The sequence below is a fragment of the Pholcus phalangioides genome, unplaced genomic scaffold (assembly GCF_987345545.1).
Source record: "Pholcus phalangioides strain wild (caught in Gottingen) unplaced genomic scaffold, Ppha-v1.0 ptg000018l_1, whole genome shotgun sequence".
Lineage (NCBI taxonomy): Eukaryota > Metazoa > Arthropoda > Arachnida > Araneae > Pholcidae > Pholcus > Pholcus phalangioides.
Window position 1 is genome coordinate 3,314,807 of NW_028301611.1, and position 64,719 is coordinate 3,379,525.

Genomic DNA, 64,719 nt, shown 5'->3' on the forward strand with positions numbered 1-64,719 from the left:
TAAGTACTGTGTTAGACTAGAGCCTTATCAACGTAAAAGGGCTGGTATGATTCATTTCGACATGAGTAGCATAAGAATAGTGATGGACTAATAACGTAATGCCCCTTCCCCTCCCAGAGCATTACGTTAGTAGCTTTAAGACAGCACATTAATAACAGTAAATTCTCAGTTCAGCAAATATATAATGCAAAACATTTTCAAAAACAGGATGAAGCCTTTTTATTGTGGGAACCAGGTCTCAAAATAAAGAGCAAGGCACCTATAAAGGAGAGGGTATTTGTTATCCTTCTTTGAGCAGAGAAGGAACAGGTTTGCCGCTCGTGATCATAGTTACGATCATGAACCCCCCCCCCCCCATATACCACATCGCAAGGTCCCGGGTTCGAACACCACCGGTGGCAAAGTTGATGGTCGACTGAAGTTAGTTTTTTTTTTTTGTGGTTCCCAACTTCGACGAGCGAATGCATGCCCATCTTCCCGTCATGTCCCACTGCAGAGAGCAACAGACCTACAACAACACAAATATTCAATCATTACACTTCACTCACAGTTTGAGGTATAGATGGCAGCACCAAAACACTACTAGATGCACACTTCCGGCACAACTCACTTAGCAGTAAATTGCCCACGGCGATAGACCAGGATTATGCTTGGTTTGAAAGAAAATTTTGCCGCTCCAAGTGATGTCTTGGAAATCATTGACAAAATAGGATTGGGAACAGCGACTGGCTATGATCCTGATGTCACACTTTTGTTCAAAGATGGCGTATGAATCAGCCCAGTATTTCAAGCAGCTGTATTCAAGGGTAGAGCTCCTGGTCGACACACACACAATTATGCACAAAAAATATTTCAAAATAAATTAAGAAATTCTATGGCTTTTGTTTGTTTTTCAACCTGTCGCAGTGTTCGCGTTTACGATTAGCCTACCATCCAAGAATTCAACAAATGAGAAAATAAATATTTTGAATCATTTTTGTCCCTTATGAAAAAGGGGCACTAAATCAGCTTGCAGTGCCGAGTTACTTGGAACCATCCCTACTATCAATCTAGGGACACTTTTAGGGATAGTCAATAGCAATATTTCAATTACTTGAAAAAAATAACTAAGTCAAAGATCAAAACATCGAGATCAGACAAAATCAAATATGCAGGAAATTCATCGCTGACAATTCCCCATCATGCAATTTACTAAAAGGAAAATTGACGGACAATTTTCAAAGTGGCATAGTGAGCGATTGATCAAGTGAGTCAGGGAGCAAGTGAGCAAATGAGTGAGTGAGGGAGTTGGCAACAGACTGACTCATGCAATTGCTCACTCACTTGGTCATTCATATGGTCACTCATTAACGTATACAGCTACTCACTCTCATTCATTCACTTGGTAACTTTTAGTGTGATTCAATCTCTCACTCTGTCATTTGTACGGTTACTTGCTCACTCACACATTCACTCACTTGATCAATCGTTTGATTACTCCCTCACTAGGGACAAACTGTTGTTGATGAATTGTCAAAACAATTCTCACGTTTCTCACTCGGTCATTTATATGGTCACTGGTTCACTCAAACATTCACTCACCTAATAACTCATTACAGCTATTCACTCACAAATCCAATCACTCTTGGGGTTACTCACTCATTCACTTAGTAACTTTTACAGTCACTCAATCACCCGCTCATTTGTAGTTACTTGCTCACAATCACTCAATTACACCCTCACTGGGGACAAACTGTCGTTGATGAATTGTTTGTCTGTAAATTTTCCCAGCGGTGATTTTTCGTCAGTGAATTGTTGTCTGTGAAATCATAGACAAACATATAAAACACAAAGTATGAACGATAGAAATACACTTTAGACAGCTTTCTTTAATTCTTACTATACAAGTACAAACAAACACTTCAATTTTTGAATTTTTTTTTTGTTGTTGATTGTACCAGCAACTACAAATAATTCTCGTGGGGAAGGGCAAAAAAAAAAATGACGACAAATTAACATGATAGACAGGGAAAAAAATGATAATAATTAGACGATAATTATAATATGAACGATGACAAAGGAAAAAAAAAGAAAAAACTTTCCCCCGTTGTCCCATAAAATCTATACACGATACAGCTAAGTTTGAAAATAAATGACTTTTCATGTAGTAAATCGTAGAGGAAAAGTTCGACGACCTCGAGACACATTTAAAACAGAGAAGAAAAAAAAATGAAACATTCACACGCTTTTTTTTTTCTCCCCCCATATAAGAAATCATAATAGTCACATCTCAGTGCCTTCTCACAAAACGAATAAAAGCACAGGAAAAGAGAAAAAAAATATATATATTAAGCAGAATTCGCAGCCAGGTTCACTCGATAGAGAGAGGGCGGGAAAGAAATACATTTATAACCTCATAATTAAAAATTCTACATTGCTCATAAATTACACACAAAAAAAAAACAAAAATAATCATACAGATATTCAATTGATTGTGACTCGATTGCAAAAGCAAACATAAAGTGCAGGGGAAAAAAGGTAATGGAAAAAGAGGGGAGGCAAAAAAATAGAAATATATACATTTACATAGGTGTATTTCAATCTGATGGGGGGGGGGGAATTCCACCTCCTTCAAGACAATTCAAAAGAGAGGAAACGAAAACAATACTCATTCATAATCAGTGTTCAGCGGTTCAGAATCATACATGCCATATTTTCTACAATAGTGTTCTTTTCCGAACGTGCTTCTGAGAACAAAATGTATTCCGGAATAGGAATACCACAAAAAAAAAAAAAATCGGTAGCGGAACAGTTACTAGGTAAAACAAAAAAATGCATGGACCTCTCTCTTGAATGTTGAATGTAAAAAAGTCATATGACGGAATAAAAACATATGCCATCATTGAATGGTATTGAAACATGCGTGTCGTCCAACATCTTATATAAAAAATTGGTTTTTTTTTTTCTGTCTATACTCAAATATGATAAAATTATTCTACAAACAACATTATTACAGTAATCATAAGATGGCGAACTTTTGCTAGATTAGCGCTGCTTCATTAATTTTTTTTTGATGATATTGAACATTTCTGTACTATTCAATTTTTTTTTTGCTCATCTTGGGGGTCCATTTTTTTCCCTCTTAATATCCTGCATTACGTGCAAAATAGCCAACCAATGAAAATGATTTGGACGTTGGGATGAATGATATCAATCACAGAAAGTTTTAGCATTGGCATGCATGTTGGACGATCATGGCAAATGTCTACTTTCGATAGTATGATAGTCTGCAGATTAGATGCAAGTTGTTAGAGAATCTATGTTGTACAGACTGGAGCGATGACGTTTGCTTCCTTTTTTTTCAATGGGGAATGTTTAAAGATAAAGTGAGCAAACGGCAGACTACGGCAAGACTAGAAATATTTGACATGAAATGGAATAGCCAAAAAAAGTCATATGAATCAACATTTTTAATTACAACATGGCATTCCAACATATCTATCTGCATACCAATGTGTGTATGTGTGATAGCTACTTGTGGAATCCTCATTCATAGGAAAGTGTCTGCAGGGTTTTTTGAAAAAGAAAAGGCCAATAACTGAAAAAGAAAATTGAGACAATTTTTTTTTGTTAACGATGAACTGTCAGACACGAGGGAGCAGCAAGTACCATTTCGCTAGTATAAAAGTGTAATTTTCCCACATAGCATAAATTCTTTGCATCGGAACAAATTTTTAAGAGAGAAAGATGTAGAACCTACCAAAACTTTTTTTTTTCGTCACAGAATACATGGTCAGAAAATAAACGGGAAAAGCACTAGCGGGTATAGCTAGTAAATTTATGTCTGTGAAAACGGGTGCATACCACATCCTTTAGTGTAGGAGTCTTCAATTCATGGCCTGCCAAGCTCTTCCGTAGCATATGTAGTATACCTGAGTGGTCCACACACTCAAAAACAAAATGTCAAATATGGCCCGAGCTGTGTCAAAGGTTTAAGGTGCCTGCTCTAGTGCTTTTACATTCAGTTCCTGACTATGATTCTCATGACAAAAGAATCATCACAGTGGGTTTTTAACCGCATTTTGAGACATTGGCAGTCGCTATTCAGAAGATTAGCCAATGTATATGAAGAAGCGTGCTTGCTGCATCCTCTAACATCTCAACATTCAATTTCCAACTATGCATCCTACAACAAAAAATGTTTTGGGCATGCCCTACTATAACCCAAAGTTTTGCCGATTTCTTTCTCCTTTTTTTTTTTTTTTTTTTAAAAACCCTTCATAACTTCATTTTCATATAGTTTGGTTATTTTGCCAGTCTCACAAAAAGATTCGCAGCCAAATCATATATTCCCTGTACTTCCTATAAAACTTACATGGGAATTCACACATCAAATTGTTTCAATCAACATATATTACAATCCACTGTAATGATAATAAAGAACTATAAGTGCGTATTTTGCTTCCATAAACGAAAATGACAAACTGTGTGTAACATAAACAATGGTGCATTTTGATTTATATCAATTATAATACAATTTATAATTATAATATAGTTACTCGTACAACAAACAATTTTCGATTGCATTAATTAGCTCTCGCTAATGTTACTTTTTTTCCCTTCCAAGTTCCTGTCGCTGTCCGTGTGAGCTAAAAGTTTATATTTGAAAGGCATACGGTGATGATTTTATTTTTTTTTCCTTCTTTGCTTGGTGTCTTTGTCATTATAATTTCAATTTACAAGTTTGTTTGTTTGCTTTTTCGCCTTTGCTAAAAAAATGTGCATCTTGTTTGTAATATCTGATTTCTAATGCGTAAGCCTGTCCCAGAATCTAAAAAATTTCTTTTTTTTGCTAATAACACTGTATAGAACACTAAATATGAAGCACAGGATTTTCTCCCTCCCCAATTATCGAAATTCCTGGGACTTTGGCCTGTCTACGAGACCTGGCGATTCCTTGATCGAAGACTGACATACACTCTCAATTAGGCGTATATGAGGGCTAATCGAAAAAGAATGAGAAACATGCTCACAAATTGCATGTTAAAGTTCAGCTGGGTATGACAGTCTGTTTTCAAATGGTCTTCATTGAACTTCTTTTTTGCACTTAGTCCAGTGTGTCTACCCCTCTAGGAAGACATGCCTGAATCCATTCCTTTAACAACCCTTTGAAAAATTGCCTCTGGATTCTTTGTTATGAGGCGAAATCCTTCAATTGCTTTGCAACATTCAATGGTGTTACCCTTTATTCGAGGCTTTGAACTTGCTTGATATTTGATAAGGGTATCATTATAAACCAATTTTCAAAGGCTAAACAGTGGGAAAAAATTAAAGCAGGACTTGATAAATTGATTTTTAAAAAAATTTAGGGAAGCCAAGTACATTTTCTTTCACAAAAAACAATCCTAAATAATCCTTTTCAGCTCATTTCAGGTATTGGTGAACCCCAACCCCCTTCTCTGTTGATAGCCCTCAGGCATAAATTCCAAAAAATTTGTGTTGCCCTCAAACCCAAATTTAGTAATCAGCACAGAACATTTTAGGTGTCTATACCACGTCTAGTCGCTATGGCAACTGATTTAAAATAAGATTCAAAACTGTGTACAAAAACTGTGCATTTTGAATTGAATGAAAATCACAGCTTTCGAGAATAGAAGGCAAGTCTTTTTTTTTTTCATAGACATGGTTCTGAAGGGGACATAAGTGATTTTGAAAAGGCAAGTTCTAGTATGACTTCAGAGAGTGTAGGAACTGCTAGACCAAATTTCAAAAAGTCAATGAAGAACATAACAAGCTAAACTTCAACTAATATAGTTTTTGAGCAATAATATCATTCTCGTTGTGACTGGCCTCATAATACTCTGTGCAATACCCATGTAATGCTCACAATATGCATAGAGACCCTCATGAGTGACCAGATAGGGCTGCAAAATAACAGTGATTGCATGTGACTACAGACATAGATACATATCAATTAAGCAATTGAATATTTGAAAAAAAAAAACTGATGAAGATGAATGACATATCGGAGACCATACATCGATAGATACTAACAAATGACCTAGATTAACATGTGCACTGGTTTCATCAGCATAACTATGTGACACATCGAGTCAAAAAAAGACAGGCGATCTTATAGCTGCCATTGATTAAGAATCTCATCCACATGACTAGGATGTATGGAACCCCTTTGCTTTGGGGAAAAAAGTAGAGGATTATGTCAAGAGTTCATCAAAGAATCGCTTCAGATCTTTCGTACTTTCCCAGACATAACAAATTCCCAAGCAACAGTATATCCCATATCCTACATAACCAGAAAAAAATATATATTAGACATTCTTTCACTCCTCAAAAAAGCAACGGTAATTATTTACAAGTCGGAGCTTTTGAAAAATTTTGAAAAAACTGAAGGCGTGATAAAGACTATGTATAGATATATATATATGTACGTTTACAGTAAAAAAGTTCAATTGAAAAAACTTGATAGATTTTGAATGTCCTTGATAAGACTTTTTTTAATAATGGAAGCAGATAACTAATCAGGTTTTTGCAACCAATCGTCAATGGAAAGAGAACCTCTTGGGATAGTGGGGCCATTGTCGATAAAAATAAATGTTTTTCCTCATCATTCCTCCAATGCTGGAAGTAGACATCATCAGGTGTTATATAAATTAGTTTTATTGAATATACTTGCTAACTGCAATTATGACAATTTCTAAATGCTAGTAATGGCTTTTACCACTTTGCCCCGGTTGGTTACTGTGGACTCAAAAATGATGTGTGTGTGTGGACATTTCCTATGAATCTAGATGGCTGTGATTAGATGAGACTCACTATGGTTGACCACTCTAATGGTTGTTTTCCTATCAAGAGGACATGGAAACCCTCTATAAAGAAGATGAATTCATGAACCTGTTCCATGCCAGCAATAAAATGAGCAAGGTAAACCAGATAAAAGTTCATCCCTCTTGTCTGATCATACTCTTTTAGACTCACGGATGATGCTCACATAACATCAGTTCCACAACAACAAATCAGAACAAACAAGCATCTACCAAGCTGAATTCTTTACTTTTACTTTCAATTGATATCTTCATTCATAGGAAAGTGCCCACACTGTTTTAAAAAAAAGAGAAAAAAAAGGTCGCCAAACTCTCTAAGAGGTGGCAGACAATTGAGAGAGAAAAATTTTTTGGTCAAGGAAAGTAGGAGTCAGAAACAATTTGTAAAAGGCATAGAGGGAGCACTCCTTTTGCTAACATAAAAGTGTCATTTTCCCTCATGCATCGCCATTCTCTGCATCAGTAAAGACAGGTCAAAGTTTGAAATGCTGTACAACCTAGTGATACAATCATTTTTTTTTTTTGTCACAGGTTACACAATCAGAAATTAAATGGAAAGTCATTAGTTGGTACAACAAGCCATTCTACCAAGCTTATCAGTTCTGCTGCAATCATAAGCTGTTAGAAAGTTCGAGACTAGTAGCTCGAAACCAACTCTAATTCGGTAACCAAAACATAAGAAACTAATTAAATGCCTCTTGATGATGCTAACCTCCCCTAACATTGAGGGAAACGTTAAGAAGATTAACTCGTACCGACAAATGGTCCTTCACCTAGAGAAAATCCCCTTTCCAATGGAGAAGAGGAAAGGCTATAAATTTCCAACCATTGCCCCTACTTTAACTTTGAGAAGAAAAGAGGGAAGCCTCATGGAGATAAAAGTTTGCAGTTTCAACCCTTTTGCACTTGCATACAACTTCGAAAAGAAATTTCCAATGATAAAACTGAAAAGACGAGAGCCATTCTGTAACTTTGAATCAATCTAAATCAGACAAAAAAAGTTAAAGAAATAATCATACAATCAATTTTTAAAAAAAATCATAAGAACGTGTGGAAATTAAAGGCATTGAAAAACACATTTCAGATATTAAAAACTAATATGCATAAAATATTATGCCATGTGGAAAATTGAGCATTAGCCATATGAAATAATCTTTCGGACAAAAAAAAGTTTTTCTATGAAATTCACACACAGTAATGGTCACAAAAAAAAAAACACATTTCAAGTGCAAAGGGTCAATATGCTAAAACTAAAAACATGTTCACCACATCTAAAGCACCGTTTGATAGAATTGAACATACAAAATAATCACAAGAAAAATACATTCCCTTTTTTCATATTGACATTATCCTTAAAAACGACCATGCAACAACTGATAGCAAAAATTATCAGTATTAAGAATTATTGGACACATATTACATACAAAGAATTGAATTTATATAGTGGTTTTCAAACATTAAAATGCATATCCTAGTGAAATATTACCAAATACATCACCACGATAACGCAAATCAGTCACTTTCAGGTCATCCAAATGCATAAATGATTATCATTAATGTTTTCTATTCTTTGTATCTTACACAATGGGGCAATATAAAAGCATCGGTACCAATACGAACAGTTTGAAAACCACAGTGATTTCAAAGACACTAGATAGTGTTCATTAAATATCAAAATAACTGACTTATAATGAGAGCATGATCGTTGTGAGACTTCTACATGCAAACAAGAATCTGTGCATGTGAGAGGCCTCGTCGCTATATAACTACGGTTTCAGACTAAAAGAGGGGCAAAGAATGACAAGAGGTGTTCAGATGATGGCAACAGTGATACGACAAAGGGCTAGTTAGGACTTCACAAATTATAAGTTTCTCATTTCTCCAAAAAAAATTACAAATTTTACACAATGCACGAGTATTCAAATTACGAGATATTCTGCCACTTTTTTCGTTTAAGTTTTTCCGGCCAAAGATTTAAAAAAAAGGAGTGATACCAGGAAAATGAAAAAATAAAATAGATTCATATTTTTATGCACATCATTTAAATATATTTTCCATGTTTGTTTATATATATATATATGAGACGCATGAAGTCTGGTATTCGCAAAGTGTAGCAAAGATTGGAAGGTAAATTCACGAATTCTAAAGCTGATGACCGAGAAACGCTCTCTCTCTCGGAATAATTATAATACAGTATTATATCTCTTAAAGACTGTGAATTTATATAGATCACTTATTTCGAGTCATGCAACTTATTATCCGTGCAGAAGTTCTCATTTCTTAATCATTATTTTCAAGAATAGTCAAATATCAAGGAAACGGGAAAATAACAGAAAATAAATAAAAATAAATGACAGAATGAGGACTTTGAAAAAAAAATTTATAAAAAGGAAAGGGGGAAATCTTCATAATAGACTCAATCAAACAGCAGCAGTTCGAACGCTTTGGCTCTCCTTAGACTCAGAGGGTGAAGTTTGCAGAAGTACAGCTTCCTGCTCTGGACTACAAGTCACGGCGAGTCATTTTTGGCGACTTGGCTTCTTTTTCTTACGTTTGAAGAAACAACAACACCTATTTACAGGAATACAAGGAAAAACAGCATGAGAAATCATCAATGGTGTCTGAAAACAAGCATCAAGTAGAAATATATATATATTTTTTAAAGTGAAAAGGCTGTTGTTACTTCAAATCATTTCCTCAACTCAGGCAGTTGAATCTAAGAAATTAAGAAATACACATGTGTATGGTTTTATCTTCTTGTCGAATGAAGGAATCATACAAAATGCAGGTCTGAATAGCCCTGATTAATAAATTTCAATAGATATGTACTATACATGGTATGAAAGAATCCTCCCAGAAATGTAACATAATTTCCTGCATATAATCTGCACACAGATGCAATCTATATAAATCTGTTAAAAAATTATTTTTCACTTATTTATTTCTATCCCAACCTCTCAGAAAAAATAATTATCTGCAGATAAGAGACCGCTTTTTAAATATACAAGATGTGCTCAAAAAGTTCAGTGAATGGTCTAATATTTAAACAACGCTGGTTAGAAATGTGCAGCCTTGCATGCGCTTTAAGAGAGAGAGAGAGAGACATGTAAAGAATCACCTCCTAGCATCAGAAACACTAAGCACTAAGGCAAAGCAACCGATAGAACACATTGAGTGTGAAAGGTGATGTCGCAATGCAATGGAACAACACATAAACAAAGTTTTGCTACAAGAAAAAGGAAAAACTGCGATGGAGACCCATGAAATGTGGATGAAAGTGTACGGAACAGAAGCAGTAACTAAAAAATTTGTTTATGGCTGGTTCAAATGCTTCCATGTTGGAACGAAAACTGTTGATGATGAGTTGTGTTAGGGTCAACCATTAACAAGAGAAACACCAGAGACCATCGAACAAGTGTGACGGATGATTGGCTGACTTCAATACAGGGTTTAAGCTGCGGTCGCATTTTTCGCAAAATGCGAAAGAAAATCATGGAATGAGAAAGAAGTAGTAGCCACTTTCGCAAAAATGCATACAGGAGGTACGAAACGAATAGACATCCAACCATCAATCTTTACATTAGCATTGCAGCATTTTGCTAAAGCTTTTTCCCCCATTTTCGCTTTTTTGCGAAAGGAATTTTTTATCCAGCTTAAACCCTGCTTCAATAATAATAGCAGATGAACTGGGGATCAACAAGGTCACTGTAGATGTCTTTTTGTTCTCTCGCTCAAGGGAGTTATGAAAGTCCTACACTTTGTAGATGTACCGGAGATCCACACAAGATTGAAATTGTCGCTTCTGGTGATTTCAAAGAAAGCTTTTGCTGAAAGTTTTTAGCAGCTTTATAACTGTTGTCAAAAGTGTACTGTAGCGAATGGATATTACTTTGAAGGGCAATAAAGGTATTTTGTTTGTATATATTCTGTTTCCTTTATTTCCTGAGACCATTCACCAAACGTTTTCAGTGCAACTTGTATAATCTGTAGATCAAACGCAGGAAAATACTGTACTTAAGGTAGAATTAAATAGGATTTACTCTATAAGGATTCCCGTAAATATATTCTGACTTCGTCTGAATAAACCAAAAATAGAAGTCGTTGAATAAAGGAACTATTTTAAAGTTCTTATGGTTGTAAGGTAAACAAATTGAAATTCTTGTAAAATGTTTTACTCTCTCTAATGTCAAGTGGAGTAAGAATTACTGCTGAAGGTCACTAGAGCCAGCAAAACATTGTACAAGAGTTCCAATTTATGCTGGTCCCTCACAATGTGAAAAACTCAAATTTTCTCACAAATTATGGCTAAAAGCATTATGAGCTATATTCCAAAAAGAACTGCATATGTCTGACACTAGATGCAGGAAATTGCAAACTCTAGCTGTTTTCCTCAAACCCCTAATATACCAAATGGCATCTAACTAGTTAACTTCAATGCAGCAACAGCATGCAGTCATGAAATTTATCGTAGAAGGAGTCTTAGACCATAGTTTCCCAAACTTTGTTCCATCAAGCCCTTCTTCAGAGAAATTGTTTTCTCTCATCACCCCCGCTCCCACCCCGATTCATGCTATCCCATAGGATCCTATGTTATACTCCTAGATTCTATCACTCCCAGGACCATTCCATCACTCACCGGGGGGCGATATTGCCCACTTTGGGAAACCGCCATCTTACACTATCATGTGTAATTCCATGGTTCGTACTCTTCCAACGAAAAAAAATTCAAGGACTATTCAAGCACTTTTCAAGGAAAAACTTAAAAATTCAAGGACTTTTTTTACAAAAGCATATTTTTAACATGAATAGGCGCATATTTAATTTTGATTAAAACTTTCAGAGATTACATTTCTACCTACTTTATTTCACATCATCTGTAATGAATAAAGGAGGCCACATACACATATATATCATACAAAACATATGACACATTGAATAACACAGTTCGTGCCTGTCAATTTCCTCATTGAAACGTTGTTTAGTCTCTAAATACTGCAATTAATTTCCTTTTAAAGACCTCTTCTAAAGATAGAAAAAGATTAAATTATTTCTTTCATTAATATTGAATTTATTTATTTCATTAATGCTGGAATAATTTCTTTCAACAATTCTGGAATAATTTTTCATAACTTTTGGAATAATTGCTTTCATCAATTCTGGATTTGTTTCTTTCGCTAATGCTGAATTCTTTTATTGATTCTAAAATTATTTCATTAATTCTGGAATTATTGCTTTATTAATTTTGGAATTCTCTCATTAATTTTGGAATTATATTTCATTAATTCTGTAATTCTTTCATTAATTCTGTAATTCTTTCATTAATTCTGTAATTCTTTCATTAATTCTGTAATTCTTTCATTAATTCTGTAATTCTTCCTTTCATTAATTCTGTAATTCTTCCTTTCATTAATTCTGCAATTTTTTCTTTCATTAATTCTGGAACTATCTCTTTCATTAATTTTGGAATCATATCATCGATACTGAAATTATTTCTTTCATTTATTGTTTTAAACTCCTTTAAACAACTATGGATGCCATTAGAAAATAACGGAGATGCGCCGACATTCAACGCGTCACGTGATCTTTCAAGTAATTATATAGACCACTGACATCATACCAGCGCCGGTACTAGAACGCGGGGGGGGGGGCAACTGCCCCGGGTGGCAATTTTTAGGTGAACACCGTTATAAAATGATCGAATTCCGAATTGGCGGGGGGCGGCAAGACAATACAAAAATCCTAGTTATGGCCCTGCATCATACTCCCTCCAGTAATATAAGCTCAATAGATTTCAGCGCCGATTCACCCATTGAAGTACAGCTTGCATTTGGCGACATTTTTGTCCGGCACACTCAGCAACCCATCTTGATAGAAGGGATTTTTCAACCACACGTAATTAAAAGTACACACACTTGTTAATCATTTTTTGTTTTCTTTCTTTAAAGAACCTTATACAACCTTAGACAGCATGGGCGGAGATACGGGGGGGGGGATGTGAAGTTGACTGATCTAATGTATATATGCATATGTGAATTGACATCATCATCGTGTCCCCCCTTCCAGACTTCCAAGTCAATCGCCGCCTATAGTTGACAGTAATCAGAGGAAGCTTCGCTCACTTACGGACCGAAAGGCTTAAATTATTTCGGCAAAAATTATGACACTTTTTTATTAAGATATCCAGAAAAAAATACCTAGTACAAAAGTTTAATGACTTCCAACGACTCCAAATACGTCTACATACGATCACAGGATACATGCTACCATAAAGCCGGGTTTTCCTAGAAGTGGGTTGTTGCAATACCTTCTAGAGCAGAAGGACTTGTACTCTAGAAATAGGTATTGGTTGGTTGTTGGGGGCCAGAGCGTGCCGACTGAGCTGAAGAAAAAAAACAACGATCGGAAGTTCATTTTGAACTCTAGCTTTTATTCCATAAAAGTTGCAAGGAAAAAAAACAAGATCATTTACGATCATAAAAGAAATAAATAAATAAAACGGCCGACAAATAACAACCGGCAATCTCGGAGAAAGAAAAACAATCCCTACATAGACGCGGAAAAAAACCAGCCTACAGTACAAAGCCGAGCTCCCGTGAGCGTGAGAGCATGCCGCCAGCGATTTACATATTGCGTCGGGCCGAGCGGTTCCACGTGCACAGAGAATAAAAAGGGAAAAAACATTCCAACATAGGTTTTTGGCACCGCATGAACCGAACTGTATCATTTCGCGTCAACAGAAACGTTTTACATAATCACACTACGCGTTTGTGTATTCCTACCGTGGCGCATCAGCTCACGTCCCTGCTATCAGCTACTCTGTCATCTGCATGCTCTGGTTTGAAGGGAAGCATCGAGCTCGATGAAGGGAAGTGAAAGAAAACAAAAATGGAGAGAAGATCGGTAAAACGAGTGGCGCACAACGCATTTGACTCCTCCAGAAACAGTCGGCCAATCACGCCCGACGTAAAACACTGCCGTGTGAGGCTTGTTGCGCTCTCTAGGAAAACAGTCGAACTTGTTTTCTTATTATTGGTGAGTGGACGGCGTGTCACGCTGGGCGATTCACTTTGCACGCGGCACAAAAAACCTGCTCCTACGAAACCCCGGCTTTATAATAATGGGGAAAAACATGCTTTAAATCCAATTATCCAGGGTTATTGGCTACTAAGGCTTTTCCCCTGTGCTTTGCACTTTTTTAAGGACGTCACTCACGAAGTAAAAAAAAAAAAGTGGCGAAAACTATTTCGGAAAACACAAATTTTTCAAGGACTCTCACAGAATTCTTAAAAAAAAATTCTTTTTCAAGGACTCTAATTTATTTTCAAGGACTCTTATTTATTTTCAAGGACTTTCAAGGCCTTGAAAATGAACTTTTTTTTTCAAGGACTTTTCAAGGTTTTCAAGGACCGTACGAACCATGAATTCCATGCAAGACTGCAACATCTTTGTTGGTGTTTGGATGGCATGGATGATGCCATGCTTCCAAGTCTACCAAGGAAATCCTTAGTGGAAATTGCAAGGAGAAAGTACCTTCTTTCTAGTCAAGGTTATCGCTGCAGTGTTTCAGAACCACAACCATAACCTTAGCCGTGAAAGGTGATGCTATTAAAATTTCCAGTGTTCCAGCACTTTACCCTACAATATTAACTTACTTAGCTTCCAGATATTTCATCAGTTGTTAGTGTTTCTAAAGAGCATAATGAATTAATACATGAAAATTAATTAAAGTATTTTGCTTAGTTCAGCAGGTACTCAACTAAGAGAGTCGAACATTAACGTAATACAAAGCTCATAGCCAGATGGGAAGTATCTGTTAGTTCCATTGAACCATGTCAAAAAATAGTAAAATATATACATATAGCTGTATTCATATACATGTGATTATTGTTATAAAGAAGGGGGTGCACAACCTTTTTCAATCCAATACAAAGAATGATATAACCTCATATTTTATGGGATATTCCTGTAATTTTGGACATTCCAACTTTTCTTTTTATAAAATATCCTGGTTTTTTCCCTTATTTCCAACAAGGCTTAATCTTAATTCTTGATTTCAAAAATTCAACTATCTTCATGTTTTTTATAATTATGCACTTATAAATTATATTATGACAATTATGACTATCACAATTAATTATAGTCAAATAAAATACATTCACCTCACATTTGGCAAGCAGACACTTTTTTTTTTGATGAATTACACTTTAACTTACAGTACACATCATTTTCCACAATTAGCTATTTTTCAGCAATTTTATCGATAATTGGCAACTTTAATTGCCTTTCTGGCGATGCATGGTATTTTTGTGAAAGAAATTTAATATAGCAAGCTTAGGTGTTCATTGAGTTGGGTGTATTGATACTTTCCTTTTGGAAAAACCTTTTACGGACTAGGTGATGATAGGTATGTGATGACGACTACGTACCAGCTAGATGCTTTCGCCCGGACCCTACTAGAATATACGATCTGCGGCCTCGTCACTGAAACTCATCTACTGAGAGCCAAGCGACGGTGCGCCTATCGACATTTTGTACTGATGAATGTCTAATCAACTTGTAAATTGAGATTATATTCTAGAGACAATCAATCCTAATTAGTCTTGGTGATACTACGATTATTAAAATCAACTCTTTACTATAAGATGAGCATGATCTGGCGGTTATACCTTTCGAAGTTCTATAATTTCTTCTTCCGTATATAATGATACGTCCATTGACGAACATTGATTATATGTGAATTTATATGTGCAATCTATATGTAATATTTTTATTTATTATTCTGAAGATATTTAATAAAATTTCCAGACACACCCATCCTCCAGGAATGCTTCGATATCTCAATGAGATGGGAAGCGGGGTGTGTTTGGTTTTCAAAGGGCTAGGTGGAATCCCTTGGAGGGCTGTATTGGGCCGAAGGTTGTGCACCCGTGTTATAGAAGGAATTGTTAAATATGACTTTCACTACATGATTTGAAAGAAACCAAAAGAAAGAATTATTGTTATAGGTAATATCTAATTTAATGCAAGTTATTGCAAAAGAAAATCTGAACCAAAGAATATCATTAATTTGCTTTAGGATATCAAAAATTAGTAAAAGGATTTCAACTGCAAACCAGCGCAGTTTGCATCAGCTAAAATTTTCGAGAAATTATTTTTAAAAGTTTATGAGCACAAAAAAGGCATCCCAGTGATCAGAAATTTGATTTAAATATCGGTTAATTCAGTTATTGCCATTTATTTTGAGCCATTTATGCTGACTAGTACACATTTAACTGACCAAGTGTTTTGTAAACATTGCAATTGGATGGGCGAAAAAAAAATGAACAAGTAGGTATCCAATTTTAAAAACTTTTTAAGACTTGGATAGATGTAATTGATTCATCGGAAGAATAAGCTAAGGATATTGTAGTATTCGTGTTATTTTGCTTCCTTGTGTTTAAAAATACCCTAAATCAGGGGTTCTCTAACTTTTACCACCCACGACCCCCCCCCCCCCTTTCCCCTATTCAATGCTTATACGTGAGCTCCGCCAGCTCCCCAGAGCTGTTTAAAAAAGAATATTTTTGAAACAATTTTTGCCAGGGTCGCCATGGCACAGTTTGAGAGCCCCTGCCCCAAATTGTTTTTTTGAAATAAATATTAAATACCATCTATATTTATGAATGTGGTACTTTTTCCTATTAAATAGATAGTTTTTAAAACATTTTTATTTCAACCATTTATGGAAATGGAAGATTCATAAAACAAAATTTGATAAATGATATGTTTGCAAATAATGTAGAAAGAAAGAGAAATAAGATATAATACAATAGAATTTCAGTATATATGTCATCGCTATAACACAGATTCAAAAGTAAAAAATGCAAATGCAACAAATTTTTAATCTAGACCAGTGGTTCCCTGCAGCTGCTATGCAGTCACATGGGCATCAAGATGGACTCACATATCAAGGACCCAGGTTCGAACCCCACTGATGGCATAGTAGTGGTCGGCTGAGGTGTATTTTCTGTGTTTTTCCAACTTAAAGGACCGAATGCAAGCCAATCTTTCCTTTAAAAAGAAAGTCTCTCCACAGAGAGCAATTAGGCCAACAAAATTTGTTTCCTGCATAATATAACAGACAAAATAATCTGCTGATTTTTTTACTTCCAAATTCGGAAGAAAGATAGCAGAACTTCCTAAACTTTTAGCTCTGTAAATAGTCAGGAATTATGCCTTTATGTATGAGCAAGAAAAATTCCAGGCTTTTGTTTCCTTGTATGGAGAATCATCAGAAAGTGATTGAACAGGCTAATACACTCATCATCTATAGACAATGGGAGTAGTTCAAGGGTTAAACACATAACAGGCATTTCTCAGAAACAAACTTCACTTTAGGTGCACAACACCTACACATTCAGACATGCAACAATTCGAAGTTCCTCAGAGGAATGTTTACGGGATACGTGTGAGATTTTAGTAGTGATGGTTCCCAGCCTTTCATACTTAAAGTATCTCTTGGAAATGCATGTGTGACTTGCATCTTGCATATCCGCTCTAATGAGTTTTGGGACATGACAAAAGCATGTTCAAGGGCCCCCTTGAACCAAGATTTTACATATTTTGAGGCAGAAAAGTCTACCCCCCCCCCCCAAAAAAAAAATTGAATGCACAGAAATGCTGAACTTGTTTGGAAAAAAAAAAATGCACATATATATGTGAACTAATGTAAATAATGAAAATTTAGAATGAATGAAATTCAATAATTTGGTATGTGCAGTTTGACCCTAAGCCCAGTCAAAGCTGGTCTCACCCAAAAAAAAAAAGCACTACCCACCCACCCCCCAGTATATATATTCTACCTATAACTAAAATTATGCATTTATTAGTACTGCCTTTTCGTGTGTGTCCCTCAATGTTCTATCTAATGCTTACAGGTTCAGAACCACAGATCTAGATCAATACTTCAAATTAAGTTAGGCAATAAAATATTTAACAAATTACTTGGTTTCCGACACTACTTCGACTTCAACCGGTATCGCGATTGGGGTATTGGAGTGACCCGTCGTTGGGTTGTCAGGAGCTAACTCGCTGTAAGTGGAGCTGACTATCTGGACGGAATCATGAAGGTTGTTAGGGGCAAGGTTTGTGCCAATTTCCGGAGTTTTTGAATCATCAACAACCAGTCGCAACCTATAGTCAGTTTGTGAAACAGGTACAGTGTCTTTGTGCTAAAAATTTCCATAAAAAAAAATATTATTCCAAAAAGAACATGAAAAAAAAAACACACACACAAATTTTGATTTAACCCTTTGACTACGAATTTGAAAAAAAAATTTTTGGCCGTATTCACTATAAAACTGCTATGTTCAAAAAGTTACAAAACTTATGACAGAAGAATGAATACAGTTAGAGCCTGTTTATTTTCTGTTTCCTTTAAAGTAACTACCCTGTGCAATTATGTATTTTTGTCATTGTTCATACAAAGATGTAAATGTGGATAGAGGTATGGTAACCCAAGTCGATAACATACTCACCTCACGTACCAAAGGATGTTTAGAGGTGTTGGGAGTTTGATACCTGGTTCATGTTTGTCAGAAACTTTCCTTACAAAAGGGCAAAACATAAATGGTGGCATGACCGCAGAGAAAGATTGCTACAGCAAGGAATACCACATCGAGGGGTTGGCACACCGTCTCAGTGAGTATAAAAAATAGGGCTGCCGTTCAAAATCAGCAATGAATTGTAGGTCTTGGTATAATTATCCCATATGTGTAGAAAATGACCATGGAGCAACAAAATTGATCAAATTGTCACATCCCCTATATAGTGCCATTGTCACTGCACATTTTTGGAACCAGAGCATTGTTGCCCTTTAAGCAAATTCTTTATCTGGGGGAAAATGAAAAAGTCACATGGAACAAGATCAGAGAAATATGGTGATTGTAGAAGTATAGGAATGTGCTGTTTTGACAGGTAATCTGTCAAGACACCACAAGCAAAACCTGCGACTCCTTAAACATCTGCATGATTCAGTGATACGCAAGCGACCAGATCTTTGAAAGGACAAGTCATGTGCGTTCCATCATGATAATGGGTTGGATTAGAAGTCCCTCTTGCTGTAAGACTACTTGTCAACACATCACATATTGACACTTCCACAACCAGCTTATTCCTCTGATCTTCCAACAAGTGAATTTTCCCTTCACCCCTCCCCTCCCCCAGATAAAGAATTTGCTTAATGGGCAATGATTCACAAATTCTGAAGAGCTGTCACGAAGGCACTGAAGGATGTGACAAAAAAAAACTTGCAATTAGTATTTACATCTTTGTATGAACAATGCCAAAAATCCATTACAGCACAAAGAAGAAAAGTACTTCAAAGAAAACATCAGATAAACAGGTTCTATCTGTATTCTTTCTTCCATAATAAAATAAGTTTCGAAATTTTTTTAAGTTAATTGTAGGTCACAAATATAGCAGATCGAGCATTTGGAATTTTTTTTATTAAACAGCATTCACACCACTGGGATGGACATATGCCCCAGTTGTATGTAGTCAATGGTGGGATACAGTTCCCACTCACATGACAAACCACTTACAGCATGTACATTTAACATTTTGGAAATTTTTATTGTATGAAATATATTCCATGCAAATCATATAGTACAGAGTGAAACATTTCTTACATAAGCCAACATTGCACATTAGACAACTCATAGTTGTGTTCTCTTTTTTTTTTACTTTTATTTCAAATGTGATCACCACGTATTCTCAAGAGATCTTTATGATCTGTCCAGGGAATTTGTTAGTGTGTTAGTAGACATCCATGCCCAAACCGGCATTCGAACCCAGACCTGCACAGTCAGAAGCTAGCTCCCTAACCACTGGACTGCCAGGTGGCTTTTCTTTGTTAATTTTTGCACACTGAACGCAGCGGTGTTGTGACTTTCCAACTAGTGGGAGATGATCCTCAATGGTTGTGGGGAGGTGATCCCCAACCATTCAACAGATTTTTAGCAATCTTTGGCAGACAACCACAGCCAGGCTTTTTTTTTTTAAATGTTAGTGGCTTTTCCATCATGTTTCTGCCAGAGGGATCAAAAAACCGAAATATAGTTTCATTTTTATTGAATCTCTTCAAATAAAATCCAAGCATTCTAAGTCATTAGAAGGCGAAAAAATACCTTTTCTCTACCATAAAGTGAAGATCAACTCTCTATCATTTGATTATAAAATTCTATAGTCTAATTCAAATTCTTTTCTTGAGCTATTCTTGATTGTGCATTGTATGTTCACAATGGTGGGATTGTGATTAGTCAAAATTATCACCTCTTCCAAATCCATCCATCATGTAAAGAGAACCCTTAAAGGTTGATAGAAACCCTACATCTCTTTTTTTCCAGCTTTATACTGATTTAGGGATGTTTTTACGCATCTTGCAAACAGTGCTGGCAGCAAGAAAATCTAATCTAATGTTTTAATAAATGAGATACTTGTGAGAAATCTGCCAAAAACTATTACAGCATCTTTACCACAGATGTTTGAGACTAATTTCTTTCCACAACTCGCTCTCTCAAAGTCCCTTCAGCTTGTCCTGTTTCTTTTCCACTATATAGTCACGTTATACGTATAACTAGTCTTGGCATCAGATCTCCAAAACATTTTTATGCATCATTTTACAGATTTTAGGTGCAAGTGTGATGAGAGACTAACGTCCTTTTTTGAATTTTGTCATGTTCTAGTCAACTGATAGAACAGAGCTTTCACTTGCTTCACTTCGTTCTTGCATTTTGAAATGTTTGTTTGAGGAACGCTAAGACTTCATCTACATAGTAAGTCTTGGAAGCATCAGAAACCTTTCCTAGATCAGAATAGCACATTTTGGATTAAATTAAATTAACTAGAATCTATCATGAGACATAGTATTCTGGATGTTGTTGAAGTGTTGCCCAAAGCACATGTTGTGACCAGTAATCCAAAATGTTAGTCAATTGATTATAGCATGTGGCTAAGCTGCAACCTAGGACAATCATTTACCAGGACAGTCTTTACTTTTTTTTCGTTCCTTAAATTTTAAGATGCCGATTAGTACATTGAGCAATCTGATCCATTAAGTTTGAAAGAAAATTTTTTCACAAGACACATTCAGTTGCTGAGCAGTTTACATCAAGAATAATAACAGGAAGACTTTCATCTGGCATTGAAAGTTGAGGGATAAAAGAACAACCTACTTGAGGCTGAATGAAATAAGAAGTAGATGCACGTGACAAACCATCTTGCTGATCTTCTGTTTCATCTTCTAAGTTGCTTGAGTTCAAAGAATAATATAAATAGTGTGATGGTTGTTTTAATTCATCACTGTTCTCGTTCGAATCTAATGAAATGTCATTTGTTTGAGAATCAGACTGATCAATTTCTCGAGATTCACTCGCATCTGAATTATCAATTAATCTCGCATCTGAATCATCGATTTCTTGAGAATCACTCACATCTGAATCATCTGAAAAAATCCCTATTGATACGTCGTCACTTTCCTGTTGAAAAGCAAACATAGTAATATAAACAATACATATACATAGTACAATAAATAATGCAAATAGAACATATGTTCTAAAGCAAGATGATTTTTTTTGCCAAGGAGAAGTTTAGTATTATTTACTAAGATGAATGTATATTTTTCTAATGTTTCCAACATATAAACAATTATTATTGAAAAGGAAAAAAGTGAAATACTTACCAAAAGACCAAAGTTTCAGGAGAACACAGATCAAAAGCAAAAGTCTTGGAAAAACAATAACTTTTGGGTGAAAAAGTAACAATTTTGAGCGGGATAACTGTAGCACCATCTAAGTAACTAAAGATAGAACATAAGCAAATAGTCTGGCTCTATGGCTATGATATGTTACAATTAGTTCCAGAGTAACTTTTGTGTCCCACTGGTAACTTTTAAAATTTTAGTGGGATATACATGTCCCACCAGTAGTCAAAGGGTTAAAAAACTCTGAAAATTTTGGTACATGCAATAATTCACATTCACAAGTGACCACAAAAACATAACTTTCATAATTTTAAACAGAAATGGCTTTTTTTATACAATGAATAAAAACCTTGAATATTTTTTTTAAATGATTCTCATAAAAGTGGGAATTATGTGCCACATCTTGAGTAATTTTTCCTATAATGAACAAGTGAACTGTGAAAGTGGTGCTTTAACTGGTTATAGAAGGAGGTCGGCAACCAAATTTATTCAGTCAGGCACATTATCTATTTTTCATTCACTAAAGACACTAATGGATTGTGCCAGCCCCCTGCAATTTAGTCTTCCTGTACATAGTCAAACCCTGTTATAGCCAACATGGCTTACAACGTTCAGCTAACAAAACAAACAAAATTTTTGGTCCCTTTACATAAGATATTTTATTAGACCAAGAACCAAATTTTTTGGTCTTCAGTATTTCATTTTAACTGGATTTGATTATATTATCACCAAATACTGAATACCAAAAGTTACTTAACGTCTTGCTTTTTTAGGGAATTGTACCCAATCTCTTGAATACAAAATGCAGATAGCTTTCCAATTTATGCGTTCAGTGAATTTTTATTTTGAAAATTTGTAAGGAAAAATTATTAGAAAAAAAGTCTTGGGTCCTTTTCACGATTGAGACACAGATTCCTCCTTCCAAAAAGCACTGAAGAAAACTGTCTTCTTCTTGCAGGAAGTGCTTTTCTCAGCAGTGATACTCTGTATTTAAAAAAAAGTTTTTTTTTCATATTCTAATTGGAAGTATGCCTCTAGGATCAACAGTTCATCAGTAATTTGCAGAAAGGAGACTTAGCTATGCGCCCTGTATATGGATATCAACTGCTGAAGCAATTGCAATGTTAACACTAGAACATCCACAGATAAACCACGAAAATGAAAACCCACACAACTCACCCAAGATGTAATATGTCTTGCACGATTTGATGTAGACATAATAACTTCTTGAGCAGTCTGTACAGAACCTACTGGGGTAGACTGTAGACACACAAAATATCCATTTTAAAAAACAAATCTACAATGAATACAATAAAAACAAAAATATAGCAAATAAATACACAAAACTCCACATATTAACCCTTTTGCTGTTCACATTCTCACTGAAATCAGTTAAAATAAAAATTAAACCACTTGGTAACGTAAGTTCTTATCCTCTCCCCCTCCCCTTCCCTTAATGACCAAGTAGAAATTTCAAACTTCAGTCATAAAAAAATTATTAACATTAACTGCAGGGGGGTTCATCCTGGGCCCTGATTATCTCATTGTCTCGGATGACCCTTTCACCTTTACAGAGAAACAATACGATAAGATGGAGCACCTTCCTATAACATATTAACTTTCTAATAACTTTTATTATATGGAATTTTACTATTGTTTGTTTTTGACTCCTGATAATTTGTCAAGATATTCCCTATTATACATGAGAGCTATACACAGAGACTTTTTTCTATTTCCCTCAATGAGAGGTTCAGGCTATAACAACAGGGCATGGAGATGTTTTTAAGGTCTGCACATGCTTGTGGTCCTTTGAGTGCCACCTGTTCACCTACGTGTCAGCAAACATTGTAGCTAAAAGAAGCTGATTCCGAACTCGTGAAACCTCAAAACATCCTTTGTTACATTTACGGGCAGTTATTTTACAGGACTAACTTTATGCCAAACTTTTCAACACATGTGTGAGCATAACTCATTTGTTTATTTGTATTTCACTGCATATACAGTCAAACCTTGTTATAAGGTTATCAAAGTATAGAAAATTTGGTTTGCTATTTTATCTATAGATTTACTATATTATTCTGTTCATTATAGCTAGAAGTTGGTTATAAGTCAGAATTTCTGTAGCAGAGTTCAACTGTATCAATTGGTTGATCATACAATTAACACTGAACACATAAGATCACATAAAAATTAGGACAACTCCCCTTGAATTACAATGATGAAAATCGTCGAAGATGTCAAAGATTATTTTCTCTATCGTTAGTTGGTCATCAAAACCTTTTTTTCTTTGCAGTAAAATGATCACAATCAGAATTTATGAATACATACTTGAATTAAGGTTATTCAGCAACATTCTCAAACTAATTTTAAAGCCTATACGCATATGCTTTCTTCTTTAACAAACGCATTAAAATATTTGGGTCAAAAATCATGAAAAGAAAAGCAGTTAATTATTCTAAAAAAGGATAAAATGAAAGCAAACTTTTTCCCCCAAAACGATGGTCTTTTGAGCAAGTAACTGTGCAAATAAGAAATCAATTTTCTTGTGACTAAATGCAAACCAAAGAAGCAATCGGATCATGAAGCAATTGTGGGAAAGAGCTACTTAGGTGAAATCTGTTGTCACTAAATACAAACCTTTCCCCTGTGACTCGCATCGGAGGGTGGAGCATCACGTAACTGCCGCCACTGATAGAAATTAGGTGGCTTTGTGGATAAATTAGTCAATAAAAAAAGTTACAAAACATGTATGGAAAGATAAAAATGTAAAAAGGATAAAATCTCTCATGGCGATCATAAAAGCCACTGAGACAGGGGTGTCCAACCGGGAAGGGGAGAACATGTATCACAGAACAACTGTCAATGGGGGCCCCCAACAAGCAATATAAAACTGTCATAAGCAAATATTATACAAATATTTTAAGTGCCTTTGGTCACTAAGAAGGAAGAGATCTGCTTGTTGTTTTCAACATAAAATGATATGTGAGAAAAGAGTTGGGGTTTAAAGCCTTCAGCTGTGTAAAAGGTTGACAATATACCTTTCTTCATGTACAAGAGGAAAAATTTACCCCTTTTTTTACCTATATTGGAAGTAATCAATGCACGATTCTTCAGTCTACTAAGCTCGTTATCTATAGTGAATGGGAATATCTATAATTTGTATTTCAAGAGGAAGAAAGAGAGCCTCCAAAAAAAAAATTCTTGCAAAGTGACCAAGAAAAAACTACAGCTGATTATAACCCAACACGAAATGTTGGACACCCCTGCAAAAGGAGATGTATGAATGAACCCATCCTCAAAAATACGTCAATTTCCAATACAGATATCATAACAGAGATTTAGCATTCAAATCTCTAATGAAATTCTCATACGATTAATGTCAAATCACTGTGAATGCATAAAATTTTCTTATGATCCCATTTCCTGTTTAAAATCCTCAGAAACAAATTTTGCAACTTTGAAGGAAAATATCATATAGTCTGCAGCTGATTATAACTACATGTGTCAATTTTCCTACTCACATCTATACAGCATCTATAAAAATCATTCATTAAAAAATTATTTTTTACTAATTAATTCTAAAAAAATTGTTACTTCTATTTCAACCTCCTAGAAAAAACTAGGCAGATAAGACACAGCAGTATATAATCTGCATTAACAAATGCTGATGAGTTTTTTTAATATATAATGAATGGATTATATCTCTTTTTAACATACAATCGTTGTAAGAAAATACAGTATTCCAGCTAAGTAGGTAGTAATGGTGACATTACAATAAGAAGTAAAAACTGTCTCACAGTTTGTAAAAAACATCTTGATCAGGTTAGAACTTAATGAGTAAAATTTTAAAAATGTTTTGTATGAGGAAGGGGAAGAGAAAATATTTTTAAAAGAAGTGGTCTATTTTTAGGTCAACCTATTAATGTGTCTCTCATAACTTAAACATCTTCCCCTACTTAGTTCCCAAAAATAAATACTAGTTACTGTAGCTGTTTAAGAGAATTCATAAATCAAAATTAATCATTTATAGTCACATTCTTTTAGTTGAAATTGGTTTGAATGAGTATGTTGCATAAGTCACTCATTACAAATTACATGAAGTGTTCTTGAGTACAGCAATATTTTGAGTTAGGAATGCCTCGATTTGAGAAAATTCAACTGGCTGACTGACTGAGGAAGGACTTTTAATATGGAAGTAACAAGCCTCAAAAGACTCTTTTTCATTCCATTAGCATATAGCCAACACCTTCTACAGCAGAAAGCCTCGACACGAAGTTTCAACGTCACTGAAGTCATTCATTTCACCTGTAGCCATTGAATATAGCAGGCCGACGTATGCGAAATCTTTACTTTTTTTTGCAGTATATCCAATGACTATAGGTGAAATTATGATGACTTCAGTGGCGTCACAAACTTTGTGTAAAGGCTTTCTGCTATAGAAGGTATTGGTATAGCTCCATATGAACATAGGGAAAAAGGATAGTTTATGTGATTGAAGATAGATGGTGTTGGTGTATCTGCGTGTGTAGAAGGGAAGCAGAAAGAGATAGAGTAATCAAGATATGAGCAAAAATATATTCACTAAGAATGCTTTAACTTCAAATGAATGCTGGAGTTATGAATTTAAAATTAAAAATAAAATGTTATTCTACACGAGTGCTTAGAGGTTTGCAAATACAGATTGCAGTACTACTACTTAACCATACATGCACCTCATACACATTCCTCTATAAAATTTCCTAACAAATTGGTACATGCTGGAGTGCGTGTTCTGAGTGTATGTGCGACCCTAATGTATTTATGTTGTAGATTTGCGCTTGTTTCATGTTCATGTGGCCATCTGTCTTCCATTTTCTGAAGTAAAGATGGAAATGCTTGAATTTTTCATATTATGTCAGTATCATGCTGTCGGTCTGCTTGCTCTCTGCAGAGAGAATTTTTCAAATGGGAGAATGCCGTACGGTATCTCATTTTTCTCATACATAAAAAATCTACAATCTGCATAAAAGCAGTCTTCCAAACTTAGTCTGTCCTGTTTCTTACCTGTTTTTTTTATTTTTCCTGACAAAAAATTCCCTTTTAACCCTACAAAAGCCCCTTTTTAATTCTACAAATAGGATCGCATACTGCATCTGCAGCTTCTACATCCCACTATATTTGATATATATGAACAATCCCTTTCAACAAAAAAACAATATGCCCCCCCCCACCCCCCATAGTGGCATAGAGTATGCCATACTATTGGGCGCTAGTTGGATTTATTTGAGGTATTAGTGATGCGGGAATATGTAAACATAATTGAAGGGATCTCCATTACTTTAAAGATTAGGTTTGCCTGAAGACACAGGTATCCCTCACTTTATGCGATTTTTCTGCAACACGATTTTGAAGAATAAAAAAAATCATAACTGGCGAAACTTGACCTACAGCTTAATTTGCAAGCTGATTTTCAGAATAAAAATCATAGTCATCATAGGCTCTTCAGATGATTATATATAAAAATCCACCTTCACCAAAACCAGTCAATTCATCATCTCATCAAAGACAGAATTAAAGATTGTCAAATTAATTTCCACTGCATAAATTTTTGAAATTTTTCTAAGTTAAAATAATTAATTTCCTTTACAAAAATTTATTTTGATCCTGGGAGTTGATTTAAATTTCTTATCCTTCGAAGGAATCCCTCCATCTTACTTTATGCGATTCAGTCATTATTTTGCTGAATCAATTAATTGAATTAATTGAGAAACACCTATGCATGTTTTTATTACTCAAGTAACTTTTAGGAACCAATAAGAAATTTTAAATTAAAATGCCTTTGTAATTTGTACGTTAATTACTTCTATGAGCAATTGTTAAATTTTTTTTAGTAATATCAAAATTATTTTGTCTTGCTACACAGACAATGAAACTATTTGATGAATAAAACTATTATCACATTTTTAAAGAATGAAATACATATGTTTTATTGACTAGTAGGAGAAATGAAATCATGAAAAAAAAACACATATACAACTCACCAGTTGCTTTCCTTTCCAGTCAAACTCTGAATCATCAACATAACCTTTTTTGTCAAAGAGATCTTGGAAAAGCTTTCTTAAATAATCATAGTCCGGAGTTTCAAAGAAATCTAGTCGCCTCACATAATGCAAATATACAGACATTTCTTCTACAAAAAAATGGGGGGGGGAAAAATTAGCTGGCTCTCAATTGTTTTTTCAAAAAAAAAAAAAAATTATCCAGCATGCAATCCTGTAAGCAAAAAACAAACAATAACTTTGATAAATGAAAGATAGTATCAACATACTACGAAAGTTCAAAGACTGGAGGGATCTGAATGGTTTTTAAACTTTTTGAGCTAACATGTAAATTGATTTTTTGTCCCCAACCAATTTTTCAATTTGTAACTTCACAGACGGAACATAGCTAAACATTCATTTTCTATACCAATGGTTCTTAACCAGGATTGCGAGATGGAGAAAAAATTGTAACATGCTGATTGATCATTCAGGGAAATTAAAATGATGGAAAAAGTTTAATTTTTCAATTCAAAAACATGAATCATACCTACATTTTGACACCTCATTTTTTTATCTTTCGCTCTCAAAAATGTGTTGCACAAAATTGGAATTGTCCCTTACAGCGGCAATCTTGAGATATCTCACCAAACTTGATCTACTTTATTTCAGTCACCCCAAAATATCTCAGGTTCTGAACACACTTTTACTTCCAATGATGCAGTTATAATGCAGATCAGGAAAATTTTAAAAACGGCTAAGCACGTAAGATTAAGACCCTGTTACAGAATCTTAAGCTTGCCGATCGGGGACTATCGGTCTTATTACGCAAAATGTTCAAGTTTAATGCTAAAACAGCACACTCAACACACACATATATGCAATTCTCAGACGGTTTTGCTCAGTTTCTTTTTCTTTTGTGATACTATATCCATTTTTTAAATCTTAATTTTATGAATGATAGTAATTTAGTGCAGAATGATTTCATCGAAATGTAAGATAGCGCACGTTTTCAAATGGAATTTCAAAATTCTGATTTAGAGCAATTTTTGTGTGCTCAGTTGGATCCATTTTCAAAACTGGAGAAGACGGCTTTGCAAATAATTTTACCACTCGCTACCACATACCTTTGTAAAATGGGGTTTGCATTACTTTTGCTGATTTAAAGAAAAACCATAAATGTGAGTGATAATATGCAGAAAGATCCCCTTTGCTTTCAAACAAAGAACCTAAATTTCAATATTATGGAAAAAAATACAGGACTCCCACTCAAAAAATTAGAAAAAGTAGGAAAAAGCAGAACTAAAAAATAGGATGGGGAGGGTACCCTCCATCCCTTACACAACATAATCATAGCATAATAAAAAAAATCCCTAAAAATTTTTTAATTTTCTTTTTAGCACTATTTCAGTTCTTCTATATGACTAACTCAAGCCAAAGCAAAACGACAAATGACTTGGTTACAAAAACAATTTTTGACCAAAACAGTGTACTAGCAACCACAGATAATTTTTTCTGTTCTACTCACAAAATATATTACATTTTTTTTTAGTCTTCAAAAGGCAGAGCCTGTCAACTCTATTCCACAATGCACAGCAAATCATGAAGACATGTACGTATTTCAAGAATGACCGTCCTTTGAGACTACTTTCAAAAGCACAATGTAAATTACAAGATCCGATGTAAATAAGACAAGATGAACTGGATGGTTTTACTACGTTGTCCTTCCTTTTTTTAAAGGGCTTTGTTCTGATTTTACTGTTCAATACCAGTGTAATCATTTTTGGCAAATGAAGCAATTTCATGTCTTGCTCTCTGCTGAGCATTGTAAATATTGTTTATATGCCTCAAAAATACAGACAATTGAATGGTATTGGGTAGCATCAAAATCACCAAATCTAAAATAGACCTATGTATCCAACAATTTTGTTATGCAAACTGTTGTTTCACCTATACACAAAACGTGTACCATAATTTTGAATGATGAATGTTAGTTACTGCCCAAGATCATGAAGTAAATACATTTTTTTTTTTTAACCAGGCAGAAGTTTTTAATCGCTACTCTACTTGATGAACCCTCAAACTAAGCCAATGAAAAATTAATAAACTACCAAATGGTCCACATACATCCCCCAAATAACTTACAAATCAATTACATGAATTTTGTTGATAGGAGTTGGTAGGAAAAGTAGAACCAAACCAAGAAAGTAGGACATTTTTACCAAAAAGTAGGAAAAGTAAGACGAGTGGGAGTCCTCAATAATAATTTAATCACTAAAAATGGACACGTAAAGTGATTTTAATTTATCTATACTTGTGTGTGTATTTTTACTTCAATAAATTAGTTTTGCAATTACCTTTTAATTTTGGTTACCTTTAATTAAACTGTTACTTCATGGATAATTAATGTAATTAATTGCAAAGAAATAAATTTTTAACAAAGACCCATTACTCAAGGGGATGCGATAAGGTAAATTGAACTGCACTGGGGGTGCAGAATGGGGAAAAATAATAAGAGCCACTGCTTTATACTAAAAAGGAGATGATATAACAATAGATTCTGCTTATTAGTTTGAAGTATTTTGAAGCTAAGGTTGAACCAGACCCATTTTTTTCCCTCTAAGTTATAGTTTTCAATCTACAAAGACTATGTTGGAGGTCAAGGCTCCCTTATTGGCAAAAATTTCTGTACTCAGTTCACAATCTGGACGTAATTAGCTGCTATGATCCATGTATGGTGTGGAGCTTCATTTGCAATGGCTTTCCAAAAAAAAAAAAAGGCCACGCGTAAGGTAAAAAAAGTTCCTTTCTTCGTTCCTTAGTCAGTTTCTTTCAACTGTGTGTGTGTGACCATGTTCAAAGTTCTTCGGCTGGAACATATTTACAAGGGAATCCATGAAACATACCATACATTATAAAAAGTATTTAACTCATAACATACATTTGACAGTTCCATTCTAACTCTTTAGAATTTCTGAGTTAAAAAATGGGTTTTATCTTAAAAGGAGGGAATAAAATCTCGTTTTTAGAACAATATAAAAAAATGCATGATTCAACATTTTGAAACCTGTTGTTGGGGTTGTCTTGTTCGATCAAACAATCAAACAAGACTTATGGTCGTCATACTTATAACCAGGATTTTTTGGGCATGGCTATCAATCAGTTATTTTTATGGGAAACCCCGAGTCCAGATGTGATACTCAACTTTACTCAGAAAACAGCATTCAACTTTTAAGGACTTTTTTCCCCTGCCGAGCGAAATAATATTTTGATGGACACTAACAAAGAACAATTTTCAGAGGCTTACATGCAAACATTCTAATTTTTTTCTGCTGAGCAGTTGAGAATCAACATTTGTTAACCAATACCGGGGAGGTCCTTTAGTTAGCATGATACATAGTGGTTACATGCAGGGTTATTCAAAACGATGTACGGTATTTTAAAATACTATAATATAAAACTCATTTTTAAACATACGCTTACCAGAATGGGTTTAACATAAAGGAAAACGCAAACATTTTCATTTTATCACATTATAAATGTTCTATATGACTTCCTCGAATCACACAGATAATGTCCAGACATTAGTCTAGTTCTAGCCAAACTCATTTCAGCATATCTGGTGTCACTAAGTTCAGAGCATTACATATGCATGTGTTTACCCAAGTTGTGTGGTAGCAGTGGCACATACACATTGTCTTTCACAAAGCTTCACAAGAAAAAGTCACATGGTGTGATGTCAGGTGACCTCGGAGGACAAGTATACGGCATTCTTGCTGAGATGCCATTTTTAGTTGTAGCAATAGTAGCACCACCACACCTTCTATAGCGCTACCAGCCAAGGGGAATTTCAAAATTTTAGAGTTTTTTTCCCTTATTTTAAAGCCGTTTTAGTAAGTATATTTAAAAATGAGTTTATTATAGTATTTTAAAATACTGTACATCATTTTGAATAACCCTGTATATCCTCTGAAGATGTCCCCCATAGCTTGTCAAAATGCATCAGAAAGTTTGTGGCTTTTTCCCTTACATATTTGCCTTTAGTGTTACTTTTTATTTATCATGAAATGTTTATTTGTTAAACGGGTGATTACTGCATTGGTTTTCTAAGGTATGTTTAGTAGGTGTGGTTGCTGCAGGAGCTTTATAGGTCTAATATAAAAAAAGCATAAGCTATATTTCTCTCCTTAGTCTATCTCTCTCTTCCATACCTGGATATCCATCACACAGAACTTCGATGGGAGTAGCCCGTTTAGTATCACCAATTTTCTGGTATCGCTCCTTCAGTGTATCTGCTTTTAATCCTTGCCAAGGCAGGCTCCCTCTTAAGAAATACATAAACATATGTCCTAAAGCTTCTAAGTCATCCCTGCGGGATTGCTCTGAAATAAACAATACGTTCATATGTAAATATTTGTATAAATGTTGAGAAAGCAAGATATATGTTGTCAAACTGAGTGCTATTTCATCAGAAGAAATTTATTTAAATCATAACCATATAATTATCTCTTTTCAATCTGAGAAAATGTATTATTAATAAAAAATCATTAATTAATTATGCAAAGACAAAAAAAAATCAAATTCATGGTACAAGCAGGCAATTCACGTGAAATAACGTTAATGAAAAAAAAAAAAGAAACCAGATCAAGATTATTATGTCAGTGCCGTCGAGTTGGCAGTGGGGGAAAAAGGCAAATTATATGCCCTGACTCGTTACCATTGCTATGTTTGGCAGCAATGAACTCCAGGATTAAGAGGTTAAAAATGTTACATTTAATTTTGCCAAAAGCGAAAGGCAAGATTCTTTCCTTAATTTACAACTTATTCATATCTTCATTCAAAACAATGCAAAAAATAAATTTTAAAAAATGATTAGAAAATCCAAAATAGATATTGATCATGTTTTGCTATATTCTCATGATTTTGTAAGAGTGTTTTCATCTAGTAACCAGGTTTTTAAATGTTTCCTGAAAATTGATAGGCTATTAAGAAACTGTTGGGGAGTTTGTTCCACATCACTGAGCCAACAAAATTTAGACTACATCTCATATATTTGGTTTTGATTTCGAGTGGGATAAGTATGTTATAATTCCTTGTGGCATAGTTACGTAGGGAGTTATTGCATATGATGATATCATAATATGTATTCATTTTAATTCGTTGAAATATTATTAGAGCCCGGATTATATGCTCTAAAAATATGCAAATATGCACTTAAAAATGCAAAAATATGTGCTTAATAATGCAAAAATATGTGCTTAATAATGCAAAAATATGTGCTTAATAATGAAAAATAAGCACTTAATGAAAAATAAGCACTTAATAATGAAAAATAAGTACTTAATAATGCAAAAATAAGCATTCAAAATACAAATAGTGCACTTAAAATTTATAACATTAATGCTAAAACAGACAAAATGTCCACTTAAAATGCCAAAATATGCACTAGAAATCTTGAAAAAGTCAAAAATTTCAAAATATGTCCAAAAAAAGGAGAAAATATGCATTAAAACAATTACCATGCAAAAAAAGCAGATGTGTTTTTAAAATGCATTTTTTTCTATTTTTTCGTGCATATGTATTTTCATTTACAAAAAATATCTCCCTCATATATATATGCCACATATGCAAATAACTTCTACATATTTTTTATTCAGGCATTTCTTAATTTTCAGTTTATTGTAGCTGCTCAATAACGAAAATACGAGTAACAAAGATATTTCGACACTATTTCTAAAAAAATTTAACACTTTGACATATCTCTAGAAATAGCCTAAAATATCTCTAGAAAATTATAAAAAAAATTGAGTGAGCTCAAACAAAATTATGCACTGATTCTGAAAATTCTTCGATTTTATGCATTTATATGCATTAATGCTAAAAAAGACCAAAATATGCAAATGCATTTGCATATAATCTGGGATCTAGTTATCAATATCATAATGACGGAAAAGAAGAGTTGTATAATCAGCAAACATGTGAACTTTGACAAAATTATTCATTCACCTTAAAACATTACAAAAAATAAAAAGTAATGATCCTAAAATTAAACCCTGAGGTACGCCAATTTCAACAAGGAGGCAGCATGAGGAGATGCTCTGAACTGATACATGATCACTAACGTAGGACGTCATCACATTCACATGAAAATATGCAAAATGCATGAGCTGTATTTCATGCATAACATAAAACATGCAGTTAAAAACTTGCTTAATATTTCCCACTCGGGACAAATTTGAGCATTTCTAAAACAATCTTTTATTAAATTGCATCAGAAATTTAATAATTTTTACACACACTCAAACATGAATTTGATCAATATCAGCAATTATTTCAAAAAATTCCATATAGGCCTACGAAAAGAATTTTTTCCTCTTTTTTTTCTTCTTGACATAAACCTGATTATACATTGTCATCATATATATAATTTTGATGCTTATGGTATCGAGGCTGGACAAATCGCAAAAAAATCTAGGTGCCAAAATTTTTTTTAACCAAAGGAAAAGGTACAAAATAAATAATGTTTCTTTCAACTTTTTCAGGGCATAGTGACCCTATTTCATGTTGGCAGATATGCTGCTATAAATTCCAAATATTTTTTGCTGCTTTCAGCCTGCAATTTATTAACTAAACAAAAATTTCAGGCGAAAATATTAATTCTTTAGTCGTCATGGTGACCCGGCGCCTAGGATTTGTGCAGCCCTGTCATATAAATACGACTGAAAGATTAATCTTGAAATTAAAAACAGTCTCAACTGCAATAACCTATTTTTCATAACTTCCTGCAATGAAAAAAGTAGTCTAGATTTTAAAGTAAAAAATGTGGTGTGCAGCAATTATAACATATGGTACTGTGATGGGTGCAGTAGCCCAAGCCAATAAGATACTCGCATAAAGTAGCACAGGATGTTTAGAGGTGTCGCGAGTTTGATATCCATTTTGTCCTTGTCAGAAACTTTCCTGATGCAGGGGTACAACAGAAATGGCGACATGACCACAGAAAAAAATTGTTACAAAAGGGAGTCCCGGGGGTTAGCATACCAACCCCTCTGAGCATAAAAAAAAGCAAAATATTACACACTACCGTTCAGAATCTGCAATAAATTGTAGGTCCTAGTCTAATTAGCCCTCGTGTGCAGAAGAACAATGGTGCAACAAAAATGATCAGTTAGTGTGATGAATAACGTTATCATACATTTCTAAAGAGGTAAATGTTAATCGAAATGTGTTAAAATTGAAAGAGAAAATTTTAACACCACTGTAAATTATGTAACCAAGATAAATTTCTTGCAGAATTGTGTTGGCAAGATAACGAATAACACTGCTCAACGAAAAAAAATAAATTTCCAAATTGCCAAAGAAGTTTAACTGTTTTAGAGTATATTGGGGTTGCTTATTTTGCTGATTTGGATCTAGTTTTTGAGATAATGCATGCTCTCAGCATTTCGATGTAGTTTGCAGCCACTAATTTTTACATCAAATTTTTACTTTTAATTAATTTTCCTATATTTTGCTCGCTATATTATTACAGTTATATCATCAGACAAAATCAGTAATCTATATATATCAATCTTGACAGGGTGAAATTCCTAATGGCACGATAAAACATACACATGAAGTACGTGATTTTATTTGCTTGTAAGGCTTCTTTCTTTCAAACCAAACACAAATTAGGTCTATTGCCATCTATGGGCAATTTACTACCTAGTGAGTTGTGCTGGAAGTGTAATGTGTGTGCCTAACAGTCTAAGTGCACATCAAGTGTTATGTCTGATTTTTCAGGGATCCCTTCTAATTTCAAAAGTGAGGTGAGTGACGTATAATGTCTTGAATTACAACTGTCACGTTTGTAGGTCTGTTGCTCTCTTTGGCGAGACTTTTTAAGCGGGGGGGGGGGGAGATCAACTCGCATTCGTGCCTTGAAGTTGGGAGAACCACAGAAAACCAATTCCAGCTGATCACCACTGTGGCAATGGTGGGGTTTGAACCTGGGACCTCATGATGCATGTCCATCCCTATGGCCATTCTACCACCACAGCTGCTGCTTGTAAGGCAAATGGAGATCATTGGAAAAAATGAAATGCATTTAAGAAAAATGCTCACTGTAGATATAGTGAATATCATCAGGGAGTCATCAGCTGATAAAATATGTCTCCCGTCACTTCGTATAAAACTTGACTTTAAATAATTCCTTTGGGCTCTCCATAAAAGTAGTGAGTGCTTCCAGTACATTTGTAAAATGTTTCCTGAACTGAACAATGAAAAGCTAGGGAGTTAGGGATTCTTGATTGTCGTCAAATTCATAAACTTGACAACAGTTTTCCTTGTTTTGATTTGGAAATGTTTATTATTGATTTACATTCCGCACAGTTTCAATGTGATTTATATGCTGCTTATGTATTAAAAGCTACGAGTTAGGAAATAATATAATAGTATAATAATTAGGGCTAGGATTTCTATGATTTTGCACATATTTTACACATTTCGCATATTTTGCTATTTCCATGATTTTCAGTAATTTTATTTCAGTTTTAGGGCATATTTCCGATCTTCAGAATTCAAGTCACATTTTAATATTTTGGAGTATTATTTTGCTCCTAACATTTGCGCATAACAATGAAGAGGTATTCCCCCCCCCCCAAAGCTCTTTCTTCTGCAGCTTCATTTCCCGCAATTAGTGATTTTAGCAATAACTAGCAATTTCACTCACCTTTCAGATCATTTTTGGCAATGAATGGCAATTTTTCGGTAATATTAGCAACTTTTGGCGGTTTTATTGGTGTGCTTTTGGCAATATTTTTGACTGACTGGCAATTTTCTGTCATTTTTCCATATTTTTCTCAAGGAAACATGGCCAGTCTATTTATATAAGCATATTTTTAGGTTTTTTACGCATATTTTTAGTTTTTTAGGACATGAATACATCTTTAGTGAAACATTCTGCCGGTTTTTAGGTCTCAAAAATACTAGCCCTAATAATAATATTATACAAATACAAATACAAATACAACGCCACAACAGGCAAATTGCCCAACGAGGTGGCTGACTTAAGAACATCATGGATCCCCGAGCCATTTTTTGGAGGCCCTACTTACTACTGCTACACCCCAAATGCACCCCCCCCCACGGAACCCCCCAACGAACCCGTACATGCGGGAATGTGCGTGTATGTGTAGTGCAACCTGATGTAAAGTTTTTTGTTTCTGTGTAATGTTTGTTATGTGTAGTGCTGCCATCTGCCACCAATTTTTTTTTTTTCTAACTATGAGTGAAGTGTTATGATTGAATGACTTATCGTTGTAGGACTGTTGCTCTCTGTGGCGAGACTTTTTAACGGGGAGATCGGCTCGCATTTGCGCCTTGAAGTTGGGAACCACAGAAAACCAAATTCAGCCGACCACCACTGTGGGGTTCGAACCCGGATCCTCGCATCGCGAGTCCGTCACTATAACCACTCGACCACCACAGCGGCAACTATGATATTATGATCAATATTAAATATTACTATTTAAATTTAATTATCATTTTATCTCAAACACTAGAGCCAATCCGACAAAACCAATTAGATTTGGAATCAGCACCGCAAAATCACGTTGAAATATCTTGGGCAATGAAATCACTGTTGAGCAGTGTAAACAATTTAAAATGAAGTATTCAATCATTACACTTCACTCACTTCACTTCTGAAATATAGATGGCAGCACTGAAAAATCAGACAACACTATATAGCCACTCAGACTGTTAGGTACACACACTCACACTTCCAGCACAACTCACTTGGTAGTAAATTGCCCATGGCGATAGACCCGAGTTGTGTTCGGTTTGAAAGAAAGAAAGTACTGGTAAATAATCTAATTGAATAAAGAGTTAGAACTTTCTTGTGAATACAAAAGATTAGGCTTACCTTTTCCTAAGTGAGTGTTAATACTCATATACCTGGCTGTACCAGTTAGACTCTTATGTTCCCTGTAAGGTATGTGTTTATTCGTTTCTGGATCGATGTACTCCTTAGCTAAACCAAAGTCTATGATATGAATGATGTTGTGTTTCTTAGTAGACAATCTACCAATTAAAAAGTTCTCTGGTTTGACGTCTCGGTAGATGAGATGCTTGGAATGGACATATTCAATACGATGAAGCTAAAAAATAGTTGCAGAGAATGAGATAAATTACAAGGTCTGCAAAAAAAAATTTCATGTTTAGCAGAAAATGGTAAAATACAATTTTGAAAATATGTGCCATGAAATCTATCAATATGATTTGAACACTAGAAAATAGTTCAAAGGCAATCAGGGTTCGTGCTGCTGATTGCCATTGGGGCAAGTTATTTCATTTGGTGGAAAAATAAAAAAATAAATTCACCAAATCTTAATTTTCCATTCAGCCATTTGACGCATGTACAAAAATTCTGAAATGAAATTTTTATTGGTCAATCACAAACAATGTTCAGAGACAGCAACTTTCGGTATGGTGGGGTGACAGGGCAATCAGCCTCATCTGGAAGCGCAACTAGTTGACTGCACCCCCCCCCCAAGACCCTACATGCAAAAAACAACCTATTGTTTGAAACTTTACTCTGCAATAGTTCTTCCCTCAGTATTATGAACCTCATTAAAACACCATTTATGAACGGAATGGATGTAAAAAATACAAATAACAGTATTTGTTTCCGGTAATTGTCCCAGCAAGCAACAATTCAATTTCGAAAATTCTTTTGAATTGTGGGCAGAAGAAAAAAAATCTCAACAAATTCTTGAGAATTAAAATATTTTTGTACTGTAATTTTTACATTAAAGAATTTTTATTTGTGTGTGTACATGATTTGCATTTCGATTTATTTTTCCATCTTGAACTTGATATAAGTTGTTTTGGAATCCACATTTTATGACAATGCATCAGTTTGGGTAGGGTTCTTTCTCATTTGGCTACAACTTTTCCCTATCTGATTAGCAAAACTGCTGCAGTTGAAAAAAGTTAGCGAACCCTGAAGACAATTCACAATTTTTATCATTGGTATACATGGTATGAAGGTCTATCTGCAAAAGTATCCAGGTATAACTCAAACAAAGGGTATGAAAAAAATCATGATTTTTTAAAAAAACAAAGAAATTGGATTTTTTTATTTAAATCTGATTTTTTTTATAAAAATGAACTGAATGCTTATTAAAACAAATCAGGTTAATCATTAAGAATGAATATTTTCATATCACCTAATTGATTTTTTCTCCTAATCACTCAAATTTAATTAAGCATTAATGAATAAACTACAAGCAAAAAATATGAACACCAAAAACCTGTGTTTATGCAATGTAAAAGGTCATTGAGCACAAATTAACTTCATGGAATAACAATTTTTTTTTGTAGAGGGAAGTGCTTTTAATCATGAGTTCTCTCCCACCCCAAAGTTGATGAGTGGCGGCAGCTCAGTATCACACATATGATGCTGACATCTCAATTTGTTCGATGTACAACCAAAGGGTCATTCAGCATCAACTAAATAAAGCAAACTCCATTGACAAGATTGTTTTCTTGAACAAATAATGGATACGTTTCTGACTTGCATGATGTTGCTTAATAGTTTACACATTTTTATTCTTTAACAGATTCAATGAGTTTGGGAAAAAAAACTAACAAACACAAAATTTTAATATGAAAAGTAAAGTTGAAAGCCCAATGATATATTTATGTTGGTACAACATCTCTATTATTATTTTGAATCAGCAATTATGGAATAGAATTCAGGGCTTTATACAAAAAATTATTCCTCTATTTTTTAATTAGGCGAACCCTAGTGCAGGATTGTTTGGTTTAAACTAAGTGGTTTGTGATTTTTCAAAACATCACATAAAAGTGGCCTAAATATAATTTATTCCCTTGAAAAGTATTATATTGGTTCATTATCATTATTAGTCAAAAAAAAAATTGTTCATTCTTACCACATTTTATATTCTTGGGGTACGTTCTGACGGTACATCTTTAAATGGTGTAAGATTATACAAGGATTAAGTGTGGTTTTTTTCAAAACAATCTCAAAAAAGTAGACAGAATATACATATATTTTTTTATATTAAGAGTCTTGGTTGATCAAAGTTATACATAAATGCCAAAATTTCTCATTCTTGTTACATTTTCTAACTATTGGCTATATTCTTCATCTTTAGCAAATTCATGAATAAGGATAGCATTACGCATCTTGATGTAGTGTATTATCTCACACAGTTGTTTTTTCCTTCACAAAGAAGCAGCAAGTGACATTATGCTAGGGACAGGTGGTCTTATAATCCAATAAAGACATCAGCAGCCCCTAAAGGACAAAGACTGGCGTACTAATAGTTACATTACCTCACAGACATTTTCATTCCCATAAGAAGTGTAGTACATCTCATACCCTATATCACCCAGTCTTAAGATTCAATAGCTTTTTTTTTTATACTTTCACCATTCAGCACAGTTAATTGAGGCTCAGTAGTAACAGCTTAATGAAAAATAATCAGCTATATACAGGATGGTTATAATTAAAGTTTTGATTCCAAAACTCTACAATAAGAGCTACTGGTCAGAATGACTTTAAAATTTGCATGGGTACTCTGAAAATTTCTTTGGAAAAAGAACAAAAAGTGCAAGTAGTGCAAAATGTGCAAGTAGATGATGTCATACTTAGCCAGCAGTATAATCTATATTTTTTGCAACCACATCATTTCGATAGTTCAACAGCATCGGTGTGTAGATAGCACAACTTTTATCAAGATGCACATCACAATACCAGCAAAGTAGCTGCTGAAGACCTATTTTGACAATAACAGGATGGCGTGACACCTGGCCCGCCAGCAGTTCACCTGACCTTAACTCTTGCAACTTCTGGCTGGGGGGTACCTCAAAATCTTGGGGACAGAGGTCGGATTGCAAAACATTGGTGATGTGCAAGCACATCCACATCATAACCATGACATAGTCTGATCTGTTGTTGAATAAGCATTTTTGTGCTTTCATCTCATTGCCAGATTACGATGGACAATATGTTTAACATTTCTTTAGTAAGTTGTAGTTATTTTTTCAATTACTTCTTTTTGTAATGTTCCCATGAATTATGAAATCATGCAGTGCTAATTAAGTTATAATTTTGCCCTGAATGGCCAACGTTCCCATTCTGCAAGCAAATTTGAGTTCAATGAGTACAGTGTCGTTAATTTTCTATTTTTAAGTATTTTTTCCCCTTTGCCATATAAAATTCCATTGCTTCAGGAATAATTCATGTAAATCTTCAAGTCATTCTGACAATGGCTCTACTTCTACAGTGTTTTAAATTGAAACTTTAGTTATATATAATCACCCTGTATATCATAAATCATCGCTTATTAATCTACATTATTTATGATTAATTAAATACATTCAGATGTGCCAACTTTTGGAATCCAGAAATCCGGAGATTCTCCCGAGGAGGGTACCCCCCACCCCCCTCATAGATTCAATCAAAAAAAAAGTTCATAAAAATTCTTTCAAAAAAAAAATTGTAACTTTTTCTTAATTTATTTTTTTAAAAAATTCTCCCCCACCCCCACACAAGGCAGGTTCGGCATTGCCCCTGAGAAGAATATAATTCCATGCCAGTCTTTCCATGCAGAATAGACAAATCACATCTACATACTGTTTATAAAGTATGTTTTTCCTTTTGTGGATGCTATCAGTGATTGATAATCTTGGGTATAGGCCTTCTTAAAAGCTTTATATTTAGCTGTATATAGCTTAAAGTTTTATATTTTCTTTCTGAAGATGTTTAATCGGAAGAAACAATTTTAAAAAAAATTCAAATTACAAAGCTGCGGACGAAAAAACGTGTTTACCTCGCGGCTGTTAATGGAATACAATAACGATTATACAGGAATTTTGGCAACCAAGGCCATGCCCCTGATTAATGATTGCCGATAAATGCTATGAAAAGGAAGTCGCGTCTTTGCCAGTTGCTTAAATGCGGTCAGAGACTTTTTTACGGCTGCTCGATGGAAATGACCACAGCTGTCCTCTATGGGTGTTTTCCCTAACGACGATGGTAATTATTGACACCACGACAACGTGAAAGCTCGCGTAAAATCTAATTTTCTGCCAAAATCCGGAGAAATTTTAACAAATTCGGAGAGCGGGAGGAAGGATAAAAAAACGGAGTCTCCCGCCTAAATCGGGATTGTTGGCAGGTCTGTACATTATATTCACTTAATTTTTATCACAGTTTTTGCAAAATAGCTTCCCAATTAAGTATAATGAAAGTAATTGGAGAAAAACCCCTCTTTATATTATATGGTTAATAGTAACATCAACAATTTTCAAACACACAGTAATTCACTGAGTTCAGAAAAAAAATAATTAAAATGCAAAAGTTGGTTTTTATTAAAATGTAACAAATATTTCTAGATTAATTAATATGGGAAGTGTTAATTGCATTAATAAACATTTTATTTTAATTAATTAAAAGTTTGAATGATTTTTCAGAAATTTTATTGTTTTTAATCTTTATGTTAAATAAACCAAAAACTGGTTTAAACCAAAAAAACCCAGTTTTTTTCAAAAAAAAACTTTTACCAGCCCTGCCCTAGTGTCACATTGTAATGCATTGAAAATACTTAGTGCAGTTTAGCTAAGTGCTAAGTTCAGCTCCGTCAATTTTTTCCATGCACAAAATCTAGAGATAATAGGAAACTATCTTTCTGCATTGTATCCAGGGATTAAGTTCAAGTCTATATTTAACTCAAAGATCTTTTAATTAAGAACTTTTACAACATATCAGTAACATGCATACCAGGTTACTTTTACTTCAATATCATTGCATTTATGCAAAGAAAAAAACAAAATTTAAGTTGTTTTTTTAAAAAACATTGATTTAAATCACAACTGATTTAAATCGTGATTTTAATCATGATGTAAATCACATGGTTTAAATCGGTGTGCCCTGCTCAAATATGATAACAAATCACAGAGAAAGATTTTTCACAAGAGAAATATTATAGATCAGTGGTTGGAATAGCAAAAAAAAAAACCAAGCTAAATAATATGCATTAAAATTAAAAGAGAATATCAACTCACCAACTGAATTGCAATCATCAGGACAGTTTTTAGACTAAATTTCCGATCACATAAGTCAAATAAGTCTTCTAAGCTAGGACCCAAGAGTTCCATAACTAGAGCATTATATTTCCCACATGGGCCAAAGTAGAACACTTTTGGTACACCTTCTGCTTCGCAAGCGAGAATATGAAAAGAAATGTGATTATAAAAAAGACATAAACGAAACACAAATGTAATGCAAAAAAATCCAACTTTCAATATAAAATAATATCAATTATGTTTGTCCATCTTGTAAATAGAGGTACAAACTTTAAGAGGAGGTGAACATCAAAAGGATTGAGAATTACCAATGACCAGAAACGCCATCATATGTTACTAGGTGGTGTCCAGAGGAAATATGTGATTTTTTTCTCATTCAAGCGATAGTCGCTATAGGAGCTGCATGCAATGGCATACGAACAAGGAGCTAGCAGAAAAAAATCACACATTTCCCTTCCAGCGCTGTCATGAACAGTGCCGCCTAGTGACATACAATGATGTTTACGGTCATGGGCTCCTGACCGATGCACTGATCGAGTGATCATATTAATAGACTCGCATCGCGAGGACCTCATAATCTGAGCCAGTCTCCGTATTAAAAAGTCTCGCAACAGAGAGCACAACATGCCTTTAACTATACAATTATTAAATTATTACACTTCACTCAGAAAACTGATAGCAGACGACAGCACTACACAGAAACAAATTTTATGTTAGGTTCACATCACATACATCCCACCATGTACCAATTCATTAGAAATTCCACACAGGAATATGGACGAAATGTATATTTGGTTTAGTAGTAGTCATGGGTTCCTATGCAATTCTCAATCATTTTGATGTTCTCTACCTCCCCTTAAAGTTTGCACCACTATTTATGGGACACCCTGTATATGAAGGAGAAAAAGAGCTTGAGTGTGAGGTAAATTTTCTCTTCCATAAATTATACGATGAAAGAGCAATACAAAAAGTTTTTATCTTGTTTGCTGTTAGGGATACTAAGTTAGCATTGTTTTTTTTTTATTTTAAGCTGTTTGCATTTATATATACACAGGCAAATTATTACATAAAATTTTATCATCCCTTACCACGAAATGTGGAAATAGTTTGCAAAATGGTGACGGTATATTATCACCAAAATAAGGAATAAACTTGCAGCAAATGTGAAACAATCTTCAGTTGTTTCTTGAAGAAAAATAAAATGCTTGGACATTATGACTTGGTTTTTACTAATTACAGCAAATTAAACTACTCTAGCTTTGCCCTTTTTCTTTGCCAAATGCTACTAATGTTGGTAAGAAAAAACCTAGTCTCGTTAATGATGAATTTTGATAACAAGTGAATGCAAATCGGGTGCATCGGTCTAAATAACACATTCTGAACCACAATGCAAATTGGGTTAATAATATGAATAAATGAAATTCCAAATCAAGGGTCAACATCTGTTGACAGATTTTTAAAATCAAAAGTGGAACATTACTACATCAATTTTATTCAAAAGTTATTGTTTTAGTTCTTCCGAAATGTTTGTGTAGCACCCAACTTTGAAGAGCGAATGGGAGACAATCTCTCCGTTAAAAGCCTACAACAATACAATTATTCAATCATTAAACTTATTCTAGTTTGAAAAATTGATGGCAGATCTATAACAAGCATTACACAGAAACTCACTTCACATTAGGTCATAACACATACATGCACATTTTCCAGCATGGGCCCCAGGTCTTCTTCAACCACCTGCTAAAATCTCTTCATTGAGACAGAGCAGCGGGCCTTGATCTGGGTTAGGAGGAATGCATTATACAAATATGAAGCCTTTTTATGTTATTTTATTTATGTTCACTATATTATTTTTGTTTATTTTATAAATTTTTTTCTTTCAGCCATATTCTTAAACGCAGCTTACAAGTTTGTTCAAAAAGTATCTGACCATCATTTTTTGTGCGTGAACCAATGCAGAGCTAAGGAGGCATGGTTTGGTACACATATGTGGGCAATCCTAGTGTGCATGCTTGAATTTTTTCCGTCTTCCAGAAGCTTCCAGTTGATGGGAAACCACTGATGAGTGAGGAAGTGTAAGTGGGCACCATAGCATTTTTGTTTTTGACAAAATGGCAGAAAAAACTTGAATACTACTGCATTAACCGTGATGGAGCTGTCAATTGCGATGCTGAACCTCTTGGTATCACTCTTTGGTGATGGTTGTGCCATGCAATGTGTACATGTGAACCACACCACTTATCTCCTAAAAATCAAATTTTCAGTCAAAATGGAATGACCAAATCCAATGCTAATAATGCTCACCTCATCTGCAATTTTTCTGATCATGATTTGATGATTCTGCATCACCAGAGTCCTCACTTGGTCAATAATGATCTCATTTCTGGATGTTGAGAGGACTACCAGAACATGCTTCATCCTCCATTGATGTACGGCCATCTACCATCTTTGAAATGGTTGTACCGCTACTTTATCGGTGTGGTGTTCGTTCCTTCATCTCTGAAGGTCTGTTGAATCTTGCAGATTGTTTCCACTCAGAAATCAGCAAGCTTCAGCAGTAGCATTGTTCAAGTTTTTCTTACCATTTTGTCAAGAATAAAAATGTGACATCACACAGTTACACTTCATTTATCTACAGTGTGCTGGCAGCTAGCAGTTTCTGCAGGCCACCTTGATATGGCACCTTAAACCGCACAACCATCCAGACATAGCTTCTGCAGGAGGGTAAAAATTCAAGCATGAACACTAGGATCTCCTACATATGTGCATCAAACCACGCCTCCCTAGCTACATTGTTTTAAACACAAAAATTATGGTCTGATACTTTTTGAACAAACCTTGTATATTCCAGATATTGGCAGTATGTTCACATTAACATTAATTCCACAGTCAATTTCTTTTATGCATGTGCTCAAGTGCATATGAAGTAAGTGCTCATGTGTATATGAAATAAACTTTTTATTCATTAACAAAGTAAAAATTATAAAGATACACATGAACAAAATTCAAGCTCACCTTGGTTACCAAGTAATTTGTAAAACCTATATTCTAAGTGAAGCTGTGGAGCCTTTGATTTCATTGACTCCTATAAAAAAAAGAAAAAATTTTAAGTGTAAGAAAGATTACATGCATTTCATTGAAGTACAAACAGTAGCTAGATCTTTTCAGTTTTGACTCCCCCCCCCCCCCAACCCTTTCAATTAAAATTTCAATCATTTTTTCACATAATTTGTGCATAAGCAAATATTTTTCAGCATGAAATAAGTACAGAAAAATAAAAATACATTTTATAATAAGCAAGTGATTAAATTTCTAGGTGTAAACTTTTAGTGAAAAAAGTAGGAGGCAGTGTCGTCATCAACAACTGCCCAGAAATAACATTGACTCATATATGCAACTTATATTATAAAATTATTTTGTCTGCCTCTAGCCTGATCTAATGCTTGAACATGTATTCGCAGCAGTGGGATGTGGTTGAATTTATTTCGATATAAGATCCTTTCAAACCGAGGGTATAGATAAGATCAATCCAAGCATAACATGTTATATGCTTGTAATCCCAGCCTATTCTCATTTTCCAAAGTTGGCAGCTATCATACAAGGTTTTTTTTTTTGTTACAACAGATAAATCTTACTTCAGGGTTCCCGGCGACCTCACAAGTCAGGAAAAATGTAAATATTTGGCAAAAGTCACAGAAATATGCAAATATTTGATAAGGGTCAGGGAAAAGTTTTGTGAAGGGAAAAAAGCAAATTCAAAAAACAAATTAAAAATTTTGGAGAATTATATTTTCTGGAACAGAGTTCAGAGCAAAAAAACCTCATATGATAGCTGCCAACTGTGGAAAATGAGAATTAGGATGGGATTACACTATAAAAGTTTGACAAAAGATCTTTTACAAACTTAAAAAAATCAACTAATAATGTAGGTAACATCATTTTGCGGGAGACAAAAAACAGAGGCTATGAACTTTTTCTGGGTACTGCAAAGGGGTTATTTAATGGCGGCAAAAATTCAGAAGACAAATTTTTTAGAAGTCTGGGGGGGGGGGGGTTGAAGTTCAGGAGCCACCTGGAAAATCCTAGAGACTTGGCAACTATTTTTGAGTTTGCTTTTTTTCACTTTACAAAACTTTTTCCTTACTCTTATCAAATATTTGCATATTTCTGACTTTTGCCAAATATTTTACATTTTCCCTGACCATTTAACATTATAACTAGATGGCCATAACTATTACCATTGCCCTAGATGATCATTAACTATGTCATATATTTTGTATATGTCTCTAGATAAAGCATTTGAAATATTTCACAGTTATGTTAACTTTCGGGAAATACAGTCAGTTTAGTTAGACAACTGAGATTTGCAATACATTACTTGCATAAAAAAAAAATTTAATAATGAACTGATAATGAAGAAAAAAACAATTTTAAGTAACCTACCAACAGTAAATAAATTATTTCATCAGAGAAATCTAGATTTTTTTCTATCAAGGAAACATGAAATTGCTAAATCTAATTCATTTGCTTAGTCACCTAAAGTGTAAAACAGAGAACTTACCAACTTGATGGCGACATGCTCATTGTTATACAGATTTTTGCCTGGAAAATACCAAGATTAAATAAAAACTTTTAATATTAAAATTTTAGAATTCATGTTAGACATTGTCAAATACTTTGCAACACTTATCAAAATCTAAGCATGTCAGAAGTATAAGCTTTTTACTAGTAATACAAGACTACAGACCAATGATTTGCAAATTGAGAAAGAAAAAAATAGGAAACAGCCAAATTTCTTAGCAGTCAATTTCTTTTTTAAGAAAAAGTACACTGTCAGGTCCTGTTTTTCTAAAAATTTCTTACTTTTTGCGAAATGGTCATTAATTTTGTGAAAATAAGTAATTTTGCAAAAAGTGAAATAATTTAGTTAATTTATTAAAAGAAATGGAAATGCCAAATTTATGGTTTCATTAATATGCATTTTGTGAAAGGTCCAGAAAACGGATCCAAATCTTGATTGGACAGACCCCCCCTGAGTCGGCCTCACTTTAATCAGATATCAACAATTTCAGAACACAATATCCAATTAAGCAGGATATCCGATTGTGCAGGGAACAATTCATTTGCCATTTTACAACATTAATATAGCTTGCATATTGAAAACTCTGAGCTCAGATGGAAAAATGTAATACAAGTCCCTTTTTCAAAATTTCACGAGGGCAAATTTGTGAACAATATTTTGCAAAAATGTGATACTGTGGTTTTTTGACTTATTGCAATTTGCTTCCCTTAATTCCTCATAAACCGAAAGAGATGGACAAAATTTTGTCACCTTCCAAAATGTTTACGAGCGAGACACAAGAGAATACGAGCTCAATGTTTTGGGAAAAGTTTGTGGCATTTTGCCATCTGACCACAGAACTGATGAAGGATCAATATTAATAAAGCTTCTCAAATAATTCAGGAATCAAATATGAAATGAAAATTATATTTAATTACAATGATTCACAATACCTAAGATTTTTACTTTTCATTAGGAAAGTTAGCGTCCTCTATTGGCTCAACAGAGAACAAAAATAAAATAATTAAATGTATTAAGGACAACTTGAATACTTGGAGACCAGTATCTACTCGCGACCATATTTTTTTTTAAATCTTAGGTAACATATTTTCCAGTAATACCCAAATATTTCATTCAATAAAAGCATTATCTGTATAGTGATCGACATGCATTAACAGTGGATGTGTGAAACATAATATTTGATTGAGCAGAGAAGAGCCAAAATTATCATTATGAGCTGGGAACTTTAACATTGTCTCTATAGGAGAAATCTTGGTGATGGTGGATTTTATCTTTTAAAGCGGGGTATCCATTCATTCATTATCTAATTAAATGGAGTCCGACTATATTTTGGCCAGAGTTTATAATAAATTTCATACCTTTCGCGGGCTGTTATGCCATGTTCCAAACTGTTTCGCAGTAGATGTTTTATCCACTACTGTGGTAGACATCTTCAGTGCTGTTTTTGGTGAGAGGGGAGACAAAACGACCTCCTTAGATGACCGTAATCCACTGAAACTTTCGCTGGAGACGTGAAATATGGAAATTATCTCTTGAGATCATTAAGCACAGAGATAATTTCAACAGGAAGAAAGAAGGGCCGCACTTAAGATATGGCACCCGACAATCCGAAATACCATTGATTTCTACCAATGGTTAGAAAATCAATTCTTCCAAAATTCCCCCCCCCCTCCCCATTCAAATCTGATGACTCCTATCCCCACCAACCCCAATCAGAAGTCACCATCAACACGTCATTTGCTTGATGTGGCAAAGTTGATCCTTCCACGTCTCCAGCGAAAGCGTCAGTGGACAACAGTCATTCAAAGAAGTTGTTTCACCTCCTCTCTCACCAAAAACAACACTGAAGATGTCCACAGCAGTAGTGGATCAGGGTTTAAGCTACGATCGCTTTTTTTGCAAAATGCAAAAGAAAATTGTAAAATGCGAAAAAAGTAGTAGCCACTTTCACAAAAATATGTACAAAAGGTACGAAATGAGTAGACATCCAACCATCAATCATTACATTAGGGGTCATTCAAGTATTATGTCAGCATCAGCAGGGAGGGGGTTTCGGATTTGCTGACTTTTGATGACAAGGAGGGGGGGGGGGTTTGAAGGTTGCTTACGTCATCAACCACCCTTTTTGAAGATATGAAATATTCTAAGCTGCTGACTAAATTTTGCTGACAAATGGTGGAGGGGATCAGTGTTTTGCTGACTTTTGCTGACAAGGGGGGGGAGGGGTCAAAAATGGCTAAAAATCTGCTGACTTTAATGGCCCCTTAGCATTGTAGCATTTTGCTAAAGCTTTTTCCCCCATTTTCGCTTTTTTGCGAAAGGAATTTTTTATCCAGCTTAAACCCTGTAGTGGATAAAACGTCCGCCACAAAACAGTTTGAAACATGGCATAACAGCCTGAAAGGTATGAAATAAGATATTTCTTTTCTACTTTTTCATTAGTCAGTGACTCCCTTTCATATGTTGGTAGATGTATTAAAAAAAATTATACAAATTTTTTACCATCCATCATGACAAAACAAAAGCAAAATTGTGAAGTCCATCAGTTTCTTTTTTTTAAGGACTTACACCTATAGACATTGTTTATTTACATTGCAGTACGGCCAGTCACAGTATCAATATTATGAAATGTTAATGAACAAAGAAACATTGATTACAAAAGCATTATATATTTATTAGCACAGGCACCAACTTGAAATAAGAATTCTTGACTCCAAATCGGAACCCCCCCCCCCCCCCAACAGAGGATTTAGTAATAAAATGTAATTTCATTTGAAGAAATTGCATTTTCAACTTCGCACATGCACATCCTGAAAAATTTGTTACTGTCGTGAGGTCTCGTCTCATGATAAACTCGCTTTGCGGTTTATCACGATGTCCACACCACCACACAGGGGTAAAAAAATATAGTTAAAAATTTAATAATAAACACAGGAAAGTGCGAGATAATACCAAAAAAGCTACCATTTATTTATTATTGCTAAAATAATTGAAAAATCCAATGGTTAGAAATGAAGTTCTGTTGCAAACCATGGTGGTTTAAATTGTATTTCCCAAAAAAAACCCCTTTAAAACATCTCAAATATTTTTGTTAATTATAAATACGATAGTTATAGTTTGTAAGTTGTGAAAATAATCCTTATCTAATTGCCAAAATTACTTTGCCATTTCTTTGTAGCCATGGTGACTTAGTACCTGAGATTTCCCACACCCTCTGCTCTGGAGTACTTCATATTGAAAAACGAAAGTCAAAACCATTCACACTTTTGCCATGATATATCTTTAGGATTTGTCATTCTGCATTCAGCACGTGAATGCTCAGTGCAAATACTACTGTGGTCACCAGGGCTGGAGAAATCTCACGCATCAGGTTGCCATGGCAACTAAAAATTGGTGTTGGTGCCTAACCAATTTTTTTGTGCAGTCACTAAATGAACAGAAACAGGCCCTTCATCAAACTCCAACACTGTGAGAAGATCCAGCAAGCTCAAGAAAGTGTAGGCACAAAGTGTAGGCAAAAACACACAAGTTGCCATCTACAACAGGGCTTAACTCTCAGAGAAAAATTTTGGCACTAGCACTAAATTTCTCAGGAACCAAGCAAATTTTTTGAAGGGTAAAAACAGTACAAAATTATTCTTCTTTCATTATTATACACTATGACAGAAATTTCGAAAATATTTTATCATTCTCAGATACCAATTTAGTAATCACACGTAACAAATGTTTGACAAAAGCACAAAAAAAAACCACATTGGGGGGGGGGGGGGGAAATGGTCCCAATTTCTTAGTTGCTATGGATGTGACACAGGGCGTTTGCTCTGCAGATAGTGGGTCACCATTCTGCTTATCAAATCCCTACATGAGTGTAAATTGAAAAATAAAATATAGATTTTTTTACTTTCCCCTCATATTTTGCAAGAAAATGGCAGCCACGAGAAAGACACGATAAATATACTTGCCTCAATATACTCTCAAGTGCAATTCGTAAAGTAATCATCCACTGATATTGTTTTTAAAGACAAAAAAATTGTATCCTGAGCTATCCATGTCCATGAATGTTGACCAGGATAGAACTTCAGGAATGTTGTAGTGAATAGGTAGATACGGAGGGAGGGCAATGAGGGTGTGATTGTCACACCCCTCCATCAGTGAATAAAAATATTATTGCCATTGGTTGAATGGTGGAATTAGACATCCCCCCCCACAAGGAGTTTGTATTCGCTTATGTGAAGGGGTGGGAAAGAAATTTGGTGGGAGAGTAGAGAGCAAAATTTTTGTTCTTTATAAATTTTAGTTTTGATTAAATTCAATTTGATATGTAGGTAGGCTCACGGATGAGGGTAGGAGAACCTAGATAAGACAAGACACGAGAAGAAAATATTGTCCAAACGGGGCCATGGGCTGAAAAAGTTCGAGAAACATTGAACTAGAGTTTTGATGTCAATAAATGCAAATAAAAAAAATCAAAAATGGGAACATAAAAATTTTTTGAGCAGATGAATGTGTATAGATTATTTCCTCTCACCGAGTCGGAGCTCCCCGTAGCTCCCGTATCCGATCTTCTTACCGACTTTGAAGTTAGGTCCGACCATCAATATCCCGGAACTTCGAGTATCGTATTTCGGTTCCTCCGGCATTTGCCTCTCCAAGACTTGCATGCTTCTGACAACACCGTCTCCGAGCTTCTTACTCACAGCTAATTTTGGAGTCCCCTTTCTTGATCCAGGCTTTTGTATGACATTGATGAGAGAGATGACGCTATTAATTATTACTTTAAAAAACTTCAAAATTCCACACAGTTCAGAGAGATGGAGATCTAAATTTAATTGAAGAGTCTTCAATGTCAATTTCCATACATTTTTGGACTTGGACTACTATAAATGTGGTGTGATGATACAGAGTTCTCTCATAGGTTCCATATACCGAACAGATACTTTTTAGGTTATCTCACAATTTTTTTTTTTTTTTCAAAAATCTGTGTTTTTGAGCAATAGCCAAGGGCGGATCCAGGGAAAAGATTGTCCCACCCAAGAGCTGAATAATAAGAGAAATTTATCTGACCTGTAAAAGATGGGTGATCCAATGTACCTACACAACAAGTTGCTTTTGCAACACATTGCCCTAGATCTATCCAGCACTGCTCCATTTGCAACTGAGAGAGAGAGAAGATGCCTGCCTCCATCCTTTTTCACAGCTGAAGATGTCTGGGTCCATCCGATTCACACCCGAAGATGCCTGTCTTGGCTTCATTTGCCGCTGAGGATATCTGCCTCAGTTTCAATAGCAGCTGAAGATGTCTGCCTCCCGTTCATTCACAGATGAAGATGTCTGCCTATGCTATATTCACAGCTGAAGCTGTCTGCCTTCTCTCAGACACAAATCTAGAGACGGCAATAGGAGCGATCGCAACCTCCCTTTTGATCGATAATACCGGAAAGTTTGTCTGGCCTGTAAAATATGTGATGATCTAACAAACTTACACAATTCGCCCCTCCCAACAAATCATCCTGGATCCACGCCTGGCAGTAGCCGTTACGTTTATGAAAATGCTTAGTTCATAAAATATTTGGTTGATACCCGCAGTCTCTGTAATAACTCTCAGTCTGTGAAGCTCTGGACGAAGGTCCAGGTTGAGAATAAGGACAGTGTTTGATTAATCAGTGAGTAATTATATGCTGTTAAAATTTTTGGAGCCCCTGAGCGAATGGACCCTTACTCCATGCGCTGTTGGTCTCTGATGACCTAACATAGCAATTAACATAGCGTCAGACTTATAGAGGGTACTCGGCTAATTGCTCAACCTAAGGCTCTTATGATGTTAAGATGGACTTGTTTATAAGGCACAGAACAGCTGCTCTACTTTTACCTTTGACGATTTCCTTTCTAGCATGCTAGCGTTTTTCTTCCTGGTGGGATGGTCGGCCATTTTCTTCCGTGTGCGTTCCTGTGTGTTCCGTTATTATTTCCCTTAAGCTTCTGGATTGCTATTCCTTTTTTTGCTGTCGGTTATCTTCGAAAAGGTAATATCACTTCCCTAGGGATTGCTATTAATAACAGGTTTTCATGTAAACCACCGCATTTGAATTGAGTCTGTTAGCATTTTAAAGCTTTTTTTATTCTTCATACGCATATCATATATGGTTCATATGGCATATCATATATTCTCACGAAATTGGATAGAAAATGAAAAATAAGTTATTTAAAAAGTTTTAACGAAAGAAACCTCAAAAAAATATTTAGGGGCACTTCTTCGCCTGCAAATAAATTAAATATTCAAAAATGAAATTTGTTAAAAAATTCAGTGAAAAAAATTATATTTAAATTCAGCCATGTTAAAAGATAGACAAATCCGACGAGGCATTTTGCCTGTTTCCAGCAATTGATTTCCATCTATTTTGGTATCTTATTTTCAACTTTGACAAACACTGTGAGAGAAACTCTGAACAATTTTTTTCTCAATTGAATTTTTATTTGTGTTTTTCGCTCCTTTTTTCGTCAATTTTATGGGGACGGCTGATTTCTAATTTGTCTTCGTTTTGCTACTACTACTACTACTAAACCACACATGCACCTCATCTCATCGATATTCCTCTGCGGAACTTCTAACAAACTGGTACATGTTAGAATGAGCATGTACTTGTTGTGAAGCTTGCTTCTGTGTAATGCTTGTTGTGTGTAGTGCTGCCATCTGCCATCAACTTTTCTAACTATGGCTGAAGTATGATTATTGATTAATCGTATCGTTGTAGACAGTGTTGCCAACACAGTCAGAAAATTTCCCAACTAGATTCTTCATTAAAAACTAGAAACCCAGTTTAAACAACCAGAATTAATTTTTGCCATTATTTTGATGACCATGTGTCCTGTATTTTCCAGGAGAACCCACCATAGCAATGTAATAAAAAAAACTACCAAACAAGATGGACACCAAAATTTTTTGGAAAAGACCAGGAAAAACAACTAGCAACTAGAGGAGAGATGGGTGCGTTTTCCAACTAAATGACAGAAAAAAAGACCACATCTGGTTGGAAAATAACCAAGTTGGGAACACTGGTTGTAGGCATGTTGCTGTCGGTGCTGAGACATTCTATAAAAATACAAATACAAGGCCACAACAGACAAAATGCCCGACAAAGTGGCTGAGAAAAGATGTCCAGGGAGATCAGCCTGCATTTGCACCTCGAAGTTGGCAACCACAGAAAACCAACTTCAGCCAACCACCACTGTGGCGACGGTGGTGTTTGAGAGAGAGAACCAGAGTCCTCACGATTAATATAAAAACACTCACCTCTTTTTTTCATGAATAAATCTAATTATTGAATTAATTTACAATCCTAATTGATTGAAAAAGAGGTTCGATTGATGGCTACATTCTTCTGAACCTTCTCAACACAAATTTTGATTAGTTCAAGTCCTACAAAACCAGTTGCCACCTGTTTTCCAAATATCACGAAAGAGAAAAAAAAAAGCTGGGGAAAATTTTCATTTGGCTATAAACTATTGATAAAAAATATTCAAAATTATACGAAAGGGTGAAATATTAAAGTATACTGGCCTTAAGAATATATATTAAAGAAGAAAAGAATACACTTTTGTTTCAGAATAAGAAGTTATCAGTTTAAAATTTGAAAAATTATGTGGGGACATCTGGGAGAAAGACATTTCCTTAACACATGAAAATTTGTTCGAGCAAAAATATTGAAAATCTATCGTTGAAAAAAATTAAAAACTGAGTAGCAAACTTTTCAGAAACTGGAATATAAATAGAAAGTGACATAAAAAAAAAAGCTCTATACCAAATATATATACAGTAAAACCGGTCTTCAATGGAATCACAAGGGACAGATTTATTTTCCATTGAACACAGGTCTCCACTTAATAAAGGTTCAATTGACATAATGTGTAAAATTACGTAATGATCTCATATGTAACTGAAATAAAATAAAAATTAATAGAAAATAAACAATTTGAAGATAAAGTAATGCACGGAAATAAATGTATAAAATAACGTACATAAACAAATATCAAATGTGATATGCATTATTTAGTCTATAATTACTAAATATTTATAGGTTTTCTCACATCTGTATAAAAAACTTCACTCCACACTATTCTTCCAAATTGATGATATTTACGTTCCTTTTGACCCTCTAAGATTTTTAATGAGGGAGGGGGGTGACTATCTGTCTCGTTAATTTCTGTAACTAGGGTTTTTGTGGCCTTATATGTGCATGTGGCGTTTATTATGATTTCACATAGCAATTCACATCATGCCGTAATTTTAGGACTAAATCAAATCACTCGTTGTGAAGCCCATGATGTTGTAACTCTACCCCGCACTTCAGTAACTATGCCTCTAATGGTCTCATTCACCCAACACAGTTTAAACTCCAAACCTTTTACCTGCGATTGGAGTTTAAACTCTGTCAATGAATACAGTCATCAGTCACTCTTTTGGTTATTTGCATACTCGCACACCTTTTCGATGATTCACATGCCCTAAATTAGTGTTTCTCAACGGCTAGGCAGCAGACCAGTACCGGGCTCTGACATCATTCACATTTGCGAGTGATTAGCCATTTCATTTTTCATTCATTTTCAATTGGTCGTGTGTATGGCCAGGCCTTCACCTCACAAAAATGAATGAAACCAGGTCGCGGGATCGCAAAGGTTGAGAACCATGGTCTAAATAACTCTTTTGGTCACTCACTGACCAAGTTGTTTGCTCTCTACCTCACTCTTTTGGTCATTCATATGCTTACACATATTCTAAGTCACTCTTTTGGTCACTCACCTGTTTCCAAACTTTTTTGTTCACTCACATGCTTCCAAAATCTCTAGGTCACTTGTTTCCTCACTCGTGGACCTAGTCCCTCTTTCTTTAGACAGAGGTGGATTCATGATTTTTATTCCCTATGGGTCATCGCTGATTCCTAAAATTGGCTGTCGCTTTGAAGATGCTGCGCTGGGCTGTTATAGCCCGCTAAACCCCCTTTAAATATGCTGCTCAACGCTCAATCAAATCACCGCTGTAAAGCCTATGATGTTATAATGCTCACACTCCTGTAACTATGCCTATCTCTCCAATGGCAACATTCACAGACACAATTTAAACTCAATCAGTTTACCTGCAGTAGCTCAAATCCTATCGATAAATACAGCCATTACTCACTCATTTGGTCACTCACATGCTCACACACCCCTTTCGATTATTCACATGCTCTAGATCAGTGTTCATCACAACCCCTCCCCGGCCCTGACATCATTCACACTGGGCCACGAGTAATTAGCAGTCTCATTTTTCCTCATTTGTTTTCCTTTGGTAGTGCATTTGACTGGGCCTTCCACTCAGAAAAATGAATGAAACCAGGCCGCTCGTAAAGGTTGAGAGCTACTGCTCTAAATAACTCTTTCGGTCACTCACTGACCAGATTCTTCGCTCTCATACGTCACTCTTCTGGTCAGCCATTCGCATGCTTACACACACTCTAGATCACTCACATGCTTCCGAACTCTTTATGTTACTCGTTTCGTCACTCACGGACCTAGACCTTCGCTCTTTAGACGGAGATGAATTCATGGTTTTCATTTCCTACGGGGTCATCACTCACTCCCGAAATCTGCTGCTTCTTCGAACCTGCACAGCCCTGGGTTGTATTGCCCGCTAAATATACCAAACCCCCTTTATATATATATGTGCTGTTAGAAGCATCACAGAGTTAATCTCAAACTCCCTCACAATAGATGTAATCCAACGAATGGTGGGGGAAGAAAATCAACGGATTAGAACACCACGTTGGTTTTGACCAGTGAATAAATTCAAATAAACAATCAAAAAAACAAAATGGGAAGATAATGGTGGCGGGGGGGGGGGAACACACAATGGGTACAGATTATTTTTTTCTCTCTCTCTCTTACCGAGTCGGAGTTCCCCGAAGTTGCCGCATCCGATCTTCTTGCCGACTTTGAAGTTAGGTCCGACCATCAGCATCCCGGAGCTTTGCGTACCCCATTTCTGTTTCTCTGGCATTCGCCTCTTCGGGTCGTGCATGCTTCCGACGGCACCTCCGTCTCCGAGCTTCTTGCTAACGGCTCGTTTCGAAGCCTCGTCTCTCGAATCGGGCTTTTGCATGACGTCGATGAAAGAGACGACGCGGTGAATTATTACCAATTTAAATTATTATTTTTTCAAAAAAAAAAAAACCTGTATCACACACACACACAGTTCAGAGATGGAGATTTGGATTTAACTGAAGAGGAGTCTCCAATGTTAGTGTTTATTTCAATTTGGCTTGGACCGCTATGGATGCGGTGCGATGATGCACCGAGTTCTTCTCTCATAAGTTCCACATACCGACCGAATACTTTTTTTTCCCAGGTTATCAATCCCTCTCTCTCTCTTTTTTTCTTAAAGACGGTTCGGTGTTTTCGGTCGGTAGCTGTTATCGGGCATCTGTTTTGTTTATATTCGTGAGACTAAGATAATTATGTTTCCGAGTCATTATTAAGCCACGCAATTTCGCACGACAACACACACATCAAAATACGAGGACGACGAGCCCTCAGCTGACAAAACGGGGTTGACAAAAGGATTCAACATCTGCCATGTTGCCATTGCCAAGATCAATACAGCAGCTGTGATATTCGGTAGTAATATAACTGAGTAATTTTTTTTAATAGTTTTTTTTTTTTCCCTCCTGCCAGCGAATCGAAATGAAGTTTAGAATTTTAATTGTGTTTCGTTGAGTAATAAGCTCTCATTCATTGGCTGTTTTTCGAATACACGGCTTCATTGCGTTCGAGAGTCATATTATTGTTTTTTTACCCTAATTTTCCATGAGAAGTTATGTTACTTAAAATATTTCTTTTGTTGTACAATCATGTGTTAGTTTCAGGGTTTTAATTTTTTTGTTCATAAATCATAGCATTGAAATCAAGAAGGGGTGGAGCCTTACTCCTGGTGACTGCGTGAGCAAACTGACCATATTTTCGCGAGAAAAATGCGGTAGATCAAAATTCCAAACACAGAACGTTAAAATATAGGACATTGCCAAAGGTAAACAAAGTTGCTAATTACAATCAGGCTGACCATGTTTCCTTTAACGAAAAAAAAATAGGGAAATTTATATTCTAAATATCGAAATATACGGGTTATCGCCAAATCGCACTAAAAAGGTGCCAAAAGTAAGCAAAGTTACCAGATGTTGTTAAAATCACTGAAAAATCGCCAATGGCAGGAAATGAAGCATAACTGCAAATTGCAAAGGATTGAAATGAATTCTACGAAATGAAACGTGTAAAAAGAAAGCATAAGAAATATGTGAGATGAATATTCTATTCAAATATATGTTACTGCCAAAAACCGCAATTGTCCAGTTCGCCAACAGGCGGATTTCGTTGAATATTGACCCGGTAAATGTCCGAATTTCGGGCTTTGGCCAGCCAGTATGCGAAGTGGCCGGAGATTCCTGGCCAGAGTCTGATAAGGAAAGACATGATCGTCAAGTTAGCGTATTTTCTCGTGATAATTATGTCCACGTTAGCTATGGCAACCCATCAAACCGCAGATCGAGGTAATCATCATTTCGATGCGGTAATCATTTTTTCTCCCAAATTATTTTTTTTTCTCGTCACATGGAGCTAATCCACTGCTGATACTTATATATCCATGTATCACACGTTAGCAATGAAAACAATGGATTTGGTGACTACCGGACCGTCTTACTTCAGCACATTGTACTTCATCCAGGGATCTCCGGTCAAAGCCCGAATCATTTCTAAAAATCTGACTTTGACCAAACCTCTCGGCCATTTTGTAAATTGGCCGCACTTAGGACTTCATATAATACCATCACATAGGCAGAGATAGACTTGGAAGTCTGGGGGCGCTGTCATTATTTCTGGGGGGGAGCACGATGATGATGATGTCAATTCATGTATACATATATACATTAGATCAGTCGACGCCATCTTTGACGCTGGGGAGCAATGCATGCCCTCCCCGTATCTCCGGCCTACCATCATTAGGGTGACCATACGTCCCGTATTTCCCGAGATAGTCCCGGTTTTCTTTCTTTTTCTGGCCGTCTCAACATTTTGGCAAAAGCGTTCCGGTTTTCCCGTTTTGTACATGAGGCCTATTTGGATTCTTGTTCTTCATTGAAGTCAAAGATCGAAATTATTTTTCAACTCATAAGTTATATTATGATAATTACATCTATAAATGAGAACATTAATCTCACATTGTTGTCCACATTGTCTTGTTGAACGTTTTATTCTGTAGAATTCATTTTAATCCACTGCAGTTTGCAATAACGCTTCGTTTCCAGCCATTGCGATTTTTCCGTAATTACAGCAATATTTGGCACCTTTGTGCACTTTTGGCGTCGTTCTTGGCGATAATTGGCGATGTCCCGTATTTTCCCGTATTTGGAATCCCAATTTCCCGTATTTCTGTCGAGGAAATATGGTCAGCCTAACCATCATCATAATCATGGTAATTTATTAGTTTGGAAGATATTTTCAAATTTCGATTTTGATAAAGAATAAAAATTGAAGTTGGCATCGTTGAAAATGTGGAAGAAATGGGTCATTTTCAAAAACAGTCGGGGTTGACAAAATTACGTGAAAATACGGGAATGTTTCGAGAATTTCCGCAGTTCACATTCGTGTGTGCAAGTCCCTAACGTTTTTATGTTTATCAGAGTTGTGTGTGTTTCGTGTTCCAATGATCATCATTTGATCATTTTTGTCGCACCACGGTCATTTTCAGCACATGAGGGCTAATTAGACCGAGACCTACCATTTATTGCCGATTCCGAACGGTAGGCTTGTTTTTATATTCATCGAGAGGTTGGTGCGTTAACCCCTCGATGGGGGCTCCCTGCGGTCATGTCGCCGTTTCTGCTGTACCCCAGTGTCAGGAAAGTTTTCTGACAAGGACGAACCGGGTATCGAACTCGCGACACTTTTAATAAACACCTTTTGGTACTTTAGGTGAGTATCTTATCGAGCTGGGCTAAAGCGCCCGTGTTCCAATCATGCTACCATCTACATTGCATATAGGCATGTCGTTGCTCATGGCCATTCACTTAAATGGCTGAATTTTCGTGGGAAGTTTAGTGTCGTGTTGAAGGTCTGCCATAGCCCCTGCAAGGGTGGAGCTGACAGTGCTCTAGCCCTGGGGCCCCGGACAATTTTCATCATTTTTTGTTTTTTCAAGCTATAAATTAAAGGGCTTGGGAAATGTCGGACGGGGGCCCAGCAGAAGATCCCACTCTGCAGGCCCTGCTCCAGGATGTGGAGGCCATGATGTCTGCCTGCCCTCTCATTTGAAAAGAGAGACCGACACATTCGCTTCTCGAAGTTCAACCACCGCAGAACACCAAATTCAGATGACCATCATTGCGCCACCTTGGGTCCCTCGTGAAGCGAAGCGGAGTCCATCATGATGCCCACACGACCATAAACTGGCCACGGATCCTAAACACAGGCAAATGCGGGATAACGCCAAAAAATCTTTCCAAAGATAAGAAAAGTTGGCAATTATTGTTGCTAAATTAATTGATAAGATAATTTTTTTTATCTTATCAATTCTGGATTTTCATCGATTCTGAATTTTCATTCTATCTCGTGCGGGAATCATTTCTTTCATCGGTTTCTAATTTGCGTTAGAAGTTCCGGAATTATTTCTTTCTATTCTCTCTCTTTTACCATTAATTTCAGATTTTCATTAGTGTGTGTGTGTGTTCTCGAAATATTTCGTCCATTGATTCAAATTAAGTTTTTTTTTTTCAAATTTTTTCATTAGTTCTCGAATTACTGCAATTTCAAGTTTTCATTATTTCTCAAATTATTTCATTAATTTCAAATTTTCGTCAGTTCTCAAATTATTTCATTAATTTCAAATTTTCATCAGTTCCCAAATTATTTCATTAATTTCAAATTTGCATTAGTTTTTGTGTTAATTTACACTTTTGTGTGTGTGTGTGAATCACATCTAATTTTTAAAAGTTCGTATTTTTAATATAGATATTTTTCAGCATTCCGATACATTCCGTAATAACGTATTCCTTTTTTGGATGATTCCTGCGCTCTCACTCCTCCAAGAAAATCTCGCGCGGGGTCAGGTGCATCTCAAAAATTATAAATTGTTAATTCGAATGAAAATTAACGCAAAAACTGATGAAAATCCATAACTGAAGGTAATTTTAAACTAATGACACGAAACAATTTCCAAAACTGATGAGAATTTTAGAATTGAGATGAATTAAAAGATAATTTAAATCAATAATTCTAGCACGAAAAGAAAATTCGGAATTTATGAAAGAAAAGCCTCCAATTAATTTACCGTCAGTCCCGGACCTCACAAAGCACGGGACTCAGTGCAACCGCATCTGTTGCACACCCCTAATGCCAGGTTCTGCTTAGAAATATCGAATTATAACGACAAATTTCAAGAAATCTTCTATATCGTTATAACCGAGTTTGAGTGTATATGAAATCGGTCTCAAGGGGAACTCCAAAAATGTTTGGGTGTCAGCATGGCCCCACACCCTGCAGCAGGGCCCCCCCTAGACCAGTGTTTCTCAACTGCCGGGCCGCGGCCCGGTACTGGGCCATGATATCATTCATACCGGGCCCCGGGTCTCCCGTTTCATTTTTCCTCATTCATTTTCCGTTGGTCGTGTGTTTGACCGGGCCTTCAACTCACAAAAATGAATGAAACCGGACCGCGGGCTTGAATAGGTTGAGAACCACTGCCCTAGACTAAGATCTTTGGTGGGCACTTGAATCAGATTTCTCATGTCCCTCTCTATAATAAATTTGCTCTGTGAAAACAAAAAACACAAAATATTATAAAAATCATTCCTGTCCTCAAGGCTGGAGCCCTGTTAGGCCCACTCTTGTGGGGGACCCATGAGTCCCGGAATCCCTGAAACTGTTAATACGCCCACTAATCGTGGGACAAACAACCTAAGTCAAGGGTGCTCAACCTTTTTCCGTTAATTTTTGGTGAATGTGGGCCACTTCATTGGTTTGGAAACGTATCTTGGGACGTTCGGGTAATCTGAAAATGTACCACGGGCCACTTGGGTGATCCGGAAATGTGCCGTGGGCAATTTAAGTGATCTAGAAATGTGCCACGATCCACTGAATTGATCTATAAAAATTAAGTGAAATGTGTCGCGGAGAATTAAATGAACTTTAAGTGTACTGCGAGCCACTCAAGTGATCTGGAAGCGTGCCGCGGGTCACTGAAGTGAGTTGGAAATATACTTGGTGTCACTCAAGTGATTTGGATATGTGCCGTTGGCAGCTTAAATGATCTGGAAATGTGCTGGTGAGACACTTAAATGGTTTAATAATCTTTCGTGGGTTACTTCATTGATTTAGTAATTTATCGCGGGCCACGTCTGATGACTCCGAGGGCCACATTTAGCCCGCGGGTCATGGGTTTAGCATGTATGACTTAAGCCAGGGCAGTTCTTCAACCTTTCAAACATTGCGGGCTAAAATAAACTTTCCACGAAGCCCGCGGGACCCAGGTCATACGGCAGTATTCTCGGTTGTTATAAACAGGGTTCCCCAAAAATTATTGAACACTTTTATTTAATCCGAATCATTAAATTTTTATTTATTTTCAAATAACTTCTTTTTATTAATTAATTGCTTCATTAATTCTTTTTAATTGACTATTCCTTTTATTAAATCTGAAATTACTCCAAGAATTCAGAAATCATTTCTATCGGTAGTTCGGCAGCTACTTCTTTCATTAATTACAAATTTTCATCAATTATGAAATTATTTCTTTTCTTATTGGGTGTTGTTTAGCATTTCTGTAAATTCTGTAATTATGCATGCCTTTTGGACGCCAAATTCGGCCTCTCGAAATAGGCAGCCTATATGAAATTATAGGCCTCTAAAGCTGTTTTGGCTCCGAGTCTCCCAAATTCATTACAACCACCTTTTCAACCTTTTCAATACAAAGCCAGCCTTAGGGGTGAGGGCGCGACGGGCCTTGCACGCACGCACACACACACACACACACACACACACACACTTACGGTGGTAATAATTTCTTTCATTTATTCTGAATTTTCATGAATGCAAATCTGCATTTTCATCGAGAAAGAAATATTTCTGAATTTCCACCTATTATGGAATTGTTTCTTTCATAAATTCTGAGTTTTCATTAATTCTGGAATTATTATTTTTTCATTTATTCTGAAATTCCACCAATTCTGCAATTATTTCTTCACATATTCCGAATTTTCATGGGTGCTGGAATTATCTCTATCAATTACTTTTCTTAGTAGTACTTTGTTCAGTTCATGGATTTTTAATTTTCCACTAGTTATCGGACAATTTCTTTCCTTAGGTCCGAATTTCAATTGGTTTTGGAATTACTTCTTTCGTCAGTTTGAAATTTTCTTCTGTTCGAAATTTTCATTCATTTTTTTTATAATCAATTGATATTCAATTGTGTCCATGAATTTTTGCATGGACATTTTTCAGCGCTCTTGCCTATTCTGTAATGATGAATGAATTTTTGAATGCCCAAATTCCCTTCTCCCACGGAATATCTAAAATCAATGGCCCCAAAATTATCAAGACGCCCATAGCCCCGCTGTTATTCTCGCGACGGGCCCGTCTGGTAAGGGCGGCTTTCTTTTAATGGTATCAAATCCACAGCATTACTATGGGATCTGGAAAGTATCTCGCAGTTCTAAATACAGCAGTACAGATTTCAATGGCCGGAGCTCTTCAACAATTTTATTTATTTTATTTTTTTTTTTTTTTTGGAATTTTATCTTTTTTCCTATGTAAGTAGCTATTTTTTTTAAATGGTCGACGGGCCGCAGCAAAAAAAAAAAACTCGGTGGGCCGCATTTGGCCCGCGGGCCAAGAATTGAAGACCCTCTAACTTAAGCCAATTGCGTTTATATCATTTGAACTCGACTTAGAAATTGAAATTTCACTCCGAATCCTACGTGCTTTTATCGCGATGGCACGGGATCGTACCTTGTTGAAACGGGGGGGGGGGGCGATTTTATCATCAATTCATTACTCAACGAGAGAAGAAAAAAAAGGAAAAACACACTTGTTCACAAAATGTTGAGTAATCCTTTGGAGGACAGTCGGAGGTCCCCACGGAACTTTTTTTTGTTGTTGTGCTATTTAAATTTCCACTGAAGCTTTCTTTCTCTACCTCGGCTACAGTACGTGCACATATCCGATTCACATTAATCCTTCAACACATACGTTTCGCGAGGAAAAAGTACAAATAACGTTAGATACCTACACACACGCATAGCCAGGGCCGGCGCCAGGCACGAGATGACGACGCAGCCGCCTAAGCCGGCATTTTTTTAAATAATGCATAGATTTGTTATGACGGTACTTTTTTTTCAGTTTCGCATATCTTCACGCATCGAAACCATTTTTAGGAGGGAAAGT

General features: G+C 35.4%; 1 protein-coding gene across 2 annotated transcripts; it reads right to left on the minus strand.

The window, feature by feature from the left end:
* Positions 1-4,735: 4,735 nt before the first annotated feature.
* Positions 4,736-57,889, minus strand: gish (casein kinase I gish). 2 transcript variants are annotated; one of them, XM_089247915.1, is made up of 10 exons: positions 57,178-57,889; positions 47,236-47,276; positions 45,690-45,759; positions 42,654-42,802; positions 37,483-37,717; positions 31,790-31,960; positions 27,582-27,730; positions 22,741-22,821; positions 17,805-18,031; positions 4,736-9,392 (listed from the first exon to the last, which is right to left on the minus strand). In XM_089247915.1, exons 1-10 carry the CDS (start codon positions 57,389-57,391, stop codon positions 9,341-9,343), a joined length of 1,389 nt encoding a protein of 462 aa, XP_089104041.1. In that variant the 5' UTR covers positions 57,392-57,889; the 3' UTR covers positions 4,736-9,340. The 2 variants fall into 2 exon arrangements, with proteins under 2 accessions (XP_089104041.1, XP_089104040.1); XM_089247914.1 differs by having other exon boundaries at positions 42,654-42,805; positions 57,178-57,870.
* Between the last annotated feature and the right edge of the window lie 6,830 nt (positions 57,890-64,719).

Bases quoted from the DNA above. Each gene is read 5' to 3' on its own strand.
- gish (XM_089247914.1), bottom strand. From the start codon at position 57,391: ATGCAAAAGCCCGATTCGAGAGACGAGGCTTCGAAACGAGCCGTTAGC. The intron at 18,032-22,740 runs GTGAGTTGTGTG...GGAAATTTTTAG, and splicing joins CAAGACATATTACATCTTGG to CACAAAGACACTGTACCTGT. The intron at 9,393-17,804 runs GTAATTTGTTAA...TCCTGTAAATAG, and splicing joins GAAGTAGTGTCGGAAACCAA to GTGTTGTTGTTTCTTCAAAC.